Raw genomic sequence first — 72089 nt, 5'->3', positions numbered from 1 at the left:
TAAATATTATTATTTTATTTTAAAAAACAGTATTCACCGTATAAATATGGTGAACAATATTTAGCAATGTTTTATAACCCGCATGATTATTGACCGGTCTCTTTAAAAAATTAAAATAATAAAACATGTGCATATACAATTTAAATATATTAAACTTAATAATAACTAATCCAAAATATAATTGATCTATATAGTATCTTAATATATTTAAAATTAATACTTATATTTATAAATATACATGTATGCTATATTATAATTTATTTAAAAATAATATTATATTTAACTAAAATATTATTTTATATATCTATATATATAAAAAATAAAAAATAAAATAGTATACTATTATTTATTTATATAGTATTATATATGATTTTATTTCTTACTAAAGTATATATTTTCGGATATGAAATATATATATATATATATATATAAAGAAATATTAATGACCAAATGGTTGAAACCTTGACATATGAAAGGTAGGTTGTGTGTTCGATTCTCTGTTGGGCCTTCAAATTTTTTAATTAAATATTGAAGTAGTAAATTGTTACTCACCGGTTCACTGGTTTGATAAAAACCGGCCGGTTATACCGGTTTACACCGGTTTCTTTGCAGGTTACTCACCGGTTCACTGGTTTGATAAAAACCGGCCGGTTATACCGCTCAGTTATACTATTTTGTTTTTTAGAATAATTACTTTTTCTTTTTTTCCCTTGTACAAGCAAACACATACCATAGTGTATTTGATACGGTGTAGTAGATAGCTGGTGTTGGATTTTGGTGTCAAAATACAACACTCTTACTTTGTCATACGGCCAAATCACCCGGTTGCAACTGGGACGATACCTTGCAGCAATACTATCAGCTCCTCGAATTCAATCGAAGCCTCCTCAAAGAGTGCTGGAAATAATACAGCAAAACTGTCCCTCCCTAGCCACACTGATTTCCAAAACAGAACCATATTTCCATCCCCACACTTGTTTTGCAATTGATAGCACTTAACACGGCATTTAACAACACTTGTTTTACAATTGACAGCACTTAACACAGCATTTAACAACACTTGTTTTACAATTGACAGCACTTAACACAGCATTTAACAGCACTTGTTTTGCAATTGACAGCATTTAACACAGCATTTAACAGCACTTAACACCATGTGCAAACAGTCTTTCACAGTACCTGTTTTGCAATTCACAGCACTTAACACAATATTTAACAGCAGTTAACAGAATGTGTAAACATTTAACATCACTTAAAACAAGTTTAACATAAAATAATATAATAAAACAAGCTAACTTACATTCAACAAACATTAAAATAATCACTCTTTCAATTGAATTAAACACACTTTCACATAGTTAATTGTGTGTAAAAAGGGATGTTATGAAACATTTTCAATAGCAAAATCACAACCACAACTATAAATAGTAACATTTTAGTCAAGATTATGAGTGATGACCATACAGACATACATATTAGAAATAAAAACAAATCCAAAACAAAAACACTTCCACATTGAAATTGGTAATTACTATATTTAACTGTATAAAGATAAATCAATTCTTTCCATAACAATTTCTTGAAGCTTGTTGCAGAAATCATCAATATAAGATGATTCAAGATCTTTATTAAGCAACATCTCTCTAACCTTAGCATGATTAGCCCTCACTTTCTTACTGGTTTCATTTTCATCATCCATCACAATTCTCACAGCTTTACAAACACCATCTTTAGTATACATTCCATCTTCACCTTTCTCAACTTCCACACCAACTTTCAAGCTATTTCCCATCATCCTAGCATTCAATATCTGATCACCAACGTTTGGCAACAAAACCAATTGACATTTATTCACCAATGCCTCAGACAAAGAACCTGAACCACAATGTGTAATGAAACATCCCACAGAAGAATGTTCCAGAATTAGTTGTTGTTGAACCCAACCACCATAAACAACACCTCTTCCCTTAATCCTTTCTGCAAACCCTTCTGGTAATGCTTCTTCTATAGTTACAAAACCAAAAGGTGGTTTCAAAGCTGCAAAAAATGGCATACCAGTTAACTCAAGACCAATCATTAATTCTTGAAATTGATTTGGTCTTAAAACACATTCACTTCCAAAACAACAGTAAACAACTAAATCTGTTTTGAACCCACCAAGCCATGTTGACCAATTTTCATGCAAAAGAGTATTAGGGTTTTCAAGTATAACAGGTCCTGAAGTAAGAACCGGTTTATTAAACTGTTTCTGTATGTAATCAAGATAAGGTCCTTCAATTTCTCTGCATGTTCTATATCCTAATGCATCGGCTTCATTCAAAGCAATGGCTTGTCGATCATAGAAAAGAACATTGCTACCAAAAAATTCTTTCCTTTTAGCAGCAAAGATTTTAGCTTCATGATTATAAATCTTGATTGATGAATCGGGGTAACCAGAAGGAGGTTCCATGAGATCAAATTCTGTCAAATTTTGTCCCTTTAAATATCTAGCTGGTGTTAGAGTGTAACCAACCATAGCCGAACTGGCAGTGCAATAATGAAGGGCTTTGATGCCTAAACGTTTGGTTACAGATGGAATCCAATGTGAGAAATCATAGAACACAACGTGAGGTTTGAGATTTGTGAGATGAGCTTGGATGTCGGGTTGTGTTAGATCCATTGCAGTCATGAGGTGGGTTTGTAAAGGATATGGAACATCAGCTGTGGTTTCTGCATTGGGAGGAAGACCTTCAACGTGAGGAACTGTGATAGTGATAAAAGTGATTAAGTGAGGGTGGAGATTGAATGATTGTAATTTAGATTGTGCTGTTTGAGGTGTGAAAAAAGTGATAGTGTGACCTTTTTTTGCTAACTTGTTTGCGAGGTGAAGGAATGCAGTTTGATGGCCCATGGCAAACCATGGATACATTGCTATGTGTAAAGAAAATGTTGAATCCATAGTGATAGCAAACAAAGTGAAAATGATGAAGAAGAAGAAGATGTAATATGTGTTGATTGTGTGAAAGTTGTCTAGTGTATATATAAAAAATAACAATCATGAGTAGGATTCATTGTCAAAATAATAGTACCAATGATGGTGGGGATTATACCAGCCAAAGTGAATGAATGCATGCAAACACCCCAATTGATTATTTGAGTCCTTCAAAATAAAGTTAATTTTTTCTGTCACATCTTAGTTAGCTTCTTGTGGCTTTCATGTCAGCACCGGTTGTTCTTATTAAGCTTCATCTTCAATGTTTAGAAAATCATGAAACTGTTGGTGTACAATGAATAAAGATGGTGACAAAGAGAATAATAGAATAACGGCGCAAAAGAGATGAGAGAATAAAATGTTGTATTCTACTTTAATGATAGCTATTACAAGGCTATTTATAAGAAAAGAAAATCTTGCCACATAAGCCCTAAAACAGTAAACTTAGTGAACAAGTCTAAGGTACAAACAGTACTACAAAATACTAAAGTACCCTTACTACTAAACAGCTAAGCTAATGGGACCCAGACAGCATCTTCTGGTCAATACTATCTTCTGAGTAACCATCAGAAGATCAGTCCATCTTCTGAATATTGAATTACTCTTCAATACCATCCCTTAATTCATATTCTTCAATCAAAACTGACAACGCCAATTCCATTCCTCAAGAGCAGAAATTGATCCGTCTTGATCGCCTTTGTCAGAACATCTGCCACTTGCTTCTGAGTGCTACAGTGCACAACTTCTAATGTTCCATTCTGGACTTGGCTTCTCAAGAAATGATACTTAGTCTCAATATGCTTGCTTCTTCCATGTAACACCGGATTCTTGGCAAGATTGATTGCAGACTTGTTATCAATCATCAGCTTCAAAGGCTTCTTCACTCTAATCTTCAGATCTTCTAATAGATTCAGAAGCCACACAGCTTGACATGCAGCTACAGCGCCTGCGATGTACTCAGCTTCACAGGTTGATAGAGCCACAACAGGTTGCTTCTTGGAACTCCAAGAGATAGGGCCTCCCAGAAACATGAACAAATATCCAGAAGTACTCCTTCTATCAACTCTGTCTCCACACCAATCAGAATCAGAATAACTCAATAACTCTGATTCTTCCTTTCTCCCAGAAGGAAACAATATGCCAAACTTCAGAGTTCCCTTGACATATCTCAAGACTCTGATAGCAGCTTGGTAATGGGACCACTTAGGTTTACTCATGAACCTACTAACCAATCCAACTGCATAGCATATATCAGGCCTGGTATTACACAAGTACCTTAGAGAACCAACCAGCTGTTTGAATACCGTAGCATCAACATCTTCACCTTCAGAATCAGAGTCCAACTTCTGATTCACTTCTGACGGTGTAACAACAGCTTTGCAATTCTCCAACTTGAATTTCTTCAGAAGTTCTAACTCATACTTCAACTGATGCAGAATGATACCATCTTCTGAGTACAGAATCTCCATCCCTAGAAAATATGACATTTTCCCAAGGTCTGTAATCTCAAACTCATTCATCAGCACCTTCTTGAACTTCATCAAATCTTCTGTACAACTCCCCGTAAGCAATATGTCATCAACATAAAGACACAACAGAATCATATTGCTTCCAGAATGTTGCACATAAACTCCATATTCCATCTCACATTTCTGAAACCCTTGCTTCTTGAAAAATGAATCAATCTTCAAATTCCAAGCTCTGGGCGCTTGCTTCAGTCCATATAGAGCTTTGTGTAATTTGTACACCATCCCTTCCTTATTCTTTTTCACAAAGCCAGGGGGTTGTGACACGTATACCTCCTCTTGTAATGGACCGTTCAGAAATGCAGACTTTACATCCAGATGCATCAAGGACCATCCTCTGTTCGCAGCTAACGCAATCACCAGCCTGATTGTTTCATGTCTAGCTACAGGAGCAAACACCTCAAAGTAATCTAGTCCAGGTTTCTGAAGAAAACCTCTAGCCACTAGCCTCGCTTTGTGTTTACCAACTGATCCATCTGGCTTCAGCTTTACCTTGAAAACCCATCTGACGCTGATGGCTTTCTTCTTCTTTGGAAGTTCTGTCAGCTTCCAAGTCTTGTTTCTTTCTATAGCCTCAAGTTCTTCTTCCATGGCATTTAGCCAGACCTTCTTCTTGAGCGCTTCTTCTATATTCACTGGTTCAGAATCTACTAACATGGCGCACTGAATGACCTCTCCTTCTGAGTCAACTTCTGTGTCGTGCAACATGTCAAAATCTGCAAACCTTCTTGGTATAGTTCTGACTCTTTGTGGTCGCTGAGCTACTTCAGAGTCAGCTACTCCTGAGTCACCACCTCCATGATCATCTCCAGAAGCTTGTCCTCCAGACCCTATGTCTTCAGAGTTTTCCCTTCCAGAATCATGACTACCACCAGAATCTGGATCATCATCAGAATCTGGATCAGAATCAGATTCTCCTTCTGACTCATCTTCAGAAGATGCTTCATCTTCTGACTCGTCTTCAGAAGATTCATCTTCTGACTCTAACTTTTCTTCAAAAGTTAGCTCTACATCAGAAGTTGGTTGAGACTCTTTCCAATCCCAAACTTCTGATTCCTTCACAATGACGTCTCTGCTGACTTCAACTTTGTTAGTCTCTGGACAATAGAGCTTGTATGCACCTGTACTGTGGTACCCTACCAATAACATCACTTTGCTTCTATCATCCAGCTTCTTCCTTCTAGCTTCTGGAACGTGTTTGTAACACACAGAACCAAAAACCTTCAGATGACTAACACTTTGCTTCTCTTTAGTCCACTTCTCTAAAGGAACAATTTCCTTCAGCCTCTTCGTTGGACACCTGTTGAGCACATATGCTGCAGTAGCAACAGCTTCTCCCCATAGATTATGAGGAAGCTTCTTCTCTTTAAGCATACTTCTCGTCATATCAAGCAAAGTACGGTTTCTACGTTCAGCAAGACCATTGTGTTGAGGAGTATAAGGAGCAGTAACTTCATGCTCAATTCCATTATCATCACAGAATTTATGGAATTCTGTAGAGTTATACTCGCCTCCACCATCCGTTCTGAGAATCTTTATCTTCTGACCACTCTGCTTCTCAGCCTTCACCTTGAACTTCTGGAATTCTGTAAACACCTCATTCTTAAACTTAATGAGAGTTACCCACGTCATTCTTGTGAACTCATCCACAAAAGACACAAAATACCTATTTCCTCCAAGTGAAGGTTCTGGAAATGGTCCACACACATCAGAGTGCACTACTCCCAGAGCATGCTTTGCTCTTGGAGCAACTTCTGATACAAATGGCAATCTGGGTTGTTTGCCTTTCATGCATACCTCACATGACTTCTCAGGCTTCACAATCTTTGGAATGCCATGTACAAGCTTCTTAGAACTTAGATGCCCCAGACTTCTATAGTTCAAGTGCCCCAACCTCTTGTGCCACAGCTTACTATCACCTTCTGAGCCTTCAGCACTCAGACACTCTATTTCAGCTGTTTCTACATTCACCTTGAATGTTCTGTTGCTTCCCTGTTCAGATTGCATAATCAACTTCTGATTGGAATCATACAACTTCAAGAGGTTATTCTTCATAACAACTGAGAAACCTTTCTCAATGAGCTGACCTACACTCATCAGATTGCTTCTGATTCCAGGAACATACCAAACATCCTTGATCAGAACAGTCTTTCCATTCTTCACTTTGGCTTTGACATTTCCCATACCTTCTGCATATAGGTACTTATCATCAGCACATCTGATCTTTGTCCTCCTTTCAGAGTCAAAGTCTATCAGCCATTGTTTGTTTCCAGTCAAGTGATTTGAACACCCAGTGTCCATATACCACCACTCTGACGAACGTCTTTCGTCAGACTCTGAAGCCATCAATAGCACAGGTTCATCATCTGATCCTCCTCTGGCTATATTTGCTTCTTCTGATCTCCTTCCTTTGTTTGCCAAACAGTCTCTAGCAAAATGGCCAAACTGTTTGCAACAGTAACATTGAACTTTCTTCTTATCCTTTCCCTTCTGATATCTCTGCTCATCAGAAGTTGAGGCTTCCTTCTGGAATCTATCACCACGTCTATGCTTCTGGTCCTTCTTGACAAAAGAAGCCTTCAGAGCTTGCTCAACTTCTCTCTCAGAAGTTCTCTCAGTCAGACGCAACTCTTGTGCTTCTAAACTGCTTTGCAACTCTTCTATTCTCATGGTTTCCAGATCTTTAGAATGTTCAATGGATACAACAATATAATCAAATTGAGGAGTAAGTGACCTCAATATCTTCTCTATGATTACTTGTTCAGAAAGAGTTTCTCCACAAGCCTTCATCTCATTAGTGATCACAATCACTCTAGAGATATACTCAGAGACTTTCTCATTGTTCTTCATGTTGAGATTCTCATATTGCTTTCTCAGAGATTGAAGCTTCACCTTCTTCACTGATACGTCACCACCGTAACACCTGACCAGTATATCCCACGCCTCCTTTGACGTCATAGAATCAGCAATCTTCTCAAACACATTCACATCCACACACTGATGGATGAAGAACAACGCCTTTTGGTCTCTCTTCTTCGTCTCTCTCTGCGCTTCTCTTTGTTCTTCCGTTGCATCCGCTGCAACCGGAATATACCCTCCAGTGACAAGATCTAGAACATCTTGAGCACCAAATAATACACGCATTTGAATCATCCATCTATTCCAGTTTTTACCATCAAGAACTGGAAGTTTGGTATTCAAGTTGCTTCCACTCATCTTTAAACTTGTGCAGATAAAAACTGATTTCACTCACACTCACACAGTGTTTCCCAACCCACAAACAATCAAGAAAAAATGTGATTCAACACAACTTTGTTTCCCAGAAACAAAATCAATCACACAGTCACACAAACTCACGTTCACTCGTGTTTCCCTGTGTTTGGAACCGGAGCTCTAGATACCAATTGTTGGTGTACAATGAATAAAGATGGTGACAAAGAGAATAATAGAATAACGGCGCAAAAGAGATGAGAGAATAAAATGTTGTATTCTACTTTAATGATAGCTATTACAAGGCTATTTATAAGAAAAGAAAATCTTGCCACATAAGCCCTAAAACAGTAAACTTAGTGAACAAGTCTAAGGTACAAACAGTACTACAAAATACTAAAGTACCCTTACTACTAAACAGCTAAGCTAATGGGACCCAGACAGCATCTTCTGGTCAATACTATCTTCTGAGTAACCATCAGAAGATCAGTCCATCTTCTGAATATTGAATTACTCTTCAATAGAAACTAGATCATCATCCTCGTCTTCTTCTTAATAGATTATATTTTCATCTTGTCCCAATCGATCACAAGTTGATAATAGAACTCTCAAAGGAAAATTTATGGAGATTGAAGTAGATCATATGGTTTAAAGCTGAATTAATATAAAGAGAAAATTTAGATATAATTCTTTAGGTGTGGTTTATACTATTTTTCAATGAAAATATGACAAGTGTATAATTTCCTCCAACACATGTAATTTTCTCCTATTTTCACTCCTTAAACAATATTTAAGTGCACTTATCATATTTTCATTGTAAAATGGTATAAATCACACTTAAGAATTTTAGGTAAGTTTTCTTCTGCCAAAGGGCTGTAGATACTTTCGTGTTCTAAATATGGAAGGATCTGTGTATGTAGCATATTTTCTTATTTTTTCTCAATAATAGTATATATTCATATTTATAATGTATTATTTTATTTATATATTTATTATTAATATTTATATTTTTAAAAGTTGAATAATTTAAATAGCTGTACATAATTATAAAATGGGTTAATAGTCATAATTATGTAAATGTATTTTTAATTAACGTTTTAATTATATATTTTTTTTTATAATTAAAAACGTTTTAATTATATAAATGTTTTTTATAATGTTTTTTAAAAGTTGAATAATTTAAAAAAAATATTTATATAATTATAAAAAAACATTTATAAAAACATTTATATAATTAAAAAAGCTGTACATAAAAGCTGTACATAATTATAAAAAAGCTTTTTTTTAAATTATTCAACTTTTAAAAAACATTTTAAAAAAACATTTATATAATTAAAACATTTTTAATTATAATTTTTTTATATAATTAAAACGTTAATTAAAAATACATTTATATAATTATAAAGTTAATTAAAAATACATTTATATAATTATAAAAAACATTTATATAATTAAAAAATTAATTAAAAACGTTAATTAAAAACATTTATTGAAATTATCAAATAATACATTTATATAATTATTAAATAATACATTTATATAATTATTAAATAATACATTTATATAATTATAAAAAAATTGAATAAAAACGTTAATTAAAAATGTTTATTAAAATTATTAAAAAAACGTTTATATAAATTATTAGATAAATTATTAAAAACGTTTATTAAATAAAACATTTAAATAAAATTATTAAAAAAAACGTTTATATAAATTAAAAACTGTAATAATATTAAAAAACGTTTAAATATTTAAAATACATTTATATAATTATACAATTATAAAATATTTAAAAATACATTTAAAATACATTTATATAATTATAAAAAAAACGTTAATTAAAATACATTTAAATATTTTATAAAAAAACGTTAATTAAAATACATTTAAATATTTTATAAAAAAACGTTAATTAAAATACATTTAAATATTTTATAAAAAAACGTTAATTAAAATACATTTAAATAATTTATAAAAAAACGTTAATTAAAATACATTTAAATATTTTATAAAAAAACGTTAATTAAAATACATTTAAATAATTTATAATTAAATAATTATTAAATAATACATTTATATAATTATTTAAATATTATTAGAGTTTTAATTTATATATTATTGAAAAAGAATGGAGTATTAATATATAGAACTCCTTTCCAACTATAAACAACTAAACATGCATGGTTTGGTGGTAAGCTTACAGCAATGTAGCCATCCCCTCCCCTCCGAATCCCCCCGATTCGGGGGAACGCAAAAAGTGTCATTTGAAGGGATTTTGCTCCCCTCCCCTCCTCTCCCCTCCTAAAAATTGAACCAAACACATTTCATTTTAAATACTCCCTCCCCTCCCCTCCCCTCCCCTCGTTCTACCTCGAACCAAACACACCCTAAAAGAGTATTTTACATTATTTTAAGGTAGTTAGGTTCATGAGATTCGGGGTGGTAATAAGGTTCTTTGTATCATGGCTTGGCATCTTGTAGGGGTGGTACATGCAAGTTCTCTGATGCACAAGTCAGTTTTTATCAAATGCAAGAGGTATTTTTATGTATGAATGTGTGTATCTTAATTTGACATTTTACTGCTTCTTTTTTATGGGTGGCTTATAGGGTTTCTGAGAGTCTAGAATCTTCAAGTAAAAGATCATTGTCCAAATAGACAAGTGTCAATATATTTTTTATGTCATTTGATGGTCCTCCTTCAATCATTTTTTGGGATCATGTGTTTTTCGATGACAGGTGCACGCTTGTTAACTATGCCTAGAATCTTTGTTGGGTTAATGAATTAATGTAAGGCATCTTTTTATCTTGCATCATTGGTTTTTCGTCATAGTGATGTATCAATTCAAATTTCCTCTTGGTTCTACTGGTTTGTTATTGGGTCATGTGTTATTGAGTTATATAAGTTATTAGGGCATGGATATTATCTTGGTTCGTTATTGGGTCATGTGTTATTGAGCTATATACGTTATTAGGGCATGAGTATTTTCTTGGCCTAGAAACACATTCCTTTTGTTATTCACTAGATCTATATATGTTATTAGGGCATGAGTATTTTCTTGGCCTAGAAACACATCCCTTTTGTTATTAACTAGATCGTCGACCCGTGCTTCGCACGGGTACATTAGAAATAAAATTATATTTATTTTATAATAGTTGATATTTAATTTTTTATTTGCATATGAAATTTTCTTGTAGACCATTTATATTATGTTTGCAATTATACTATTATTTTTTTAATATGAAAGACAATAAATTAAAAAAAATTACTACGATAATTTAAAATGTATAAATTTAAAGAAATGAATATTATTAACTAAAGAATATTTTTAATAATTAATAAATGGTTGTTTTGATATATACTTATAAAATAAATAAGTTTTAAAATATTATGATATAATTGTATTAAATATTAAATTTTGTAAAAAAATTAAAAATTATTTAAAATGTGAGTTTATATAATTTTAGAGTGTAAATTTGATAAATATTTTGAAGATAATTAATGTTTTTGTTAATTATAAAAATTTTCAATACATTTAAACGATATATTACATTTGGCTATTTTCAAAAATAAGAACTTGAAATATATTTTACTTCTTAATGTAACTTTTATAATTTTTATTAATTTATTTAAAAATAAATAAAGTGTTATATTATTTATAAGCAATAAAATTCTTATTGATTTAAACTGTATAAAATTTATGAACATATACAATTAATATAATTATGATGTTTAGTGCGTAGTTTAGTGATTTAACTCTATAATTTTAAAGATGTTATAAACATTTATACTAGTGGATGTCCATCCCTCTTCTTATTCTTCATCTTCCTATTCCACTTTAATGTACTTAATTTTCTACCTTCCTTGGGTCCTATAAATAAGACTCATGTTACAATGTAAAGTTCACCTTTGAGAAGAATATAATACAATGTTGCTTGTTCTCTTCTCTTCCTATCTTTTGATCTCTATATAGTTCCGTTTAGTTTATAATACGTTATCAGCACGACGCTCTCAGGTATGATTTGGAGGAGATTATTTTTTTATGATATTCAGTAATTTTATAATCATATTAGGACATTTAACATTTTGTAATTTTATTGTTCGATAATTTTATTGTAATTTTATGGTTAAGATTATGTAATTTTATTGTAATTTTATTTGTCATAGAATTGATGTATGTTTAAGAATATTATAAAAAAAAAATCTTAGGTAGCAACTCAACTTTTTGTAAGATGGGTTGATGTTGTTGAGGTTGTGGATAACACATGTGGTTTTACAATGATTCCAATTTTGATGGATAGTGCACAAATAAATTTAATTGTGTCAAAGGATTAAAAGGTGGATTTGGCTTAAAGCATGAAAGAATTATTTTTGTTTATTCGATGGAATTGAATTAGAGAAAGAAGAAATAACTTTTTGCATCCCAGAAGGATATATGGTTTTAATTTTAACGCATCCCAGAAGGATGGTTATAATTTTTAGATCATTGTTTGTAACAAAAGCAGAGCATCCCTGAAGGATAGCGAAATAACATTGTATAGTTCATGAAGAACTCATAATGCTTTATTTTTATTTATTTATCTATTTATTTATTTTGTATATGTAAGATGTATTATGTCACTAAATTGATATATTTTTTTTTATAAAAAAAAAACAAATAATTTTAAGACTAATGTGACAATCTAGTTTACTATTGTGTTATTTCTAAATATTAGAATTTACAAAAGTATTATTTTAAATATTAATATTTAATATTTCCTTTATGATAATTATCTCATTATAATATTTTTATTTCTTTTATTTTTATGATAGAACTACTAAGTATGTCAAATCTTACAAAATTGGATTTTGGGGCTCTTGATATTTCGGGAAAGAACTATTTGACATGGGCCCTAGACGCCCAAATTCATTTAAGCGCAGAAGGTCACGGTGATACTATTAAAGAAGGAAATAAATCATCTGATCAACAAAAGGCAAAAGCCATGATATTCCTCCGTCGTCACCTTCACGAGGATCTTAAAAATGAGTATCTTACCGTAACTGACCCACATGTCTTGTGGAAAAATTTGAAAGATAGATATGATCATCAAAAAACGGTTATCCTACCAAAAGCTCGATATGAATGGATGCATTTACGTTTGCAGGATTTTAAAAGTGTAAGTGATTATAATTCTGCAATGTTTAGAATAACTTCTAAGTTATTATTATGTGGAGAAAAAGTAACTGATGAAGATATGCTAGAAAAAACATTTTCCACTTTTCATGCATCCAATGTGCTCCTGCAGCAGCAGTATCGAGAAAAGGGGTTTATTAAATATTCTGACCTAATATCTTGTCTTCTTGTGGCTGAGCAAAATAATGAACTATTGATGAAAAATCACGAGGCCCGTCCCACTGGTACAACTCCATTCCCAGAAGTGAATGTGGCAAGGCACGACCACTATAGGAAAAATCGTGGTCGCGGTCGTGCATATGCACGTGGTCGTGGTCGTGGTCGTGGTCGTAATTATGCTCATGGTCTTGGTTTTGATCGTGGTCGCAATGGGAATCATAAAAACACATATTTCCACCCGAAGTGGAAAAATGTTGAAAAGAATGAAAAAGAGGGTCAGAGTAGCAAAACAAATGAAAATATTTGCTATCGTTGTGGAGGAAAAGGTCATTGGAGTCGCACTTGTCGTACTCCAAAACACCTTGTTGATCTTTATCAAAAATCACTGAAAAATAAAAAGGAAAAGATCGAGACTCACTTTGCTAATGAAGATGATGATCCAGATTATGGTAATATGGATGTTACCCATTTAGATATTGGTGACTTCTTTGCTGATCCAGATGGAAAAATTGATCACCTTATTGGAGATGGAAGCGTCAAGAAATAAAATTTGTGGAAATTTTCTTTTTATGTTTTATGGATGTTTTGAATTTTATTTTCTAATAATAATAAAGTGTGTTTTCTACTTGTTTGTTTACATAATTTACTATTTAAATAATTTGTGTTTTTAATGTGCGCTTATAACTTATTGTTAAAAAAAATTATTATTGTTCTTAGAATGAATATGGACGCTAGCTCCAGTAATGAAGATATGTGCCTTGCTGACAGTGCAACAACTCACACAATTCTCAAGCATAAAAGATATTTCTCTAATTTAGTGAATCGAAAAACTGATGTCAGTACTATTTCTGGCACCTCAAAAATAATTGAAGGCTCCGGAAGAGCCCATATGTTGTTACGTGGTGGAACAATATTGCACATTGATAATGCATTATATTCCCCCAGGTCCCATAGAAATTTATTAAGTTTCAAAGATATCCGCCTAAATGGATACCATATTGAAACAGGAGATGATGGAGGGATTGAACATCTGTATATTACAAAACACAATTCAGACACAAAATGTGTAATGGAAAAGTTATCGGTTTTATCCTCTGGCCTGTACTACACTTATATTAGTACAACTGAAGCACATGCAACTGTAAACCAGAAGTTTACAAATAATGATAAATTTCTAATTTGGCATGACCGGTTGGGCCATCCCGGTTATATAATGATGCGAAAAATAATTGAAAATTCATGCGGTCATCAATTAATGAGTAGGGAAATTATTCCATCGAATAAGTTCTCATGCAGCTCTTGCTCACAGGGGAAGTTGATAATTCGGCCATCACCAACAAAAATTGGAAATGAATCTATCAGCTTTTTAGAGCGTATACATGGTGATATTTGTGGGCCAATACACCCATCATGTGGACCATTTAGATATTTTATGGTTTTAATTGATGCATCAACTAGATGGTCACATGTTTGTTTGTTGTCAACTCGTAACCAGGCGTTTGCGAGATTGCTAGCTCAACTGATTCGAATAAGAGCTCATTTTCCCGATTATCCTGTCAAGAAAATTCGTCTTGATAATGCTGCAGAATTTTCATCTCAAGCATTTAATGAGTATTGTATGTCTATTGGGATTGACATTGAACACCCAGTAGCACATGTTCATACACAAAATGGACTTGCAGAATCATTTATTAAACGAATAAAATTAATTGCAAGACCACTGATTATGAGATGCAAGCTCCCAGTTTCTGCTTGGGGACATGCAATTTTGCATGCTGCAACATTAATTCGCATCAGGCCAACGAGTTACCACACCTTTTCCCCTTTACAATTAGTTTTTGGTAAAGAACCTAATATTTCCCATCTAAGAATTTTTGGATGTGCAGTGTATGTTCCAATTTCTCTACCACATCGCAATAAGATGGGTCCTCAAAGGAGGATGGGAATATATGTTGGATATGAATCTCCGTCTATTATAAAGTACCTTGAACCAACAACAGGAGATTTATTCACTGCTCGTTTTGCTGATTGTCATTTTGATGAATCAAATTTTCCAGCATTAGGGGGAGAGAATAAGAAGCTGGAAAAAGATATCAGTTGGAATGAATTATCATTATCTCATCTTGATCCTCGAACAAAACAATGTGAACTAGAAGTTCAAAAGATAATTCACCTGCAAAACTTAGCAAATCAATTGCCAAATGCGTTCACTGATCCAAAAGGTGTGACTAAATCATATATACCAGCTGCAAATGCTCCAATAAAAATTGATATCCCTGTTGGACAATCTAATGAGTCTCAACCACGCCTGAAGCGTGGTAGACCAATCGGTTCCAAAGATAAAAATCCTCGAACAAGAAAGGGAGCTAAGAATAAAGATGGCCCAAGTGAGGATATAGGAAATCTAAAAGAATCGTCAAACATAATAGACATTTCATCTCTAGAAGAGATTGATCAGGTACCTGAAACTCATGAAAATAAAGAGATCTCGATAAATTATGTCCAAAATGGAATACAATGGAACCGAAACGAAGTCGACATTGATGATGTTTTTGCATACAATATAGCGCTAAATGAGATAAATGGCAAAGAGGATGAGGAACCAACGTCTATCAAAATTTGTAGACAAAGTGAGGACTGGCCAAAATGGAAGGATGCAATTGAAGCAGAATTAAACTCACTCTACAAAAGACAAGTTTTTGGACCTGTAGTCCGAACACCTGAAGGTGTGAAGCCAGTTGGATACATATGGGTTTTCGTACGAAAACGAAATGAAAAAGGTGAAATTGTGAGATACAAAGCTCGACTTGTCGCTCAAGGATTTTCCCAAAGACCTGGAATTGATTTTGATGAAACATATTCACCTGTAATGGATGCAAGCACTTTTCGATATCTAATAAGCCTAGTAGCACATGAAGGGCTTAATTTGCACATGATGGATGTTGTAACAGCTTATCTGTATGGTTCACTTGATAGTGAAATTTACATGAAACTCCCTGAAGGGTTCAATGTACCAGATGCACACAACTCTGAATCTCGAGAACGATACTCCATAAGATTGAAAAAGTCTCTTTATGGGCTGAAACAGTCTGGACGAATGTGGTATAATCGCCTCAGTGAATATTTGCTTAGAGAAGGATATACAAATAACTCCATTTGTCCTTGTATTTTCATAAAAAGATCAGGAAAGGAATTCGCAATAATAGCTGTCTATGTGGATGACATAAATATTATTGGAACTCCTGAAGAGCTCCCAAAAGCTATGAGTTGTTTAAAGAAAGAGTTTGAGATGAAGGACCTAGGAAAGACAAAATTATGTCTAGGTTTGCAAATTGAACATTTGGACAAAGGAATATTTGTACATCAAGAAGGCTATATAGAAAAAGTGTTAAAACGCTTCTATATGGACAAAAGTCATCCGTTGTCTACTCCAATGGTTGTTAGATCATTAGATGTGGAGAAAGATCCTTTCAGACCTCGAGAAAAGGATGAAGAATTGCTTGGTCCTGAAGTACCATATCTCAGTGCAATTGGAGCACTAATGTACCTTGCGAATTATACACGTCCTGATATATCATTTGCTGTAAATCTATTAGCAAGATACAGTTCTTCACCTACACGAAGACATTGGAACGGAGTCAAACATATACTTCGTTACCTTAGAGGTACAATAGACATGGGTTTGTTTTATACAAAAGTATCCCAATTCGAATTAACAGGTTATGCAGATGCAGGTTACTTGTCAGATCCTCATAATGGTAGATCACAAACTGGTTATTTGTTTACATGTGGAGGTACAGCTATTTCCTGGAGATCGGTGAAACAAACCATAGCAGCAACATCATCTAATCATGCAGAACTTTTAGCATTACATGAGGCAAGTCGAGAATGCGTTTGGCTGAGATCCTTAATTCAGCACATCCAAAATACTTGTGGTTTATCTTTTGAAAAATTAAATACAACGATCATATATGAAGATAATACCGCATGCATCGCTCAATTGAAAGATGGTTACATTAAAGGAGACCGGACAAAACACATTTCCCCAAAGTTCTTCTTTACTCATGATCTCCAAAAGAATGGTGATATAAGCATCCAACAAATTTGTTCATGTGATAACCTTGCAGACCTTTTCACAAAGTCACTCCCAAGCAGAATTTTTAATCAACTGGTACACAAGATTGGTCTTCATCGAAGAAATGACTGTTCAACTGAGGGGGAGAAATGAAAGGATATTGTACTCTTTTTCCTTCACTAGATTTTTTTTCCCACTGGGTTTTTTCTAGTAAGGTTTTAACGAGGCATATCCTCAATGGACATCCAAGGGGGAGTGTTATAAACATTTATACTAGTGGATGTCCATCCCTCTTCTTATTCTTCATCTTCCTATTCCACTTTAATGTACTTAATTTTCTACCTTCCTTGGGTCCTATAAATAAGACTCATGTTACAATGTAAAGTTCACCTTTGAGAAGAATATAATACAATGTTGCTTGTTCTCTTCTCTTCCTATCTTTTGATCTCTATATAGTTCCGTTTAGTTTATAATAAAAGAGACTTTTTAAATCATTAAAAAAGACTTTTTAGCAATTTTTTAAAATAAATAAACATTAAAATAATTTTAAGTGGTTTTAATAATATTAAATGAAATTTAAGAAACATATAATTTTTTATTATATATAATTTCTAATAATAACTCATTTATATTATAATATTTGTCAGTACTTACTTATCAAATAATACATATAATTTTTTAAGTTAAGAATAAAGTTACTCCACTATATTTTCATCATTTTCTATACTTATAATTTTTTAAATATTTTATTCCATTGATTTAGATTTTTTTTTGAGAAATTTATTTCAATGTCATTTTTTATATATTCTCAGCTGATATTAATTTATGACTCTTCAAATATTTTAATAATATTTGATGTTACAAAATTTAATGATTGTGTAAAAAAACACATTAATAATAATAATAATAACAATAATAACAATAAAATATAATAGTAACTGAAAGTTACAAATATTAATATAGTATTGAAGAGTCAATAAATTTCAATTATAAATTAAATTATAGAATGACATCAATTGATTAAATACTTGGTTATCTTAAAAAACTAAATTAAAAATGTTTAAGTTATAACATCTATCTAAAAAGGAAAACAACAAAATTTAATATTATTTTAAAAAGTAATTTATAGTGATATAAGTAATAGTAAAAATATTAGGATTGTAATATATTATTTTATATATATATATATATATATATATATATATATATATATATATATATATATATATATATATATATATATATATATATATATATATTCATATTCAAATTTTAGAGTTAAAGTTTTAATATATGCCTATAACTATTTTTAATTTTTATATTAAAGGGTTGCACAAATTAAACAATGCTTTAAGATAAGTTATATCCATAAAATAGAAAGGCACTATCATCTTATGATGCATTATAATAAAAGATATAGTCTATTTGAGTTTTTTTTAACATAAACACGTATAATACATTTACTTTCACTTGTAAGAAAGTAATCATAAATTTTACAAAATTCATATACATGTATAAAATCAAGGGTTAATACTACTTTACCCCCCTGCCATATAAGCGAGATTCGGTTTACCCCCCTCTAAAAAAAAAAACTTATTGGACAAACCTTGCAAAATAAAGATTCCATCAATATTGACCCTGATCAGTTTTTTTGGCCAAGATTCTTAGAATCTTGCCTACGTGGCATTTTTGGTAGTGCTGACTGTACAACACATAAGCAATGTGGCACAGTCAGCACTGCCACGTGGAATTTATTTTTTTTAATTTTTTTTTTTGAATTTTTTTTTAAAATTAAAATTATTTTTTTTTAAAATTATTTTTTTTTAAAAAAATTTTTTTTTTTTTTAAAATTAATAATTTTTTTTTTAAAAAAATTAATTAATTTTTTTAAAATGTAATATTTTTTTACGTTTTTAAAAAATATTTGACAGTACCTGCGGATTTACGTACGGATTTAAAAATACCTGCGGATTCACCAACGGATTTGACAATACCTGGGGATTTACCTGCGAATTTACCTGCGGGATTTACCTACGAATTTGACAATACCTGCGAATTTGACAATACCTGCGAATTTGACAATACCTGCAGATTTACCTACGAATTTGACAATACCTGCGGATTTACCTAGGGATTTAAAAATACCTGCGGATTTAACTACGAATTTAAAATTACCTGCGGATTTACCTTTAAAAATACATGCGGATTTACCTGCGAATTTGACAATACCTGTGGATTTACCTACGGATTTGAAAATACCTGCGAATTTATATATAATAAAAATAATTAAAAAAAACAGTAAAACAATTTTGGAAAAAAAATTTTAAAAAAAATTAATAAAAACGTAAATTTTTTTTAATTTTTCCAATTTTTTATAATTCTTTTTCAATTTTTTTATAATTTATATATAATAAAAACGTAAAAAAATATTAATTTTTTTTTTAAAAAAACAATTTTCAAAAATCAACAAAATTAATAAAAAAAATTTAAAAAAATATTAAATTTTTATTAAAAAAAAATAATAAAAAACATTTTCAAAAAAAAAAATTAAAAAAAAAAATTCCACGTGGCAGTGCTGACTGTGCCACATAAGCAATGTGTTGTACAGTCAGCACTACCAAAAATGCCACGTAGGCAAGATTCTAAGAATTTTGACCAAAAAAACTGATCAGGGTCAAATTTGATGGAATCTTTATTTTGCAAGGTTTGTCCAATAAGTTTTTTTTTTAGAGGGGGGTAAACCGAATCTCGCTTATATGGCAGGGGGGTAAAGTAGTATTAACCCTAAAATCAATACTGCAATAACAATTCTATATAAAATAATAACAATAAAAGTTATAAATGTGTTTTTTAACAATTCATAATTTCATAAATAAAATATCCACGTATATCCGATCAATAGTTAAATTTTTCCAATTTTAAACTCTATCTTATAAACAATTGTGTCACTAATATGATATAATTACAATGAGGAACAAAAAGAAACACAGAAAAATAAAATCCTTAAAATTTCATACATTTTCTATTCTTTTAATTCATTATAGTAAAGAGAAAGTAAACAGAAATAATTTAGTAGCTAAATCTTCTCTTAAACTTTGTCAATGCAAAATTCTATCTTATAATTAAATGCTATTCAAACTTAAAAATAAAATAAAAAATAATGAAATAGTAATGGTTCAAATCACATATATGCTATTTTTAGTTAAAACATAAGAATATATATTACCAAAAATTTTATTTTACGAATATTTAATTTTTTTTCTTTCATATTATTTTATTATTATTAGTGGTAGTTTAATATTATTATTTATTTATTTTAATATTATTATTAATTGTGGTATTGAATTGAAGTTTGTGTGAATAATTAAAATAAGAGTGATAAAAATTCTAAATTTTAATATGATGCCACATAAGCATTAGGATTCTAATATGATGTCACCTAAGAATTAGGGTTATGGTTGTGTTCAAGGTTGTCATCATGACAACCTTGAATTTAGATTAAGTAGATATCTATTTATTTTAGAATATGATATATATGTATGTTTGAATGAAGCAAAACCCATAACAATTTATATTCAACAGTTTGATTGTACATATGTTTAAATTGTTGTGATGGCTGGAAATTATTTAGTTTAATTGTGCATGATAAATAATTTTTTTATTTGATTTTTAAATTATTTTTGTAAATAATTTTAATTTATGTTAATATTTATTTTATATTTATGGATTTTAATGATGAAGTTAATTTGTGAATTTGAATGAAGATGAGAAATTTGGAGATTGTGTTTAATTTTGAATCCAATTTTTTTTTTGGTAAGTGCTAAAATTATTTGTTTCACATAAGTATTTATTAACTTAAATCACATGAAAATCCCTCAATCTATCATAACAAGAAGATAAATATTTGTATGGATATTTTAATTATGCTATTCATGAGTACAGGTGAAAATAACCAAGGAGATCACAAATCATAGAAGGTGACAAGCAAAGAACTCGTAGGGCAAAGCAGGGGCTCGCCCAACCAAGATAGGACACAAACAGGACATCCTTTATGAGACAATTTCGCCAAGAAAAGACAATTTTGTGTATGTGAGGAAAGACTCTGGAAGATCAATTACTATTTAATCTAGAAATAGAAAGAACAGTTCATAGGAACAATACCAAAACTAGAAAAAGAAAGAAACTAGCCAAGAAATAATAACTAGAAGAAACGTATATTTCTACAACATCTACCAAACTGGAAAAAACTATGGCTGATCATGGTAATATCAATAATAATGATGCCAACAATAGTGAAAATCCATACAACAACAAATGAGGTGGCATGCCATGCCACAATAGTTCTAGACGGCTGACTCACATAGTCGGACCACAAAGAAATACCATTTTAATTATGCTATTCAAATTTTATATGTTAATCCTTTTGCAGGTTTATACCATGAGGATTCGCATACTCATGTCACAAAATTTTATGAGATTTTTGGTACTCTTAGAGCACCTGAAGTAGAAGAATAGGTGATGTTCATACGGTTATTTCCCCACTCATTGATAGGAAAGGCTAAGGAATGGTAGTTGAATCAATCTACACAGATAATGAATAACTGCAGTATAGTTGAAGAATTTTTTTTAATTGGTTTTTCCCACACAACAAGTTCATTGATACCAAAACAACTATTTTCGTATTTTCCTAAAGATCAACTAAAACATTATGTAAAGCTTGGGAAAGATACAAGTTCATGCTGAGAAGGTGTCCAAATTATGGTAAAAATTTAGACACATTCACATCATCTAAAATGGACTGTGATAGCAGTCAAAGCTTGTGTTAAATGAAATAGTCACTGGTTCCTATAATGTCAAAAAGTGTTAAAGATTCAATAGCAATCATAGAAGGACTGACACTCAGCGGTCACCAAGGGTAGTATAACAGAAGCCTTGCAAAAAGTAAGACGAGAATCATCGAGTTAAACACAACAATACAATTTTATCTCAAAACCAATTGTAGATACGAATTGTCGATGCGTTTACCAAGAAACTGTTAAAGTTGCCCAAACAACTCGAGAAAATGCATGAAGTACCTAAACATATGAAAATTTTCTTATTATGAGTGGTGCACTGGAGACCACCCCACAGGATTTTGCCCACCATCAGATGAAAAGGTAAATTTTGTAGGAAATCAACAGAGGCTAGAGAAGTATCAACATAATAATTTTCAAAGGGGAAACAACATCAATCAAGGATGGAAACCAAAAGCAGGGTCATCTATCAATAAATTTAGCTATGAGCCAACTAGTTTAATATATGGACTATGTCTAAGTATATGTGCAAACTTTTGTGAGATCAATAACAATCCTATCGCATGTATGGTCTTTATTAAAACTCACAAATTGCCAATATTGGTCTCCTATCATTTTACTTAATCTCATATAAAAAATACAACCACTCATACAATTGATTGCCATCCTTTTAGAATTATTTTTTAATAAAAATATTTTCTAATTTTCCATTGCATAATCCCTTATTGCATCCTTTATCACCTCCTTGTTCATAAACACTGTCCCTAATTAAAACTTCACTCTCTCGCAAATATTATAAGTTGGAAACTTCACATAATCATCTTCGTCATCACTCCCAAGAGGGGTATACAAATGCTCTGAATTATCACAGACTTCATGTTCCAAATCAGCCTTAATTGAATTCACATATTTGGAAAATTGAAGAACATCAACATCATTATTCAAGGGTCTAAGACAACGAGAAAAGCTAAACATAGGGTTTTAATACCTCGTACATTTTATGTTCTTGTAACCCTTACTTAATTAAGCTCTCAAACTTCATATATAACATATAATCAACTTCTCATTTCAAAATCATCGTAAATACCTCCACATCGACATACCATTTAACAGGTGTATCAAATAATTTTTCTTTTTGGTGTATCCTTAATATAATCGTATGACTTTTAACTAGCCTTAAAATAATTGATCAATAAACGAAATAAACTAACACTGTTGCAACCACAACACAAATCAATTCCTGAAAACAAGTATGACCTTTATAAAACATAATTAATTACGGTCAACTGCAAACCAATGAGACATGTGGGACCACAGCTAAATAAACAAACCATAAGAGACAAAGAATCCATAATTGACACAATACTTCACTTCCTTATTTATATCCCAAATAAAAGGCATTTCGGTCATTTTTAAAATAATGACAAACAAAACTTCAACTATTGAGGATGATTACTGAAGGTCGTGAAAATCAAGAAAAGACGGATGAGGTTGAACGATTGAGTTATTCGCTTTGACTTTTGAGGGACTTGTTGAACTTGAGACCCAGAAGAATGATGTTTGAGCTTCAGTTATTAAGAGAAGAATAAGAAACTAGGATTCTTGCAAATGGTATGAGAAGAAACGTGATTTTTTATCAGGGATTTTAAAACTTAAAATGGAATAAAAGGTATAGTACATATGTTTAAATGTATATTTAAATAAATTAAGCATTTTATTTATATGAAGTGGCAAGATTTGCTTAATTGGTGCCATAGTGGCAGTGTCACGTATTAAATGAACTAGCCACATGTCCCAAACTGGAGCAAGATCAAAATAATTCCAAAGATAATAAAATAGAAGAACCAAAAATCTGGATTTTAAAATAGAGAGACTAAAAGACCACCAAAAATATGTAGATGATATGTTTCTGGACGAATTTGATCACAACTTCCTGATCAACATTCGCTAGGGGTATCGCTTTGACCCACTTAGTGAAATAGTCCATACCTGCTAAAATATACCTTTGGCCTTTTGACGACGCTGGTCGAATTTCTCCAACTATGTCTAAGGCCCAACCTCTGAAAGGCCAAGGTTTAACAATATAATGTAGTTTGCTTATAGGGACGTGTTGTATACCTGCATAAATTTGGCATTCCTAACACCCTTTGGAAAACTCCACACAATCTTTAAGCATTATGGGCCAATACATTCCTTGTCTAAATAAAATCCATTTCATCTTATGACCTACTTGAAGTGCCTCACATGCCCCACTATGGACACTAGAGAGGGCTAGATATGCCTCAGATTTGCTAAGACACTTAAGTAAGACTCCTTCAGGTGTCTTTTTAAATAACTCATTACCCATAAGAATATAACTTAAAGCTCGATACCTAATTTTACGTTCGACAGAAGCTGTTGGATTTTTCAAATACTCCACTATTGGATTTCTCCAATCTTCGTTTGTTAAGCTGTCTATGGCCAGAAATTCAAAATTCTCTTCGTCAGCGTATCCTAGCTTTGTAGTTTCCAAGTCTGATAGGGACAATTTGGTTAAAATGACCCTTCCTCTAACTTCGATTGCGTTTTGTGACTTCTCTTTTGAGATTTTATACCCTGAAGCAATCTGGGCCAATTCATTAGCCTCATGGTTTTCTAGTTGAGGTACATGTCGAACACTGACCGTTTCGAACCTTCACAGGAGTCTGTTAGCTATCACAAAATACATAATAAGATTTTCTTTAATACATTTATATTCTTTTATGATTCATTTTATCACTAACTCTGAGTCACTCATTATTTGGACTCGAGTTTCCCCAATGCCAAAAAGATTTCAAGTCCTTCATATTCGGCCTTGTTGTTTGAACAAAGGCCTTCAACCTTATACTTGAATTTTGTTGGGATTTTACTAGGAGTAATAATCAAGGCTCCCACGCCTGTTCCATTTCTATGACTAGAGTCGTCAAAGTATAACTTCCAAGCCTCAAGTTCGAGATAGTCAAAAGGATTTTCGATTATAGAGTGATCAATTATGAAGTCTGACGCTATCTACCCTTGTATAGCCTCTAAAGGCGTGTATGTTAATGAATATTCAGTTAATGCAAGTGCACATTTACCAATTCGACTATGCAATATAGGTTTAGATAACATATGCTTAATAACATCAAAATGCGAAGAAACATAAGTTGGCTTAATATATTGCTTCAACTTTATACATGAAAATTATAGACATAAACATAATTTTTCAATTGAGCCATATCTAGTTTTTGCATCATTTAAGACTCGGTTAAGGTATTAAATAGTTGTTTCGACGCCATTTTCATCCTCTTGAGCCAACATGTTCCCTAAGGTTACATCAGATGCATATATGTACAAATTCATGCTCCTATTTCTTCAAGGAGGAGAAATGATTGGAGGATGAATAAGATAATGCTTGATCTTGTCGAAAGCTTCTTGCTGAGCTTGCCCCCATTCAAAACCTACTTTCTGTAATCGAAGCAATGGTGAGAAGGCTTGAGTCTTGCACCTTAAGTTCAAAATGAACCTCCTTAAGAAGTTAATTTTACCTAGTAACTAAAGTTCCTTCTTTGTTAATGGAGCTTTCACTTCCATAATGGCCTTGGTCTTATTTTGATTTACTTCAATCCCTTTCATGTGGACCACGAAGGCTAGGAAATCCCCAGCCTGCACACAAGCGCATTTAAGAGGATTCATTTTCAAACCATGTTCCCTCATTCTTTCGAATGATTGTTGAAGATGGTCAATATGAATTTTTTCCTGAAACAGACTTAACAATATTATCATCAAAATAAATTTGAATAAATGTTTCGATAAAGTCATGAAAGATTGAGTTTATTTCCCTTTCGTAAGTTTCCCCAGCATTTTTTAGGCCAAACGGCATCACAACCCATTCGTAGGTGCCTAAAGCGTCGGGGCATCGAAATTTCATTTTTGGGACATCTTCGTTAGCAACAAAGATCAAGTTATAACCGGAGTATCCGTCGAACATACTCAGGTACTCATGTCCTACATCAGAATCTACTAGCATTTCCGCCACATGCATTAGATACTCATCTTTTAGGGTTGCAGCATTCAAATCTCTAAAATCTATACAAACCCTAAGACTGCTATTTTTCTTTATAACTGGAACTATATTGGCAATTCATTCAACATACCTGGTGATTTAAACGAAGTTGCATCGAAGAAGCCTTTCGACCTCCTCTTTGATATTCGACAAAACTCTGGGTGCAAAACACCGTGGAGTTTGCTAGCTAATTCGACCTATGTTATTGACAGCAGACCCAAAACCTTGTAATAGAGAGATTATGTTCGCTATAGGTTCTGAATATGTAGAAATGGAATTATGCAAACCCGCCATCAACGAAGTTGGAATGCCATAGGGGTGTTTGTGAACATTCAAGGGCATAGTAAAGCCAAGAGGCCATTGGGGCCTTTGGGAAACATTCCCCATCGGATGGGAGGACCCTGGAGGGGCCCTATGGTCCTACATATGTCAAAATATGGCCTATTTGAGCGTTCAACTGCATTAGCGTCGAACTTGTTGAAGACGGTATAGCATTTGAAATGGGCGCTGAAACTATAGTTCCCCCTGTCGAAGAGACTGGGGTGGTACTTCATTGTTGTTAGGGTGTTTTGATTAGTTAGCTGATTTTGATTTGCCATTTTCCTAACTTATCTTCTCTTAGGTATCTCTCTATTATTTGTGGCTAATTTACCACTTCTAAGTCTCAGGCAATGAAGTAAAATACAAGAAATTAATGAAGAACTTTGTTTCTACTAAACAAATATTTTTAAGCATAGATCTCACTAGGCGTGCCAATTTGTTTACCGTGAAAATTGGTAAACAAGTGCCAGTATTTCAAAATATTAATCTTTTGGTTACTCATAGGATTGACTAGATTGATCCTAGGACATGTGCTTTTTTATTTCAAACTTTGTTCTAGATAATGAAGAACAATTCAACCATGCTCATGTTCTTACTAAATGAACACCCTGAATCCTAACATTAAGACCCATATATATACTAATTCGAGAATAACTGTTTCTAACGGTACTTCGTTCAGAGCATGCCACGTTTCGCTCAGCATTCCTTCCTTTTGCTCTGAAACTCCACATGTCTCCTGATAAAATTGATAAGGAAGAAAGGCAGTTATTTCTTCATTTAAACTCAACTTCCCTGTCGAATGCTACTCTTCTTCGTCAAACTAAAATAAAACTTAGAAAATATTTCTAAGTCCATGTCCAATACTTCCTTCTTACAAAAAATTGGCTTCGACGGTATTTCAACAAAACATGTCATTTTGTCGAAAAACTCATAATATCGTAAAAGATATTTTCTTCCCTATGCTGATACCATGGTGTCGAAAACGCCAGCTAACAGGCACCATCGTATGGTCCATCCTTCACACAATGTATTGAAAATTATACAAATAACAGAACCTTGTGTGCATGATATTACTGATTCTATTTGTGATTGATATAACTTTGCTAAACAAGTCAAATTGTCTTTTCCTCTAAGTACTAGTAAATACACTTCTATTTTTGAACTAATATGCATTGATAAATGGGGCCTCTTTTCCCCCATATCTATCCATGGCCATAGTTTCTTTCTAATTTTTGTAGATTATTATTCACGACACACTTGGATTTACCTCATGAAATCCAAAGCTGAAGCCAAACCATTGATCATGAAGTTCATTACTATGAGTCAAACTCAATTCTACAAGCGTGTTAAACATATTCGATTAGATTATGGACAAGAGTTTCTCATACATTATTACTACAAAAGAAAAGGCATATTACACCAACGAATGTGCGTAGAAACACCTTAACAAAATGTTGTTGCTAAACACAAACACAGAGACATATTAAATGTCGCTCGTGATATCATGTTCCAATTACATCTACCAAAAATATTATGGAATTTCGCAGTAAATCATGTGGTTCATCTCATCAATCGTCGACCTTCCCCCATTACAAATGCCAACACTTCATATCAACTTCGTCATGAAATCCCTCCTGCATAAAACAATATAAAAGTGTTTGGTTGCCTCAAATATGCTTCCTCCCTTTTACAAGGACGTCAGAAACTCGACCCTCGTGCTTCAGAATGTATTTTCCTAGATTTTAAACAAGGCACCAAAGGCCTCATAGTTATGAATCTATCCACAGGAGAAATATTTATCAGCAGAAACATTGTTTTCTGTGAACATGTGTTTCCTTTCACACCTCCTACCACAATTCATCCTCCACACCATTCCCAAATTCTTGACTATAACTTTCCCTTCCTTGACACTCTTGAAGATCATACACGCAATACACCTCCTCATAATACTTCACAACCATCTCCTATTGTTTCTATTCGTCTTGAAACTTCACCTTCTCCCCCTCCACATGTTGACACTATTACTGATTCACCACCTACACACCACGACAAACAACCCCCATACAACCTACTGTTTCTCGTGTCTCCAACGGAACTATTTAAAAACCTAAACACCTTGCAGACTATGTTTGCAACAATCTCACTTATTCCTTACCAACCACTAATCCCATTGAACCTTACCTCAGTCTCAACAATCTTCCACCTAACTCCACCCACTACCTTTATTCCATTATTTTGGACTCTGAACCCACTGCCTTTAAGCAAGCTTCACAACACGAATGTTGAACTCAAGCCATGTGTATTAAATTGAAAGCTTTACAAGACAATAACACTTGGATTCTAACTACTTTACCTCCACATAAACGGACCATCGGATGTAAATGGATTCATAAAATCAAATGAAATGCTGACGGTTCTACCCAAACATAAGGCATTGATTACATAGATACATTTCCCCAATTTCCAAAATGACTAGCGTTCGTCTCCTCTTGGCCATCGCACCCTCCCAACAGTGGCATCTCATACAACTCGATGTAAACCATGCTGTTTTGCAAGGGGATCTCGACGAAGAAGTGCACATGACACCTCCCCCTAGACTCAATCCTTCAAATCCTTCACTTGCTTGCAAATTAAAAAAGTCTCTTTATGACTTAAAGCAGGCTAGTCGATAATGGTTTGTGAAACTGTCATCATTACTTACTTCCTAAGGACAAAAGCAATCTTCTTCGGACCACTCCCTTTTTACTTAAATCCATGGCACTCAATGCATTATTCTCTTCATCTACAGGAAACGATATCAGCGACATTCAACGACTCAAACACGTCTTCAACACATATTGTAAACAGAAATATGCACTTGAACTTCTAAATGATGTTGGACACCTTGCTGCCAAACCATGCCCCACACCTATGACAAAAACCCATAAATATACCACTACTGATGATTCCCTACCATTGATGCTACATCCTATCATAGAATCAATGTTCGTTTAATTTATCTCTTCACTACTCGACCTGACTTATGTTACAGTGTACAGTAACTCAGCCAATTCATGGCATCTCCCACTTGCCTTCATCTACAAGCAGTTATCGAATGCTACGCTACATCAAATAGTCACCTTTACAAGGATTATTTTTTCCCTCCACTTCTGCGTTTCACCTTAAAGCTTTCAGCGATTCATATTGGGATATGTCATACCCCAAAATTTGTCCATCTTAATTTAAAACAAATTCGCCCATGCACTTAGATCTCCAATTGTTCAAAGTGGTACAAGAAACCAGCACATTCATTCTCCTCCTAAAACCAAGGTCTCCAAGATTATGGTTTTGTTGTTCTTCAAGGAAACGGGATTTCTAAGACTTCAAGTGGACTTCATAACATCTCATATCTCTCAAAGGATCCTCATACCAAGTCTCAAGCTCTGATTCACAAGATTTCCCAGTCAACTGCTCAAATGATCAACAGTCGACTAGTTTGACCTAAAAGTCAACTAGGGTCAATATACAATCAAAACTTCTGATTTTTAATCAACATCAATATTTTGAAGTAACATTCATCATTTTATCAAGGGTTGATCATGATTCATCAATAAAAGCTCCCAAGTTTACAAAATTCAAAGGTTTCTAAATTAGGGTTAACCCAACTTTGATTAATCATATCTCCCACATACTTTATCAGAAATTTCCCAACCAAAGCCCATTCTCAAGGAAATTTAATTCTCTACAACTTTGATGTTGGGTCCAAGATCCGAAAATGCTTCAGCCTAAGAGATATGAGTCAAGACATTACAGGTCCCTCTAGAAGCTCGCAAAAAGCCGCTTTTTATCAGGATCCCTATCTTTAAGATAAAATTCTCAAAGTGACTTGGGATTTCCAAAAAGTCCTATATCATCTCCATATGATAAATATTGAATGAGTTATGGTTTGCACAAGTTGGGCAATTTTGAGAAGATGCATAAAAGGCAAAGTGGTGAGTTTTGATTTTTTGGGCTAATGGGCCTAGGATTTGGATTTTAAACATACTCTTGACCTAAAATAGGACCTCTAATCCTATCCCCACATTTTCATTATTTTTATTTATATTTATTTGAATTTTATTCAATTAAAAGGTAAATAAATAAAATAAAATGTGAACTAAATGGTTTAATGCATATGGTTTTGGTCTTGGATCATATTTGAAGCCCAATTAACACCATGAAGGTCCAAAAACGTGTAAATTTAGGTTATGAAGAAAATATCTTAAAATAGGAACTTTTATGATATATTTTTCAAGATTTCAAGTTATCAAAACCAAAGATATCCAAGCCCACATATTAACCCTAATGTGACCCTTATAAGAAGAGCAATATATTCAGAATAGATGAGGACGAAAAATTAGAGCAAGTACAAGGGTTTCAAAGTTGTGAAAAACAAACGACACTAAATCATAAGAGATCTTTTGTTACAGCCAGTCTCAAGCGATTCCAGGTATTGGATCACCTTCCTGAGTAGTTCACGAGCTTATTCCAATCGTCATACACGTCCACCATTGCCCCGAAGATTCTCATTCGTCCTCACCAAAGGTAAGTATGTTCAAACTTTGAATTCGTTGATTCATGTGTTAATAACCTATTTCTCTTGCATAACTGTGTTCAGGAACTCCATTACAGAAGCTTGGAACCATCATATGGAAGCTACAACGTCACAACCATGAATCACCATGTTTAGGGCATAAAAAAAGCAAGCTTCGTTCTCCATGATCTAGGCCATTTCATGACAAAAGGACACCACCATTAGATTCAGGACGTCCTAATTAAGCGATCTGGGCGTGTAGTTTGCAGATATGGATAGGAAAAACCTGCGGAAAAATCTGCAGGTAAAATCGCATCTATTTCCGTGGGTGAATTCGCAAGTCTGGGGGAGGAAGACAATGAATAGTAGCGATGCCCTTTGGATCATGCGTGCTTCAATATAATTGGCTAGACAACACATTTGATTCTCTCTCCATACGCGTGGCATGTCCTTACTGGTCGGTCAACACAGATGGGGTCCATGCGTGGAAAGTTTGAAATCCATGAATTTAATCCTCTTATTATTTTCTTTATGTTTTATTTACAACTTGTCTTTCTACTGGTAATAGCAAAAGGCGTGCCACTATGGGGACCTGGGTTCGATCCCTGGGTGCTGCGTCTCTTTTTATTTAATTTGTTTGTTACACTCTGCTTACAGATCCAACATGTGTGCTCTACAAGGGCTCATGGTGCGCCTTCACCTACCAGCCATCAGATCTCCATCGTTCCAGATCCAACGCTACTCAACACGCTATTCCACCATGGACACTCACAAGCCAATAATACCAGATCCCGCGCCCAGGTTTTTTTTATTTTTTATTTTGTTTTACTTCCCTTTTTAAAAAAACAATTACATATCTTTTTTTTTAACAAAACCAAAACCTTTTTCTTTTTAATTGAAAACAATGATTTAGTTTTTAGGTTTTAATCTAATAATTAATTAAGATTAGGTTTCCCCTTTAATTTAATTTAGTCAATTAATTTAATTTAGTTTAAATAATTAAATAATTAATTCAAATTAGGTTAAACAATTAGGCAATTAATTTAGGATTAACTAATTAGATAAATTAGGGTTTAATTTTAGGTTTAATTCTAATTAGGTTTTTAAGTTTAGCCTTAATTAATAAACCATAGGTAAACCTTAAAAATTATCAATAATGTAAGAGTTGTCTATTAACTGTAGGTTTTTTAACCCTTAGGTTTTAATCGTTAGGTTTGTCTAGGATTTTTAGCCATAAGGTTTTTGTAACCTTGATTTTTCTTAAAATATATATTATTCGCGATTTCTCTCCTCATCCCATACTCTGTGTATGTCGCGTGTCTTTAATTATTTATTTAAATTTTTGCCTTTTATTTTTATTTATTTATTTTTTGCCATTTAAATTTTAGAAAATGTGTATAGGCCTGTAAAAGGTTTTTTATGTAATACTACCTCCGCTCCTTTATATAAGAGACAATTCATCTTTTTAGGTTCATTGAATAATCAATGTATCTGGTATGTATATTGACTAGATACATTAATTATTCAATGAATCTAGAAAAGTGAATTGTCTCTTATATAAAGGAACAGAGGTAGTAGTAATTAGGATTTAATTTTCTGCGTTTACTTTCCGCACCTTATAATTATAACTGTGGTTTATGTTTTCTGCTTATTTTCATTAACTGCGTGGTTAGTAATTTAGGGAGTGACAACAGTTAATAAATTTAGTTTGCCTAATACAAGATAAATATCTGAATATAATCACGTGATTGTTGCATCCACACACCTTTAGGATAATTCCTCTTATGCTGCCTTCGATCAAAAATAGTCAAGTCCCTCGGATACGAGGATGCCTTAACGAATGTTGCCCTCAGTTCATTATCATCATCAAAGATCATAAGTCCCTTCGATGTTGCCTACGATAAAGGATCTTGATGATAGTCCCTTCGATTGTTAAGGTATCCTTATTGGTTGCCTACAAATGATTATTATATCCTTCTCTAAAGACTACCTTCCCTCTTTATGATAGGGACAGTCTTATGGCGAACGATAATCCTCGATGACCCTTTTCACATCCAATGAAAGGACTACCAGCCTAACAATTGGTATGGATAGTCCCTTCAAACGAAAGACTAAAAAACACAAAAGACGAACTTAGGGTAGGTAGTTTTTAATTGCTTGCTCACAATCAATTCAAAATGCTTTTCACACCTCCTATTTCAAAAAAAAATCAAAAAGGCTAGGCTTATTTACAGGCTAAAGTCCTTATTCAAAAATCTTTTCTAAACACACACGACACTTCTTTCAAATAATTCAAACAAACAAAATGAGCTAAGCAATTAAGAGCCCATGGGTAACCATGGATACAAAGGGTGCTCATACCTTCCCTTTATATAACCTACCCCCCGAACTCAAAGTCTTTTAAAAGGTCTTTCTTGTTCTTTTAGCCTTTCCAATTGGATAAAATAAAAGTCGGTGGCGACTCTTGCTATCCGCAACATTTCCTAAAAGTCAGTTCTCCCACCGTGTTACAGGATACTTGCAGCGACACAAGACGCTTCATCACCGGTTTCAGCATTTTCCTTGGAGATTCTCTCATCTCATGGAAATCTAAAAACAACAAATCGTCTCTCGTTCTTCATCGGAGGCTGAATATAGAGTCGTCGCATCCAATGTATATGAACTCTAATGGCTCACTTATCTTCAACATGATCTCCATGTCAAATTCATCCATTCTATTGTTGTATATTGCGACAATCAATTTGCGCGTCATATTATTGCTAATGTTATTTCCCACGAATGAACAAAACATGTTAAATAGATTTACATGTTGTTCGTGAAAAATTACTTGCGAAGTTGTTCCAACTCCTCCCCATTCCTAACTCAGCACAACTCACAGACATCTTCACCAAGCCCCTTGATCTCACCCCTTTCACGACCATTTTATCCAAGCTTGGTATCTCAATCAAATTCGCTCCAGCTTGAGAGGGTGTATTAAGCCTATTATTGTAATATAAATGTAACTGTATTATGTTTTATATTGTTACGTTAAGTTAGGATTTGTTACACTACTATAGGAGAGTTTCTTACCTTTACTGCACCCTAAGCTATCCTTGGTGATATGTATATATAGCAAATATCTCTGTTGTAATTCACAAGTGAAATAATACAGCATTCCTTATTTCATATTAATATTTGATAATTAATGTATTTAGTTTATATGGACTAAATACATTAATTGTCAAATGAACCAAAAAAATCAAATTTGCGTATAATAGTAACTAGAAGGTGTGCACATTTTTCATACAATTATTGGATATTTGATTTATAGTATATGAAAATATGGTTAATTCACACTAAAGTAAAATTAATTCATATAGTTGAATTTAGAGGTGGCAAACGGGAATGTTCGTGCCCATTTATCCCACCCCACAAAAGCCCGTAAAAAACGGGGCGGGCGGACTTTTTTGAAAGTGCTGGCTCAATTACTAGGCTCGCCCCGTTTCGCAAAAGACAATTCTCAAAATCTATTACAATTCTCCTTCCACCATTTAAGAACATTCAAGTCATCAAAATTTTGATAACTTAAATCCACACTTGCCTCCTACATTTAAACATCAAATTGAGAATTTCCTGTTTCTGTTGCAAGTTGTTGTTTTTGTACTCTCAAATCCTATTATGTTAAAACAATATGTTATAGCATGTTAGCAATCTAGATATATTTGGCAGCATATTAGAACAGCATTTAACAACACTTTACAGCAAACAACAACATTTAACTTCACTTGTTTTGCAATTGACAGCACTTAACACAACATTTTAACAGCATTTAACACTTATTTTGCAATTGACAGCACTTAACACAGCATTTAACAAAACTTATTTTGCAATTGACAGCACTTAACACAGCATTTAACAACACTTATTTTGCAATTGACAGCACTTAACACAGCATTTAACAACACTTATTTTGCAATTGACAGCACTTAACACAGCATTTAACAGCACTTAACAGCATGTGCAAACAGCCTTTCACAGCACTTAACACAATATTTAACAGCAGTTAACAGAATGTATAAACATTTTACATCACTTATTTTGCAATTGAAAACACCAACAACATTTAACATCACTTAAAACAAGTTTCAAATTAAAACAAGCATAAAATAATATATTAAAACAAGCTACTTACATTGGACAAACATTAAAATAATCACTCATTCAATTAAATTAAACACATTTTCACATAGTTAATTGGATCCTACACTACACAGGTGTTAAAAAGGATGTAATGAAACATTTTCAATAGCAAAATACGACCACAACTATCAATAGTAACATTTTAATCAAGATTATGAGTGATGACCATACAAAACATACATATTAGAAAGAAAAAAACAAATCCAAAACAAAAACACTTCCATATATTGAAATTGGTAATTACTATATTTAACTTTATAAAGATAAATCAATTCTTTTCCACAACAATCTCTTGAAGCTTGTTGCAGAAATCATCAATATAAGATGACTCAAGATCTTTATTAAGTAACATCTCTCTAATCTTAGCATGATTAGCCCTCACTTTCTTACTGCTTTCATTTTCATCATCCATCACAATTCTCACAGCTTTACAAACACTATCTTTACTATACATTCCATCTTCATCTTTCTCAACTTCAACGCCAACTTTCAAGTTATTTCCCATCATTCTAGCATTCAATATCTGATCACCAAAATTTGGCAACAGAACCAATTGACACTTATTCACCAATGCCTCAGACAAAGAACCTGAACCACAATGTGTAATGAAACACCCAACAGAAGGATGTTCCAAAATCAGTTGCTGTTGAACCCAACCACCATAAACAACACCTCTTCCTTTAATCCTTTCTGCAAACCCTTCTGGTAATGCTTCTTCAATTGTTGCAAAACCAAAAGGTGGCTTCAAAGCTGCAAAATATGGCATACCAGTTAACTCAAGACCAATCATTAATTCTTGAAATTGATTTGGTCTTAAAACACATTCACTTCCAAAACAACAATAAACAACTGAATCTGTTTTGAATCCACCAAGCCAAGTTGACCAATTTTCATCCAAAACAGAATTTGGTTTTTCAAGTATAACAGGTCCTGAAGTAAGAACCGGTTTGTTAAACTGTTTCTGTATGTAGCCAAGATAAGGTCCTTCAATTTCTCTGCAAGTTCTGAATCCCAATGCATCAGCTTCATTCAATGAAATGGCTTGTCGGTCATAGAAAAGAACATTGCTACCAAAAGTTTCTTTCCTTTTAGCAGCAGAAGCTTTTGCTTCAAAATGATAAAGCTTGATGGATGAATCAGGGTAACCAGAAGGAGGTTCCATGAGATCAAATTCTGTTAAATTATTTCCCTTAAAATATCTAGCTGGTGATAGAGTGTAACCAACCATAACCGAACTAGCAGTGCAATAATGAAGGGCTTTGATACCTAAACGTTTGGTTACAGATGGAATCCAATGTGTGAAATCGTAGAAAACAACGTGAGGTTTGAGATTAGTGAGATGAGTTTCGATGTCGGGCTGTGTTAGATCCATGGCAGTCATGAGGTGTGTTTGTAAAGGGTAAGGGACATCAGCTGTTGTTTCTGCATTAGGAGGAAGACCTTCAACGTGAGGAACTGTGATAGTGATGAAAGTGATTAAGTGAGGGTGGAGATTGAATGGTTCTAACTTAGATTGTGCTGTTTTAGGTGTGAAAAAAGTGATTCTGTGGCCTTTTTTTGCTAACTTGTTAGCTAGGTGAAGGAATGCAGTTTGATGACCCATGGCAAACCATGGATACATTGCTATGTGTAAAGAAAATGATGAATCCATAGTGTGTTGAAGAAAATGTAATATGTGTTGAATGTGTGGAAGTTGCCTAGTGTATATAACAATAGGCTTATATGTTTTGCATGTATCTATGATATTGAGTCAAAGTATGAGATGAGTAGAATTCATGGTCAAAATAATAGTAACAATTATGGGGGGGTGTTATAACCACCAAAGTGAATGAATGCATGCAAACACCCGAATGGAAGTAATAAATTAGATACAGCTGACCATGGGTTGGTAGGTAGACTCGTGTGATTAGATTAGATAGGAGATTTTAGGTGAATTCTTACCATTTCAATAGAGGTTCAAAATTTTTAATCACTTGGATAGGGACGAAGTCGGGAGTTAAAATTTATAAGGAATTGAGTTTACAAATGAAAATTTAAACCAAAAACATAAACGGTAAATTCAAGGGTAAATATTTTTTTATCGTATATTCGGAGCTCATTTTTTTAACATAATTAACAAAACAAATCAAATATTCTACTATTGAATTGTGAAATAAATGAACATCTATATTAAAATGTGTATTATTATTTTAATTGTGGTGTATTTTTTTTTAAAGATATAGACATATATTTTTATGTGAGGATATCATATAAAGTATACAAATATACATTTTGCAGATGTAAGGCATTTTTATCTTACATCATTGGTTTATCATAGTAGTGATGTATCAATTCAAATTGCCTTTTGGTTCTACTGGTTTTTTATTGGGTCATGTGTTATTGAACTATATACATTATGGCAATTTCTTTTCCTAACCTTGTTGTTGTTGTGTTAATTGCACCTCTGAAAATCCAAAAATATTTTTGGGAATTTTTAGAGATATATCTTCGAACGCACTAAATCTCATTTTTACCAAAATTTGATTCGGAGATGCATATCAGAAAACATCCTAGAATCAATTTTCCCAGCATTTTTCAATGAGAATTATCATTTACTCTGAAATTCTGACACGTAGAGAACAAATGTCGTATACGATGTCAGAACACCAGAATGTCGAATGTAGTATCAAGACATCGTAACAACACAAATAACAATAAACAACTTAAAGTAAATAACACAAGGTAATTGTTAACATAGTTTGGTGCAACGTCACCTACATCTGGAGGCATACAAGCCAAGAAAGAAAACCACTATAATAGTATCTGTTTGAAGTCCTATGTAAACAACTTCCGGTTTACACTTCGTACCTAATCACTACCCGTGATGTTTCTATCTAAGACTCTCTTAGATATAAGACCCCTCTCACTTCCTCTAAATCACACAACTCGTGATAACAAAGATAACAATCAAATAGGAGACACACTCTAATAAATAGAATTCACTCTTGCTTAAAAGCTTACGAGTGATTCACAATTACAACTCAACTATCACTCCATCCCTAGCATCAAGGTGATATGAGAGTGGCTCACAAACACAAAGAACAAACTAAACCCTAATTATCACAATTACACGTACGACTCCATGTCTCTTGGGTTTAGAGTCTTTCTTTAAATAGCCTAAGAAAAACATGGGCTTGATGAAACAATTCTAGCTAAACAAGCAACAGATCCAATATAATCTTCTGTAGAATATTCTAGAAGATAATATATTGTCTCCTTACATGTTTTGACACATTATTAAGAAACAAGTCTTCAAAGAATCATATCTTCATACACGCTTCTTGGACTGCAGTATATGTGAATCATATCTTCGTAGAATCTTTAGAGATCTCACGCTTAAAAAAAATCTTCCAAGAATGTGAAACAAGGCACGCTACGGCGTCGTACCATTATGTCAAGACATCTCGTCCAACATCTTTCTAGAACACTTGTTTTAACAAAATGCAGCAATCACAACAAAACCAACCTAACATATACATTTAGTAAAAGTTTTGGCTATGCATATTTGAATATTTATTAGGTGATTTCGAATATGGATATTTGAAAACTTCCCTGCATGAAGTGTGGGCAGAAACATTGTCCAAGTTTTTATTTTTTTAAAATTTGAAGCCATTTAATCAGACTAACAGTGCCATACTCCATAATTTGATTCAACAATTAAAATCTCAAAATAGAATAATGCATTAATAATTAAAAAAACATGTCATAATATTACAAACATAGTTCACAACATCGGGAAAATACTGGTAAAACATCTGAAAATAAATAAAAAGGTATAACTTATTGTGAATGCCTAATCCTAACCCTCGGTTCCTCCTTTGTCGCCGGTAACCCGAAACATTCCACGCCTCAGTAAGAATGGAATGTGCTAGCGCAATTGCATCATCGCCACCTTTCTCAATAATCGCAGACTCTATGCACTCTCTCGTAATCTGCATAATATTATAATAGAAAGGCAACACATCAACGGCATGGTCATCCCTGGCCTGCTCATTCTCCAAGATCTACTCATGAGCAGGCCTAGGTAGACGTCCCGGAGCGTCTAGTGTCATGACAGGGTGTGACACATAATTGAACCTACTCATGTAACCCTCAATATAATGTCATTAACTAGTGGCAGACATACTCCGATACTCCTCTGGTACCAGATAACTCTCGTAACTCGTCGTAACTCGTCCGTATGTCATCAAGATCTCTGCGGACGATGTTACGTCCTATCATAGATCCATTGGTCGTTTAATTTATCTCTGCACTATTAGACCTGACTTATGTTACAGTGTACAGCAACTCAGCTAATTCATGACATATCCCATTGCCTTCATCTACATGCAGCTTATTGCGTGCTAGGCTACATCAAATAGTCACATTTACAAGGACTGTTGTTTCCCTCCACTTCTGCGTTTCACCTCAAAGCTTTCAGCGATTCATATTGGGATTCTTCCAGCAACACAAGACGCTTCATCATCAGTAAGTTGCAATTAGTTCTCTATGAAATGTGAACAATTTTTTTCAAACGAAATTTCCAATACAATATTGAAATTTTCAGTATACACGAAATTTCTAGTAAGTTGCAATTAGTTCTGGAAATTTCAAAATTTGTGGTAAAATCTTATAAATTTTGAAATTTTTAGTATGATCCTGAAAATTTCAAAATTGCTTGTACAATCTCCCAGAAATTTCAATATATCCGGTAAAATCTACTAGGAATTTCAAATTTTCATGTAAAATCTCCCACAAATTTCAAAATTTCTGGTAAAATCTCCCAAAAATGTAAAAACTATTGGAAATTTCAAAAATAAAATCTTCCGAAAATTTCAAATTTTCTAAAATGTGCTTTAAATTTCCGGTATCGCCTAAGAGATTTTCCACATTATAGGGTGCATTAAGAGATTCTCAATATGAAAGACCCAACTTTTATTCCACGCAACACATAATGAACTTCTTAGGCTATGTACAATGGTTTTATTATTCAACACTATTCTTTTTCATTTTTTATACTACACATCATCTTCTCTTTCTTCCACCTAATAATTCAACACACATTCAATTTATACTCACTACAATGATTTTGTTTAATAAAATTCAACATCATATTTCACCACCATTCACAACACACTAAAAAATTTAAACATTTAAAACAACCAATAAAATTTTACAAAGTATTTTGTAAACCCCACTCTTTCCACATTCAACATGTTGAAAACTTTCAACACCAATTAATACACCCCCCATTGTACACAACCTTATAACAATACTTCACACAATGCCAATATTCAAAAGCAGAACATTGTTTGTGTTTTGATTGAATTTATTTTATGAAACTAATTTTGGTCAAACATAAATTTAAAATAAATGACTTATGTTCGGCTAAGTTCACATCAAAGTTAATTGAGTAATAAATTTAACTGTAAAAATCAAAAACTACAAATTCTAGCTTTGAATCGGCATACAATAATATGAACACCTGCCACCACAAGATGAAGCCCACCCTCAAATATGTACAAGTTGGTCAGTCATTTTGCAAAAACAAAATCATCCCGATCCGGAAATTTTAATTTTCAGGCAGGCCAATATTCTCAGACTTGGCCTCAGATTTCCCCTTGACAGATTTTCCGCTGTCTGGCGATGGAACGGCAGCTGTTAGCTTTCCCATCTTGTTTTGTAAGTCATTTAGAGATTCCTTAGTCACTTTTCCTTTAGGACTTTTCTTTTTATCTACAAGCTTTAACTCTAGTCTGTATAATGCACAACCATCCTGGTTATTGATCTCGTACTCGTACAAATGCCACTCAAGATAACTAAGAGGCTGGGGATCCATGTAATAGGATCTCTTGTGTCCCCCATGTTCCTTCATCACTTGCTTCCTTGATTCATGCCAACCGCGCCCACTGTAATCAGGGAGTGATCTCTGTTTCCTAGTTCCACTGTCGAACGCCCTTCTAGGCTTGTCAAAGAACAGCCACTCCCTAATAGTTTCACCCTCAAGAAAAGAAAGGTCAAAGAACTCTGCACAAAAAAAATAATAATAACGATTTAAGTTTTAAACATAACAAAATAGATGAAAGTAACAAGTATAGATAAACAGATTTCTTCTAAATCACATTTAGGATTCGCTCGATGGTCGGATGAGACAAGATAAGATAAATAAATTATTGTACTCTGGCTTAATCCAGTGTTTGATGTGCCAACATATATAAACTTGCATGCTAACCTGAAGCATTCCAGGGGGCTTTGGTTGAAGCAGCGCCTTCACACTTAGGTATGCCCACTTCTTTTCCCAGTGTCTTTGCAAGAACAGCAGCAAACAGAGGACCGTCTTTTATATCAATGCCACCAGGTCGCAAAATGGGAGTCATGCCAGGGAGACCCTCACTATTTGCTAAAAGCTCATGATTAGTACTACAGTAGTCCAGGCACCGTTCTAACCCTTGAGCAGGTCTGAAACAGTCCCACAGTGCACATTTTGGGGCTAGAAAAGCTGAAGGTGGAGGGCGGATATTTGGAAGAATGTTAGGTGTAAGATTGTCTCCAAATTGTGTGGTGTCACTATCCACGAAAAATTGGCTACAATCAAAGCCTTCTTCAAAACTAAATTGACCTGACTCTGAGTTTTTTATGTCTGTGTTGTGCCCGAGGTTGTGGTCCTGATACAAATCAAACTGACCAATCAAATCAGAGTTGTGACCTACAGTGTTGTGACTCATATCTTCATTTAAACCGAATGGATGAAAATCCAACTGAGTCATGTCTGAGCTATTTAAAGCATTGTTGAATATAGTTGAAGCAGAGCCATCGAAAGTATGATTTAGTGGCTGGTTATTATCAAAACATTTCTGCAAGAATACAACTGCCACTTGTCATCACTTAAAAAAAGCAGGAAAAATAATAGAATGATGAGTAGAGCACAGAATATGATTAAACACATAGAAACACACAGCTCACATATATTCTTTCTTTATGCATTGCTTTTTTTTATAGAAATCACAAAATAAGAATGGACCTATTTTCTTTCTACAGTAAACAATTGTGACAATACTAAATCAGTAATCAAACAAATGCATTTTAAAATTTTCGTTGAATGCATTTTCAAAAGCATATTTTCAAGGAAAATGAAAACATGAACATGTAGAAGTAAATGGGCCCTAGTTCTTTATTCAAATATTTTCATTTTTGGAGCAACTAACCATTAACTAGTTAATCAAATCAAGAAGTGGTTAGACATTCACAACTATGAACATTATTAAACAGTTGAATGGTTCATTAGTCCTCACAAGAAATTTTTCGAAGAGTTCTTCTTTGGTGATTTTACCTCTACAAATGAATTTCAATAAGTTGGAACCAATGTGAACTGAAAAATCAGAACAAGATTTAATATCTTCCAAAAACTTTAAATAACCTACATCAAGTGATCAGATGGGCTAAGCTCAAGTGATACAGTTTGTATAGGGTTATGGTAATTCCCATGTGAACAAGGTTAAAAAATATGTTAGCCAATAGGTTTGTCGGAATAAACTTAAAGACCTCACACAACATGATAAGAATTGGATTTATAAATTAAACTATGGATATCTCTAATGAAAACTGTTGCTTACTATTAGAATCAGAGTTTGGCCAAACTCATCCCTACAAAACTAGCTTGTAAGATAAGAGTCCCCCAAGCTTTATAAACACTACATACATATAGTGAAGGTGTTGGTGGTTGCAATGAAGGCAAGCCAAATGCCACAATTAGGCGATTGGGGGCGGATCCCAATGAAGGCAGAATTTCCAACACACCCCCTCAAGCTTAGGTCTCAATGAGCCTGAAATGTGGGCAATGCCGGAAGCCCAACAACAAATCTAGGATAGGCTCTGATACCATCTTAGAATTTGGATTGGGCCTAACTCATCCCAACATAATCGCCTTGTAAGGTGAGGGTTGCCCAAGCTTTATTAACACTACACAGGTCATATCTATAAGAAATGTGGTACTAAATCCACCCCTTCAAACCCCACATAATGAAGGTGTTGGAAGCTGCAATGAAGGCAAGCCGAATGCCGCAGTTAGACAGCAGTTGTTTAAAAAAATAATCATAAATAAGAGGGGAGGGGACAGACAGAGAGTATTCGGTATTTTGTATGTTGGTTGGTTTGAGAGAGCCTAGGCTCTCTAACTCCAAGTGGGCAGTTATTTTCAGTTCTCTCCCTTTCTCTATCTCTTACAGCAGTTTCTGTACTTTCAGTATGTTCCTTTTGCAACACAACTCTGTTAGGAATTTAGTTTCATCGACAAATTCACACGTAACTAACCAGTAAATTAAGAGTAAAACAGTAGAATTCAAACTGGTTCTAACATTTGGTATCAGAGTTCGGATCCTTGAAGCTTCTAATGTATGAAGAAAAAAATGGAACCATGGATGAGAATTTAGAAGAGATGCAGGCAGTGGTATTGAGCCAGCAACGCAAGGTAAGCTAACCTAACCAAACCCTTTGAATGTCTATACTCAGTTATGCCATGAACAAAAAAAAATCACCCTAACTGAAAATGTAAGGAATTATAACAAAAACATTCAACTGAGCAAAGCATGATAAGCAAAAATAATTAGGGTGGGGTTCAAAATTAGAACAAGACTAGCTAACATGCTACGCGTATATAAAGGACTCTCGAGAACAAGTGAAAGAAACCTACCTCTTGAAAATACGGATAATTGTTATCACTAATGTTATTTTGATGGAGATCAGTCTTCAATGGCCCAGGGTTTGTTAATGGACTTGTTGCATCATCTTTCTCCTCAATCGCTTGCAACAGTTGGGCTAGATCCCCGGTAAAGGAACCAAGGCTCCCATCCTATAGAATGCCAACATATATAACATATAAAAATACATTTAATTAAATTTGTTTGCAAGATGGAAAAAAAATAAGCCGCCACATTATTGAAAAGACATACAGCTAAGGAAGTGGCTGGAGACTCCAATTCCGCCTTCCACTCTCGAAGCAACTGATGCATCTGCTCCTCAAATATCACAATGTCATTAGCCCTGCTTTCCTGTCTCGCAGACTGAAGATTGGTGAAAATTCCTTGAATCTTATCCACGAGATATTTCTCCTTCTCTTTCATGGATTTACGAGAAGAAGAGCCGCATTTTCCATTGGTATTTTCTTTCATCATAACTTTTACAAAAAGGATAAATAATTTATAATGATAGTTGATGAGCACAAATAAATAATTGAAGAATTGCAACACTGATGAACACGAATATGAACCCTAATAGTGATAGATAGATGACACTACCCTAGTTGAGCAAGTTTGGGGTTTTGAATTTATAGCAAAAACATGTGATGGGTAAATATATATATACCTTAGGGTTGAATTGGAGAAATAAGAAAAGTCGATCAGAATCAGGAGGAGGAGATAGTTGAAGGAGAAGGGAACCACCCTCCTCCGACTTGGGAGGCGGCGATTTGTTAAAGTGTGAACTTAAATTTGACGCAACAATTTTGGATTTGGGTATATTATATATGTGAATGATTCCGGTCATCCATACTTTTTTCTTTTTTCCATATTTGCCCTTGTTAATGGGGTGCATGATTTTTTCTCAATAAACGGATTGAATTTTATTTTTTTTTGTTTTTTTTCAACGGCTCAATAATTAAAAAAATAAATAAAGAACAATTTTGGTTTTTTTTTATAAAGAAAATTTATTAAATAAAAAAAAATGAAGGGTTGTAAAACCTAACCTATCAAAAAAACAAACAAAAATTGTAGTTTGAATTTCTAACATTTTTCTATAAAAAAATTCAAAAGCACAAATAAGAAGTGAATTTTACGGAGTGTCATAATCAACAACAAAAAAATTGCATTAATTAATCTATTTAAACTTGCATTTCCATCTCTAAAAATGTGAGATATTTTAAATCTAAGAGCGCTTAATGTGTAAAGTATTCTTTCATTTAATTAAAAGATGTTAAGGGGCAGTATTCAAGACAAAGATTTCTCAAAATCTTCATATTACATTATTCGATAATAGGCATAATTTTATGCAATTCAGCTTGAAAGGAAGTATAAATTTAGAGAATTTCCCAATGCACCCCATGATTCTTTCAGCCACCTGGCAAACTTCCATTTATGCCTCCTGCTTTCGTAGATGTACATCTGGAAGCATTTTTTTTAAAAAAAATTGATTTTTTCATAGAGTACTCGTCTACGAAAGCGTAGAAAACCATAGTAAACTGTGGGAAAATACAATGAATTTCAGTTTCTTCCGTAGGTACATCTACAGAACGTGTTCAAAAAGAGTATTCTGTAGTTATACCTACGGAAGAGTTGCAGATATATTTTTAAAAAAATTTATAGAATCGAGTTCGTGGTGAAATTTTGTTTCTAATGGTGTATTCATTTGCTTGAAATAGTTAAGAATCATGATTTTTCTATAGTATATCATAGTAGTGTAATGTGAATGTAATGATATATAAAGTACACGAAAAGAAAACATCTTACAAATAGTGTCAAACATAATAATAAAAATAAAATTACATCAATCTAATAAAAATACAGACATCAAAAGTGTCTCAAACTGAGACCGATGAGACTAGTAGTTCTAATTCATATTCAAACAAAATACGGCCCCCAAAAAAAGCCTAGCTAACATCAATAGTAAAACGTAACTTCGTTGACGTTATCCAAGATAATCGAACTCTTCCGGAGCATAGTCGACCAACACATTGCCATGTGTTGTATGATGAAAATAGATTCAGTGCAGAACAGCTACAAAGTTTTAGTTGTTTTAAATTGTATTTACTATAAATTATTAGTAAAACTTTGTAGCTGATCTGCTCTAGATCTGATTTCATCATACAACACATGGTAATGTTGGTCGACCATGCTCCGGGAGAGTTCAGTTATCTTGGATAACGTTAAATAAGTTATGTTTTACTGTTGATGTTGGCTAGGCTTTTGGGGGGGGCCTTATTTTGTTTGAATATGGAACTTATGTTTTGCTATTGATGTTGATGCATGTTGTGCAATTCTCCTGGTCGGCCATAATATCTGCGTAATACAAATAAATTCGAATTAGATACAATTAAATTACAAAAAACAAAAAAAATGAAATTTTTATATTACGTAAATACAGCTACGGAATGACCTAACGTTCATTGTAACACCCTTCTAAACCCCGCGGAAAATACAATAATAATCAGAGTAAACATGAAATACAAGGATGTCACAACTTCTTTAACATAAAATACCATAGTCATTTGTCATGCCACACGAGGAACCATTTAACATAAATACAATTCATGTTCAACACAGCGGATTATAATTCATAACATTGCATATTCATCATCATTCATGCAAGTTCTCTAATACAATTATAAACAACAAAGACCGACATAATAATTCGTCTCTAAACTAGCGTTCCCCAGTGTTACGATCAGAGCATGACTCGACACGAACTAAGGGCTAGCCTATAAGCTATCTTCACCCAATCAAGACGCCGCTACATCCTTAATCTGAAATCATCAAAGTAAGGGTGAGTTTCATTCGAATTAATAAGCATTATGCAATCATAAGCAATAAAATCTCATAGTAATTATCATCCACTCAATCATACATATAAACAGAATTATTACAACAAGTAAACATCAATCCAACAATATTGGCCATCGGCCCACAACTCATCAATTATACCAATGATCAAGTTATATTAACAACATATTCTTAATACATCAATCATATAAACACACCAAGGCATAACACTGAATTCCATCCAATCATGTTATAACCAATGCATATGATTAAACTGACACTATGCATGTGGTACCATACATGGGATATACCCATCCAACTGATATCCTCATCACTGAGATACAGTTTAACCAGCACCGATTCCACACACAGGGAATCATGCTCACCAAATATCCAGCACCGATTCCACACACTGGGAATCATGCTCACCAAAATATCCAGCACCGATTCCACACACTGGGAATCATGCTCACCATTTTATCCAGCACCGATTCCACACACTGGGAATCATGCTCACCATTTTGATCCACTTTCATCACCGGGATCCATCACCAAAAATGTATGCCAATGAATGCAACATATAACATGCTTACAACATCACCAATCCGATGTAACACATCGTCTCATTATCATCACCAAATCATCACCAATAAGCATGTATATATTCTTAGCATTCATACAAACATATCACACATAGATTCACCACAGTTCACATGTTAATATTAACAGTATATTAACATTCATAAATCATCAATCATCACCACGTTCATGCATCGTTACATCTAACCTCATTGCACACAATGTAACCAATTATCAAACAACCCAACAACATAATCACAAAACATGTATTCATTTACGACATGTTATAAACCAACATCACCCAATGAATATCACAATCTCATCACCAATACAGAACATGCATCAATAGTCATATATATAAGCACATATACATATACTATCTTTCAATTCATTAATAATTAAATCGAGTTTAAAAAGTAAAGTTGGCTATTGCCCATTTTATCAATTCATCAGATAAAGCATCTCATTAGCTTCGCAACGCCCAAAACGGCACATAAATCGGATACTCAGATCAAAAGTTATGAGTTTTCAAAGATAAAACATTTTTAGAAAAAGTGCTGCAGGAACGGGGTTGTCCCTACGTGGGAACCGGTTCCTGGCAGCTTCAAAGTCTCGTCTCTGGTTTTTACTATGGGGAACCGGGTTGTCCCTACATGGGAACCGGTTCCCAGCTACCCAGAACCCATATTTCTCTGTTTTTACAAGGGGGAACCGGTTCGTCCCACATGGGAACCGGTTCCTACGTACCTGCACAGCAAAAATCACCATTTTGACAGCTTTTGCCCTATTCCATAACCCCAATTTCAGGTACATACGAACATAGCACACAAATATCATTGTTTTTCACACAATTACACATTCCAAACAAGTTATTGACATGTATTAACATCATATAATATGAATATCAACAAAACCATGTAATTCATACAATTCATCAAAACCTAACATAAATCCCAAACCCGACACGTACGATTGAACTAGATAACAATCCTAATCAATCATACTACCTACAATCACATAAGGAATACTAACCCGAAGAATCCCCCCTTACCTCAGAGTCGAAACTTCGAAGGATCTCTTCCCCTTTGGCTCTTCTCACTTTCACGTGTTCTCCTTTCTTCAGACTCAGTTTCTGCTTCTGCTTCCTCTTTTTCCCAAATTCCTTATTTTATGAAAAGTAAAATAAAATATTATAATGGGCTTGCTTAGTCAACACCCCCTCTTCTGCTAACCACCACTCTAGGCCCAAAGCCAATATTTCATCATTTTCCAAATAATTCCCAATAAAAATACTAAAATTCCAATTATTTAATTTAAATCCAAATTAAATTAATAAACTGAAATTATGGGGTGTTACAACTCTCCCCCACTAAAAGAGTTTTCGTCCTCGAAAACATACCTTAGACGAAAAGTCTCGGGATAGGAGTACTTCATTTGACTCTCCCATTCTCCGTTAACACCTTCTTAGTCGAGTCTCAAAATTCATCTGACATAACCAACACAAGCATATCTCATGCATTCAATTCAGTTCTTACGTTGCATTTGACCATCTCCAGGTGTACCACTTGCTATAACTCCAACGGTTACAACAATGAAACTTCGAGGTGTGATCCATACAATACACTCAATAACTGAATAATACAATTACACAATCCATGGTATGATCACAACTGATCAACACTGTAGTAATGGATTCCATTTACCCATGTACTAACCTTAGGCACACTCTTCCAATTGAGCGATAAAGTAATACTTACACTCTTTACCAACTGCTTCCTTCAAGAACTCAATACTCATATTCCTATACCATTGTATTCCAATTATCTGGCTTCTCTTAGGTTACACCAGAATTACCCAACACGCTACATTCTGCTTTTGCTGCACTATCCTGATTACTCATTGCAACCATCATTATCAATTAGACTTCTAGGTTATACCCAACTCTGGCCCTCTTTACTCATTCGTTCAAGAATCATTCTTTACCATCCATGGTTCTAACTCACCACTCGTCAATACTTACTCGCACTCAAAAAACAAATTCCTGATTTACTTCATCTATTAAACATTCCAACTATGGAAATGAGTGCACATCAGTAGTTATAATTACATAGCTCATCATCCTCAATATACCATTGCTTACAAGATAGCTCAACAGAGTCCCACTCTTCACCAAGAATGAAATCCACTTCGTCCTTCGTAGAGTATAATCCTTCATTTCAATTAGAAATCCACACAATACCATACAACATCACAAGATTATTATAGCATCATGTAATATCAATTCTTCTTCTTAACTTCTCCGAATACCTACTCGTTAACTACGTACAACCGTAATAGGATATCCATCATCTCGGCAATTATTCAAAAGGTCATAATCCTTTGGCACGACATCATTACTTCCACGAGATTCTAAACCCAACATATAGATAAACACATATTCTCCATGTAGGATTCCAACATATTAATTCCTCACTGCTCACGAGTAGCACTCATAACGCCACTCTACATCATACTTTCGCTGTACGACTTCGACTACTCGTCTTAAGTCACCGTCCAATGCTTTGCACCCCTTCATATTCACTTCCTCATAAGTTCTCACAATATGGTGAGTGGTTATTCTCACATCTCAGCATTCATCACATCTTATACCATTAAGGTAACAAGCAATCTTATACCATCTATATGATTCCGCCTATTATCAACAAGAGATTAAGGGTGATCAAGTCCTCAATTTGTCAATAGATAGCCGACAACCATATTTAAGCATAAACAGTCGTTACTACATAATAGTGTCCTTTCTGAGTTTGTACTCAACTCGTTAACATTGTCTAATTCTCTATGTTGTCCTTCTTCTAGAATATTCTTTCTCAACTCGGTAACACGCGGAACACAATAGCGACCACCAACCTCATTATACCATCCTCTCCGATTCTGAACCCGTCATCTTTACTTTGGTAATCCAAAGTAGACTTATCGATCAACTCAACATCAGCTTTCCGATTTCCTCTAATCTCGTCGGAATGCCATTAGTCAGTTTCAGTATACCCAATCTAACATTATTAGGAGCACTTTCACATACCAAACTTAATCCTCTGAATTGTTCAATTAAATCCAACTCTTTCACCATCAGCATCGATATTTTTAGAGGCAACCTCGAACCATACAAATAATGTCACTGCAACATCAAAACAAAACCATGGCTGTCAATTCTAAATCATGAGTCAGATAATTCCTTTCCTCCGCTTTCAATCGTCCCGCCGCATAAGTTACTACTTACTGGTTTTACATCAATACACCATCAACAACGCATCACAATATACCTCAAATGATTCCAAAGTCTATTTCACTTTTTCTACTGATTCCTCATCACCCAATTCCATTAATACTTAAATCATCCTTATCATCTTATTCATCAACGACATATTCTACTCGACTTCGTTCCGAACAATCGCGGTAATAAGCATTCCTATTTCAACACTGGTCTAGGCCTCTTTATCCAACATCATAATATCTCCTCATAGGACCACTCTAGGGTATTTATAACTCTTCCATAAGGTATAGCATAATCTCTCATCTTCATGGGTTCAAACGGTACATTAATCCGACACTCAGAGCTCAAAACATGTATGTTCCCAATCGTTACTCAAGATACAATACCGACACCATGCAACAAAACTCTATACCACGCCTCTAAAACTTCTCAATTGGCACATTTAATCTCTAAGATTGCTTCTCAACAAGCCTCCTCATTATTCCTTTATTCTGTTTAACTCTGACACTGACATCCCATGCCGCACCAACGAACAATCTAGTTCTAAGGACAAGTGTAACCGTAACTTCACCTCTTTCTAACATCATCCTGACACAATTAAATATGTTACAGCTACTGCAACTATTTTTATAACAAAGTTCATCTCGTTAGCTTTCCGACGCTTCAAACGGAACTCAAATCGGATGTCCAGAACTCCAGTTATGAATTTTCGAAATTTCATAACGATTCAGCAATCTTCCTGCGATTTGCTTACGAAAATTCTGCTCCAAAACTCATCCTCTTCAAATTAATATCATTATTAACATCATCTTATCACATCTCTTCGCTTCCAAACTTCTTATAACTTAAACAACACATTTCATCGCTGAAGTTCGATTTCTGCAACATCCTGAAACCAAATTCATGTACGCCATCATCAACCTTCTTATCCTTGGGTTCATATTCGTCTCTTTGCATTACTTGCACTTCGAAACTTTCTCAACAACATCGATAACCTCTACTATCATCTCAATTACTTACTAGTAATCCTACGACAAGGTCTACGACAATACTTCCTTTAATCACTGCTTCAACGGCGACCTTTCACATAGGGCTACTCATACAACAACATCGCAGTACGTCAGTAGCACTTGAAGCATCACAACTTCCAAATTCCATTTCTCATAAATAACCATCATCTACTCCGAGACACTCCGACTGAATAACAACCACAATCTTCAGCCCATGTCACCTTCACTTCAGAAAACAATAACTCCACACTCTTGTACTACTGCCCCACTCATCTCTCTAACATCTTGCATCTGAGACATATCCGAGAAGCATGACTTCTCCCCCACTACTTTCAATCCCACTTCTGCAAGCAAACCGTTAGAACACACTGGGTACCGACAGTGTTTCTCACACATGTCGCATACCGACAGGAATTAACAACAAGACTCTGGTCACAAGGACCGACTATGCTCTGATACCACTATTGTAACACCCTTCTAAACCCCGCGGAAAATACAATAATAATCAGAGTAAACATGAAATACAAGGATGTCACAACTTCTTTAACATAAAATACCATAGTCATTTGTCATGCCACACGAGGAACCATTTAACATAAATACAATTCATGTTCAACACAGCGGATTATAATTCATAACATTGCATATTCATCATCATTCATGCAAGTTCTCTAATACAATTATAAACAACAAAGACCGACATAATAATTCGTCTCTAAACTAGCGTTCCCCAGTGTTACGATCAGAGCATGACTCGACACGAACTAAGGGCTAGCCTATAAGCTATCTTCACCCAATCAAGACGCCGCTACATCCTTAATCTGAAATCATCAAAGTAAGGGTGAGTTTCATTCGAATTAATAAGCATTATGCAATCATAAGCAATAAAATCTCATAGTAATTATCATCCACTCAATCATACATATAAACAGAATTATTACAACAAGTAAACATCAATCCAACAATATTGGCCATCGGCCCACAACTCATCAATTATACCAATGATCAAGTTATATTAACAACATATTCTTAATACATCAATCATATAAACACACCAAGGCATAACACTGAATTCCATCCAATCATGTTATAACCAATGCATATGATTAAACTGACACTATGCATGTGGTACCATACATGGGATATACCCATCCAACTGATATCCTCATCACTGAGATACAGTTTAACCAGCACCGATTCCACACACAGGGAATCATGCTCACCAAATATCCAGCACCGATTCCACACACTGGGAATCATGCTCACCAAAATATCCAGCACCGATTCCACACACTGGGAATCATGCTCACCATTTTATCCAGCACCGATTCCACACACTGGGAATCATGCTCACCATTTTGATCCACTTTCATCACCGGGATCCATCACCAAAAATGTATGCCAATGAATGCAACATATAACATGCTTACAACATCACCAATCCGATGTAACACATCGTCTCATTATCATCACCAAATCATCACCAATAAGCATGTATATATTCTTAGCATTCATACAAACATATCACACATAGATTCACCACAGTTCACATGTTAATATTAACAGTATATTAACATTCATAAATCATCAATCATCACCACGTTCATGCATCGTTACATCTAACCTCATTGCACACAATGTAACCAATTATCAAACAACCCAACAACATAATCACAAAACATGTATTCATTTACGACATGTTATAAACCAACATCACCCAATGAATATCACAATCTCATCACCAATACAGAACATGCATCAATAGTCATATATATAAGCACATATACATATACTATCTTTCAATTCATTAATAATTAAATCGAGTTTAAAAAGTAAAGTTGGCTATTGCCCATTTTATCAATTCATCAGATAAAGCATCTCATTAGCTTCGCAACGCCCAAAACGGCACATAAATCGGATACTCAGATCAAAAGTTATGAGTTTTCAAAGATAAAACATTTTTAGAAAAAGTGCTGCAGGAACGGGGTTGTCCCTACGTGGGAACCGGTTCCTGGCAGCTTCAAAGTCTCGTCTCTGGTTTTTACTATGGGGAACCGGGTTGTCCCTACATGGGAACCGGTTCCCAGCTACCCAGAACCCATATTTCTCTGTTTTTACAAGGGGGAACCGGTTCGTCCCACATGGGAACCGGTTCCTACGTACCTGCACAGCAAAAATCACCATTTTGACAGCTTTTGCCCTATTCCATAACCCCAATTTCAGGTACATACGAACATAGCACACAAATATCATTGTTTTTCACACAATTACACATTCCAAACAAGTTATTGACATGTATTAACATCATATAATATGAATATCAACAAAACCATGTAATTCATACAATTCATCAAAACCTAACATAAATCCCAAACCCGACACGTACGATTGAACTAGATAACAATCCTAATCAATCATACTACCTACAATCACATAAGGAATACTAACCCGAAGAATCCCCCCTTACCTCAGAGTCGAAACTTCGAAGGATCTCTTCCCCTTTGGCTCTTCTCACTTTCACGTGTTCTCCTTTCTTCAGACTCAGTTTCTGCTTCTGCTTCCTCTTTTTCCCAAATTCCTTATTTTATGAAAAGTAAAATAAAATATTATAATGGGCTTGCTTAGTCAACACCCCCTCTTCTGCTAACCACCACTCTAGGCCCAAAGCCAATATTTCATCATTTTCCAAATAATTCCCAATAAAAATACTAAAATTCCAATTATTTAATTTAAATCCAAATTAAATTAATAAACTGAAATTATGGGGTGTTACAACTCTCCCCCACTAAAAGAGTTTTCGTCCTCGAAAACATACCTTAGACGAAAAGTCTCGGGATAGGAGTACTTCATTTGACTCTCCCATTCTCCGTTAACACCTTCTTAGTCGAGTCTCAAAATTCATCTGACATAACCAACACAAGCATATCTCATGCATTCAATTCAGTTCTTACGTTGCATTTGACCATCTCCAGGTGTACCACTTGCTATAACTCCAACGGTTACAACAATGAAACTTCGAGGTGTGATCCATACAATACACTCAATAACTGAATAATACAATTACACAATCCATGGTATGATCACAACTGATCAACACTGTAGTAATGGATTCCATTTACCCATGTACTAACCTTAGGCACACTCTTCCAATTGAGCGATAAAGTAATACTTACACTCTTTACCAACTGCTTCCTTCAAGAACTCAATACTCATATTCCTATACCATTGTATTCCAATTATCTGGCTTCTCTTAGGTTACACCAGAATTACCCAACACGCTACATTCTGCTTTTGCTGCACTATCCTGATTACTCATTGCAACCATCATTATCAATTAGACTTCTAGGTTATACCCAACTCTGGCCCTCTTTACTCATTCGTTCAAGAATCATTCTTTACCATCCATGGTTCTAACTCACCACTCGTCAATACTTACTCGCACTCAAAAAACAAATTCCTGATTTACTTCATCTATTAAACATTCCAACTATGGAAATGAGTGCACATCAGTAGTTATAATTACATAGCTCATCATCCTCAATATACCATTGCTTACAAGATAGCTCAACAGAGTCCCACTCTTCACCAAGAATGAAATCCACTTCGTCCTTCGTAGAGTATAATCCTTCATTTCAATTAGAAATCCACACAATACCATACAACATCACAAGATTATTATAGCATCATGTAATATCAATTCTTCTTCTTAACTTCTCCGAATACCTACTCGTTAACTACGTACAACCGTAATAGGATATCCATCATCTCGGAAATTATTCAAAAGGTCATAATCCTTTGGCACGACATCATTACTTCCACGAGATTCTAAACCCAACATATAGATAAACACATATTCTCCATGTAGGATTCCAACATATTAATTCCTCACTGCTCACGAGTAGCACTCATAACGCCACTCTACATCATACTTTCGCTGTACGACTTCGACTACTCGTCTTAAGTCACCGTCCAATGCTTTGCACCCCTTCATATTCACTTCCTCATAAGTTCTCACAATATGGTGAGTGGTTATTCTCACATCTCAGCATTCATCACATCTTATACCATTAAGGTAACAAGCAATCTTATACCATCTATATGATTCCGCCTATTATCAACAAGAGATTAAGGGTGATCAAGTCCTCAATTTGTCAATAGATAGCCGACAACCATATTTAAGCATAAACAGTCGTTACTACATAATAGTGTCCTTTCTGAGTTTGTACTCAACTCGTTAACATTGTCTAATTCTCTATGTTGTCCTTCTTCTAGAATATTCTTTCTCAACTCGGTAACACGCGGAACACAATAGCGACCACCAACCTCATTATACCATCCTCTCCGATTCTGAACCCGTCATCTTTACTTTGGTAATCCAAAGTAGACTTATCGATCAACTCAACATCAGCTTTCCGATTTCCTCTAATCTCGTCGGAATGCCATTAGTCAGTTTCAGTATACCCAATCTAACATTATTAGGAGCACTTTCACATACCAAACTTAATCCTCTGAATTGTTCAATTAAATCCAACTCTTTCACCATCAGCATCGATATTTTTAGAGGCAACCTCGAACCATACAAATAATGTCACTGCAACATCAAAACAAAACCATGGCTGTCAATTCTAAATCATGAGTCAGATAATTCCTTTCCTCCGCTTTCAATCGTCCCGCCGCATAAGTTACTACTTACTGGTTTTACATCAATACACCATCAACAACGCATCACAATATACCTCAAATGATTCCAAAGTCTATTTCACTTTTTCTACTGATTCCTCATCACCCAATTCCATTAATACTTAAATCATCCTTATCATCTTATTCATCAACGACATATTCTACTCGACTTCGTTCCGAACAATCGCGGTAATAAGCATTCCTATTTCAACACTGGTCTAGGCCTCTTTATCCAACATCATAATATCTCCTCATAGGACCACTCTAGGGTATTTATAACTCTTCCATAAGGTATAGCATAATCTCTCATCTTCATGGGTTCAAACGGTACATTAATCCGACACTCAGAGCTCAAAACATGTATGTTCCCAATCGTTACTCAAGATACAATACCGACACCATGCAACAAAACTCTATACCACGCCTCTAAAACTTCTCAATTGGCACATTTAATCTCTAAGATTGCTTCTCAACAAGCCTCCTCATTATTCCTTTATTCTGTTTAACTCTGACACTGACATCCCATGCCGCACCAACGAACAATCTAGTTCTAAGGACAAGTGTAACCGTAACTTCACCTCTTTCTAACATCATTCTGACACAATTAAATATGTTACAGCTACTGCAACTATTTTTATAACAAAGTTCATCTCGTTAGCTTTCCGACGCTTCAAACGGAACTCAAATCGGATGTCCAGAACTCCAGTTATGAATTTTCGAAATTTCATAACGATTCAGCAATCTTCCTGCGATTTGCTTACGAAAATTCTGCTCCAAAACTCATCCTCTTCAAATTAATATCATTATTAACATCATCTTATCACATCTCTTCGCTTCCAAACTTCTTATAACTTAAACAACACATTTCATCGCTGAAGTTCGATTTCTGCAACATCCTGAAACCAAATTCATGTACGCCATCATCAACCTTCTTATCCTTGGGTTCATATTCGTCTCTTTGCATTACTTGCACTTCGAAACTTTCTCAACAACATCGATAACCTCTACTATCATCTCAATTACTTACTAGTAATCCTACGACAAGGTCTACGACAATACTTCCTTTAATCACTGCTTCAACGGCGACCTTTCACATAGGGCTACTCATACAACAACATCGCAGTACGTCAGTAGCACTTGAAGCATCACAACTTCCAAATTCCATTTCTCATAAATAACCATCATCTACTCCGAGACACTCCGACTGAATAACAACCACAATCTTCAGCCCATGTCACCTTCACTTCAGAAAACAATAACTCCACACTCTTGTACTACTGCCCCACTCATCTCTCTAACATCTTGCATCTGAGACATATCCGAGAAGCATGACTTCTCCCCCACTACTTTCAATCCCACTTCTGCAAGCAAACCGTTAGAACACACTGGGTACCGACAGTGTTTCTCACACATGTCGCATACCGACAGGAATTAACAACAAGACTCTGGTCACAAGGACCGACTATGCTCTGATACCACTATTGTAACACCCTTCTAAACCCCGCGGAAAATACAATAATAATCAGAGTAAACATGAAATACAAGGATGTCACAACTTCTTTAACATAAAATACCATAGTCATTTGTCATGCCACACGAGGAACCATTTAACATAAATACAATTCATGTTCAACACAGCGGATTATAATTCATAACATTGCATATTCATCATCATTCATGCAAGTTCTCTAATACAATTATAAACAACAAAGACCGACATAATAATTCGTCTCTAAACTAGCGTTCCCCAGTGTTACGATCAGAGCATGACTCGACACGAACTAAGGGCTAGCCTATAAGCTATCTTCACCCAATCAAGACGCCGCTACATCCTTAATCTGAAATCATCAAAGTAAGGGTGAGTTTCATTCGAATTAATAAGCATTATGCAATCATAAGCAATAAAATCTCATAGTAATTATCATCCACTCAATCATACATATAAACAGAATTATTACAACAAGTAAACATCAATCCAACAATATTGGCCATCGGCCCACAACTCATCAGTTATACCAATGATCAAGTTATATTAACAACATATTCTTAATACATCAATCATATAAACACACCAAGGCATAACACTGAATTCCATCCAATCATGTTATAACCAATGCATATGATTAAACTGACACTATGCATGTGGTACCATACATGGGATATACCCATCCAACTGATATCCTCATCACTGAGATACAGTTTAACCAGCACCGATTCCACACACAGGGAATCATGCTCACCAAATATCCAGCACCGATTCCACACACTGGGAATCATGCTCACCAAAATATCCAGCACCGATTCCACACACTGGGAATCATGCTCACCATTTTATCCAGCACCGATTCCACACACTGGGAATCATGCTCACCATTTTGATCCACTTTCATCACCGGGATCCATCACCAAAAATGTATGCCAATGAATGCAACATATAACATGCTTACAACATCACCAATCCGATGTAACACATCGTCTCATTATCATCACCAAATCATCACCAATAAGCATGTATATATTCTTAGCATTCATACAAACATATCACACATAGATTCACCACAGTTCACATGTTAATATTAACAGTATATTAACATTCATAAATCATCAATCATCACCACGTTCATGCATCGTTACATCTAACCTCATTGCACACAATGTAACCAATTATCAAACAACCCAACAACATAATCACAAAACATGTATTCATTTACGACATGTTATAAACCAACATCACCCAATGAATATCACAATCTCATCACCAATACAGAACATGCATCAATAGTCATATATATAAGCACATATACATATACTATCTTTCAATTCATTAATAATTAAATCGAGTTTAAAAAGTAAAGTTGGCTATTGCCCATTTTATCAATTCATCAGATAAAGCATCTCATTAGCTTCGCAACGCCCAAAACGGCACATAAATCGGATACTCAGATCAAAAGTTATGAGTTTTCAAAGATAAAACATTTTTAGAAAAAGTGCTGCAGGAACGGGGTTGTCCCTACGTGGGAACCGGTTCCTGGCAGCTTCAAAGTCTCGTCTCTGGTTTTTACTATGGGGAACCGGGTTGTCCCTACATGGGAACCGGTTCCCAGCTACCCAGAACCCATATTTCTCTGTTTTTACAAGGGGGAACCGGTTCGTCCCACATGGGAACCGGTTCCTACGTACCTGCACAGCAAAAATCACCATTTTGACAGCTTTTGCCCTATTCCATAACCCCAATTTCAGGTACATACGAACATAGCACACAAATATCATTGTTTTTCACACAATTACACATTCCAAACAAGTTATTGACATGTATTAACATCATATAATATGAATATCAACAAAACCATGTAATTCATACAATTCATCAAAACCTAACATAAATCCCAAACCCGACACGTACGATTGAACTAGATAACAATCCTAATCAATCATACTACCTACAATCACATAAGGAATACTAACCCGAAGAATCCCCCCTTACCTCAGAGTCGAAACTTCGAAGGATCTCTTCCCCTTTGGCTCTTCTCACTTTCACGTGTTCTCCTTTCTTCAGACTCAGTTTCTGCTTCTGCTTCCTCTTTTTCCCAAATTCCTTATTTTATGAAAAGTAAAATAAAATATTATAATGGGCTTGCTTAGTCAACACCCCCTCTTCTGCTAACCACCACTCTAGGCCCAAAGCCAATATTTCATCATTTTCCAAATAATTCCCAATAAAAATACTAAAATTCCAATTATTTAATTTAAATCCAAATTAAATTAATAAACTGAAATTATGGGGTGTTACATTCATCTCTTCCGTAGATGCATCTACGGAAGTTTCTGAAATCTCCAAAACTCAATAATGGTGTCGGGTCACTGTTGCAGAGGGTTGAAACCTCATTTTGGTGGCTTGAATGTCATTTTAACACATCAAACAATATCTTCATTGTCTCTAAACTATATTTCTAAAATAATCCAATCATTGCTACACTTAAAAATCAAATTCTAACTCTATATTACAAATACTCTTAAATAACTCGAAAAGTCGAAAACTTACCGACTAAATTGAGTTTTGAACTTGATAGAATGTGTTGATAGTTGATGTGGACGTTATCGACTAAACTCGAGAGAAAGAAAACAAGCTTTGGAGAAGTTTGATTTTTGAGGTTGAGAGAGTATAAAAGTTGAAGAAGAGAAAAGTGAAGAATGGGGAGGAGGAGAAGGGTGTGGTGCAAATTATAACATCAAATTCTTTTGTAGATTCATCTAGGGAGGCATTCGTATGTGCATCTACACATTAAAACAATGTTAAACAAAAAAAAGGCTTCTGGAGATGCATCTATAGAGGACAATTTTGCTAATTCGCAGGTGCATAAGAGATCCATGGGGTCTAGTTAGAAATTCTCTAAATTTAAATCTTAGCTGAGAAAGCTTCCACGAGTGTTCCTAAATTATCCCTAAATATGTCAGCACAGGTTGATATTCTAGGATTTCTTCTTGAAACTTCATCGGTGTTGCACTTAATTCAATTATGACTAGAAAAACATCAATTAATGCGTACGATTTTAGGTGCGGGAGAAGGTTGACATTTGATGTCAAAGCATTAGATAATTGTAAACTCGTGAATTAAAGAGTATATGTGCCCCTTGAAATAAGTATATGTCAATAGACTAATTATTTAATACAAAAAATTCTTTATCAAAGTCAATGTTACTATTTTAAAACCTAATATCATTTCTTATGTGCCAAATTTTCCAAAAAACTATTATGATGAGAGTCATGATCAGATTCTGAATGTGAGAGCTCCAACTTTTACCAGTAAGTTTGAATAAGCTTTCGTAACTAGTTCTATCAATGCTCATGCCAATATGTTTCTCCATTTGATTCCAAAAAATTAAAGTGTATTTGCACCTAAGAAATAAGTGGTATGTAGTTTCCACATCACGATTGTCAAGTGGATTTTGTTCAATAAGGTTCAATGTAATCCCTCTTGATTCAATTGTAGGCATGTTTTAAAAATAGATCATCATTTACGAATTATGTTTAAATGGGTTTATCATCAATAGTTTTATCAAATAAAAAATTAATCTTCAAAATATTTTCACTAATTTAAGGAGTCAAAATGTATAAGTCACGAGATGTTTCGATTAATGTCTTGGATAATCAAATTGATCTTAGAAGTATGCATAAAGTGAACATTCACTAGTAATACTAGGTGTAAATTTTTAATTTTGTATCACAACCAATTGTCAATCCATAAATCAATCTTCTTCCTATTACTAACTTGTCATCTACTGTGTTCCTCTAGAAAGAAAAAGAAATGTTTCATGTCATATTATATTGAAGAAGAAATATGTTGTATGATTGATTTTGAGTGCCTGAAATTTCTACTATTAAGCATAGAATATCAATGATTATTGATAGTCAACAACTTTCAACAAAGAGATAAAAAAATCAGCTATTATCTTAATATTTTCATACCAATACCTCCTTTAGAGAAATGTAAGCAAATAACCTTCCAAGGTGTATTTAAAATTACGTTCCTCTGGGATAGATGTTGCACGAGATGTCCTAGCAACTGGTTCGACAAGGTAAACCATAGCCGCCACAATTAACTTTACAAGATGATGGAGTAGAAAAGTAATAAATAACACAATCAATTGGTAGTCCAGTTCGATGCAACATGCACCTACGTATAAAGAGTTGGCTTATAACCTAAGAAAGGAAATTTATTATTAGTAGCTTAGTACAATCAGTCTTACAAGCAACAACAAAGCATATGATGTCATATGCTTTTTCTTAACACTACACAATGACTTTCTATTTAGGTCTCTCCTAAAAATGAGAATCCCTCTCACTTTCTCTCAAACATTAACCCAAGTTTTTGGACTTTTCAATCGCTAAACCCTAATGATCAACCTCAATCACAACTGTAAGTGATGTTGAATCTTATAATTCAACTAGACAAACCTACTATGTCAAGTTATTACAGTATAGTGGTGTACATAAAATAATGACTCTTTTGAACCCTGAACTCTATTAATCTTAAATGTATGATCCGTGTCTTCAAAGCTAGGAAAGAGCTCCTTATATAACATAATGATTCTGGGCTTTTCTTCATGGATATTTTATTTGATTTCGCCCAAAATTGATGCAGAATATGTTTGATGTTATTTGTTCCTTGAATCTCTCCAACAAGGTAAGATTTGTTTCAATTTAAATTCAAATTTAAATATCCATTTGAATCTAAACTAATCTTCATCCAGTTGTCAAACAAATCACTTCACCGTAATGTTAAATCAATAACAATAAAATCCGATCCAATATTTGACCAAAGAATCTTCAAAATGCAGCAGTAATGCCTTGTTGCACAAGGCCCAAATGTCGTACCAACATGCTCATTATACATTGTGTCCAACATGTGTCTCTTATGTACTTCTATACAACTTAATGATAGGAGGTAAATGTATGTGTTTTCTAGTTTGTTTTCTATTTCATTTCTTATGTGTTTTTACAGTTTAAGTTTGTTTTAATGCATTTTCGCTTTGTTTTCATGTTTTCAAAGAATAAGAAGTTCGTACAGTGAATCGGGACGATAAAGGGCCAAATACCGCACAAAGGACCGTTTTTAGTATTAAAAAAGTCAGAGACAGACACGATCATCCCTTGTCCCATGACACAGGTTGTGTTTTCCCCAAAGACCCACCTCCATACAAGCAACTAGAGGCTAACACGACCATCTCGTGTTGTCTAATGTAACACCATATTTCCCAACACATAATTATAATTAAATCAGATATTTTTCACAAACATTTACACATAGGACATTACACATATAGAAATATACACTCCTGTTGATCATGTAACACTTAATTAAAACAAACATGCAGCACAATATTTTAATGCATACATTTATACTTAGGATGTTTACACCATCCAACACATATGATTTGTACTTGGAGTGCATACACAACATTCAACTCATCTGATATCTTCGCGGCGAAATCATAATTAAAACATATCAATTTAAAATCTCATAATAGTTTTCATAACAAAATCAAAAGCACCGACTTGTGATTCTTCTCAAAGTACTATCACACCAAAACATAAAGCAAATACGAGAGCATACATTGTCTCTCATAAAATTAACATAAACAAATAGAAGAGGTGAGAATTCATTTCAATAATAATAGAATACAATGTAAGATAGAGTAAAACATCTACACAATCATGCACAACAACATATCACATTCTCACACCAAAATCATCATCAATGACATCTATAGTAACAACATTATCCCAGATAGACATATTTCACACATATATTTCATTCATGTTATGCGACGCATGACAACAACAATGAATCCTATGCATGTGGTATCAATTCAACATTTGGTTCTTCTTACAAACTGGGTCCACCCTTCTAGACCCTAGATCCACCCTTCTAGATATGCGAACCCACCCTTCAAAGTTTGGAACAAGTTACCGATCCACCATTCTAGACTTGCAACTCGCCTCTTTCAACAACAACGACACAAATGATGCATGACATATAATTGATGCAACGACTCACCAACAATAATAATTCATGTTTACATTCCCCTTTGAAACATAAACAACAACGATTATGTGTTTCCACATAATTATTCCCATGCATCAATAATATGCACAAATACATCCACCAACATGTTTTATCAACAACATATAATGCTCACAACTTAATATCATATTCATGCCACATCAACATCACAACAACATCACGAGCACCTCAACAACATTATCATGACATCATCAACATATCAACAACATTATCACAACCATGCAACGATTCATTAATCGAATATATAAACCAATATCTTTATCAACTTATTTCACCTATTACTATAGCTATTTACCGATTGTCTAATCCAGTTTAACTGGCTACTTGTCCTACTTAAACCACCTTTTTTGTCTGATGCAACTAGTATGTCATTAAAATCTCCAAAACAAATCCATTTGTTCTCCTTAAATTACTCTCCTCAGGGAAACCATAAATGCCTGCAAAGGACCACTGACTTCCATCATCTTCATCCTTCACCGAGCCACCTATGTGATTTAGAGAGTATGAGAGTATGTTGACCTTCATATTTTCATTCCACATAAGAGAAACTTCTTTTACCCTATCTCTCTCACTCCCATTGCACTTCATAACTTGGCAATATGCAAAATTGCACTTACGCACACGTTACATCTCGAAATCCTTTAGTCTAGTTTCCATGAGAAAGACCAAAGAGGGATTTTCCACTCTTGTGAGCCTCTTCAAGGCTTAAACTGTATGGGGATTTCCTAAACCCCAATAGTTCCAGCTTAAGATGTTCATTGTTGAATGCGGTTTTGGGATTCTAACATCGCCTCTGGTGTTTTTGTGCACACATCCACTTCCATCACATCCTTGTTCCTCTTGTTCTCCCCAATTCATATGTCCTCTAAAGAGGCCTCATTAAACACCACGTCAATTAATTGTCTCTTTCTTTCCTGCTCCAGGTATTCCTTTTTTATCCTCCTCCTTATTCAATATGTATTTGTCTAGTTGGTTGAGGGCATGTAATTACCACGGCACCTAGGGATTCCGACACAATTTCCACCCCAATATTCTCTATCTTTTACTTTTCCTTGTGGGATTTCACCTTCGTTGCTTGTGTGTTGCTAGTTTCATTTCCTTGCTCAACCTTCACCTATCCCTCTTTCTCCTTTCTGCTTTGTTCGCATCTACTTTGACTCGTAGAAGCATTAAAGAGGCTTTTGCTGCAATTACTAGAACTCAATTACTTCTTCTTAGGTTCCTTAAACACTTTTTGGCGAGGAGAAGCCCTTAGCCACAACCCATAAGATAGATCATGCTCAAACAACTCTTCATAGCCCCCATCGCTTAGATTCTTCACCGCCTCACGATATTTTAACCGGTGCTTCAATCGTCCACACGCAAAGCAAAATGTGGGAAGCCTTTCATACTTGAAGTGAACTCTGTGACTTTTCTCCTTGAATCTAACTATGGTTCCTCTTATCAGTGGTTATTTGATATCCATCTTGATTTTGATTATTAAGAAACACCCATTTCTATATGTCTCTCTCGAATCCATCTCTTCAAAATCCCCTAACAATCTTCTTCACCATTGTCTTAGACCTTAATATTAATGGGAGATCGTACATTCTAACCTAGAAAGTACCATAATGGATGTCCAATCTGGATGGTTAATCTTCCCCTAAATACTCGATCCAAAACTAAAAGATTTTGATCAAAACTCCATGGTCCATTTTAAATCACATTTTCCAGATCTCGCTTCGTAGTAAACTTAAACAGAAACATGTTCTTGTTGAGTCCTTGTGTCTCGACCGTTTTAAGTCTACATGCACCCACTATTGTATTGATAAAAGCCCTAACATTGAAGTTGTTATCAGTTCATAGCTTTCCTGCAAGAGTTTGCTGAAATATTTCTTCCCCTAAAATCTCCTATCCTTCACCTATAACTCATTCCTCTTCCTCTTTTGAGAGAGGAATTTTCCTCCATTTCTCCATTATCCCCTCTGGAAACAACCACCACCAGCGAGCACACCTCTAGCCAGACGATTCTCAAGATTCCAGAAATAGACCCCAAAAAGCGAAGGAGGATAAAAACAAAACGAGATCTAAGAAAATTCTCCACCATAATCCCTAGGGTAAAAGGGAAAGAGGGGACACGATAAATTTTTTAGAGAGAGAGGGAGTCTTGCCTCTCTCTAAAAACACGTGGGTTTTGTATTATACGAGGTGCAATCAATCATTGATTAAATGATAATGGTTTAAATTTTACCTCACTTAAGCATTGTAAATGGTCAAGGATCGATTTTGTGAAGATGCGTTCAAATCGATTGGAGACTCGCATGAACGTATCAAAATTATTTTTGGTAGTCAATGTATCCCCTATGGAAGGTTTTAGTTTACATGTATGTGTATTTGATTGTATTATTAGAATTATAAGAGCCACAGAGTTCACATCAGTTTTGACAAAAGAGTTTTGAATAGCTTGTTATATAATAATTTTGATAGCATATTTGGATTGACTTTTGGAAGACTCAGAATCAATTTTAGAGGTGTAGAATTGATTCTAGGTGATTTTGAGGTGTTTGTTTTATCAAAAGTAGATTTGATTCTGCCTCCAGAATTGAATCTACTTGAAGCTAAAATTTGTAACTTCTACCTCCAGAATTGATTCTGGGTGATTTTTACACTAAAATTTATTGTTCAACTCAGTTTTACATAAATGTATTCAAACATAAATCAATTATGTCAAACTCTATTCTGCTAAAATCAATTCTACCAAACTCAATTTTACTAGAATCAATTTTGTTCACCGCCAATCCAAACACACCCTAAGTATATCTTGGAGTTTTTTTATTTCAAACAATCAAACAGAAAATTGTTGTAAATTATCAGTCACTCAATAAACTTTTCCATTTTGTAGTTGTGGATTTCCTCTAATGCGTGGTTCATAACCCCCCACATTGATTTTGTCTATATTTTGTGATTTCTACGCATTGAACATCAACAAATTGGTGAATAATTGAGTTGAATAAAGGAGAATATGGAGAATAGAGATATTGATGGAAATGTTAATGGAGTTGTTGGCTGGTGGTCAAAACTCCTGGCAACTTCCTCTTCCATCTTTTTCACCAATTCTGTTAGGAAGCTACTTTAGAACCCTAACAACCCAAGAAAAGCTAAGAGAAATAAAAGAGACAAATAAAATTAAAGAAAATTAAAGACTTTTTTATTTCATTCATTGATATCTCAAATGTGTCAAAGACACTACATTATATAATGTCACTAATAGATAGGGGTGGTAAAGCGGGCGGCCCGCGCCATTTAGACCGGCCCCATTTAAGCCCGTCCAAAAGCAGAGTGGAGCGGGGCAGGCCAACTTAAGTGTCTGAGCTCAAAAGTCAAGCTCGCCCCGTTTACTAACGAGTTGGCGGGTTGACATGTCGGTCCGCTAACTTTTATTTTTTTTATTTTACAATTTGATTTACTACATAATTTACAAATTTTTTAATTACTACCAAGAAGGTTGATAAAAGATATTTTTTAACAACGCACAGTAGAACTTCAACATGTCTTAAAGATCAGTTACAACAAAAATGAAATAAATTCAAGCACAATAAAAAAAGTATCAAAATAAATAAATAAAGGGTTAATAGTAGTTTACCCCCTGTAATATGAGCGTGTTTCGGTTTACCCCTCACTGTTGCCAAAGACAGGTTTTGGCAACGGTTTTTTTGAAAAGACCGTTGTCAAAAGGTAGGGAGGGGGAAAAGCAAAATTCGCTAACATTACAGGGGGTGAATTACTATTAACCCATAAATAAACAAACAATACATATCATCCTAATCCTATTTAAAAACTAACTACCAAATGAACCCAATTAAGAATCTACACAAGACAAATAGTGATAGTTGTTACATTGCATAATACATCACAATGCATAAAAATAGTAGTGCATAAAATAACACCTAACTTTTTCACTATTTATATCATATAGACTCTTATATTGACTTATTTCCTAGTAGTTAAATTCTAAATTTGTCACACGTAAACACTAATCAAATTCTTCCTTTTCTTACAATCAACATTTATTTCTAAAGAAAACATGTGAGCTAATGTGTTGAGAACTTAATAATTATGTATGACATACAATTGTTCATTTATTTCAAACTTTTACAATTAACTCATGTATTAGAAAGTTATTGAAAGAACATTACAATTATAATTCAACTTGTATGTATAATAATTTAGAATACAATTCAATCAACATAATCCTAAGAGAAGAGTGTTGTTTTTATAGTTAAAGTTGTTTTAATTCTAAGTAAAAAATAAAGAAGTTTAACAAAAAGCCCGCGAGCAAAACCCGCCCCGCCTCGGCCCTCTTTTTTAAGCGGGTTAGGTGGGGCGGGCCAACATAAGGTACCTAGTCGAAAATCTCAGTCCAGCCCGCCCAAAATGGTGGGTCAAACGGGCTGACAAGGCAGACCTAACCCGTTTTGCCACCCCTACTAATGGATAATCTAACAAAAGATCTAAACATTAAAAGTCCACTTAAATGATAATTGAAAAACCCAACTAAAATATAATAAAATTACTACTAATAAACTAACTTAAATAATATAATTCTACTCTCTATCAAAGTTTAATACTCTCCTTGTGCTTCTTCACATCACATGATCTAGAGTAAAAGGTTTGTCACATAACAAATAAACATTCATTTTCATCTCGTCTCCCACTTCGAGGACACTTATAAAATTTATAGGATGGTGCCTAGTAGCCATCATATTAGAATTTTGATCTTAGGGATTATACAGGTAAAACTCGTTTCTCAACCGTAGAGATTCTAACATTTTAGAGCTAAATATAATACAAGGGAGAAATTATGAAAAATACTACTAGAAAATTAAATTGAAGAAGATAATTGTCCGAAAGAATGTGAGGCATTGTTGAATTCAACCTTCAAGACTACAAAGTTAAAATTAATATTTAATAGACCCAAATCAAAAACAAAATCAAAATCCAAGTAACATGCAGCAAAAAGATGTCCTTCGATTCAAGCTGTTTACTCGAAAGACAGAGGTTGATAAGCCAAGCCAAGGTCTTAAATAATGTCTGGCAATTATTACAAAATTACAAGGGACTTATTTTCTGTCAATCATTGGACAAATGTGAAGAGTAGCAAGTGACTGTCTAAAAAAACTTTAGATGAGGGAAATGTGATTATTCAGAGGCCTGAGAAATGTGGTTGGCATCTATCATGAAAGTTGCACTCTCTTGTAGTTTTTGTCCGAAGGTGAACTGAGACCTTCCCAATGTGAAACCAAACATAACCTATTTAGCAAGAGCACATTGACAAATTTGAGGATGGGTGTATTTAAGACTAATCCTCAATGCCCCACACCACATCTAAAAATGAAAATCTTTTAAATATGTTTTTATACTTTCTTATATGTTATGCCTCTCTTAGAAGTTAGAACATTTCTAATATCAATTCCATTTTTTTCCAAACCAAATGACTATACTTAGAAAGCATTATATCAAAATCTTGCACAATGGTTAACATCTGAGACAATTAATTGGATTTTGATTTTTTATCTTCACCGGCATTGCCTTGCCTGAAGTTAAGAACTCCAGCAAGTCCCCTTCCTCTAGCAAGTTGTTCCAGCTCTTCAAGTTTTTGTGCAAGAACTTCAATTTCCATGCCCAATTCTTCACTTCTAGTCTTAATTGCCTGCAATGATACAAAAATGTGAGCACATATTTGGGATTTAGAATAATTTGGCCCTTATAGCTGTTTCTGCTCCCTCCAATTAACAGAATGCAACAAGCGAAGAAGACAAACTCTGCTTTGCTTCAATGAAATCCCTACATAATATTCACCCCCCATAGAAAGATAGTCCACAGAGAGGAGATTGGTTAAAAGGCAACCTGTATTTCACGTCTGCGTAGTTCTTCCTTTCTTGCCTCTGATCTAGAACTTCTTTGCACCTCAAATATTACAGCAGCTCCTGCAACCTAAATAAAAGGAGATTGAATTTATAATATGTATGAGAAAGACCATAGATGACAAATGAAATCTTCATAGCTGATATGGTACAGATAAATAAATAGTATGCTATAATTCTTGTATGCAAGAAGTGGAAGCAAAATAGCTGGAAATTTCAATAAATAATTGACATCACTTTTTTATATGAATATATGTAATATTCAGTTTAAGATAACAACGGGAAGAGAAGAATCGGACACAAAATCAATCAGGTTCACACCTATCATCCAAAACCTGACGCCTGTATGATAAACTATTTGAGCTAGTATTATTCTAATTAATAATAAACTATAAAGTCTAGGGTCGAAATGTTATGCGCGGGTTGAAATGTTTCTTTTCCTTTTTTGCTAGACAGAGGAAGTGTTCAGGGTCGTTCGTTTGCAAGGCCAGTATTGAAATATTTCAGGCATTCATAAACATTCTCACTCTTACATTATTCATTGTTCTCTCACTAACTTGGACATTGGAGTGTTAATCTTACAAGTCAGCCCCCTCTCCGCCGCACTGAAATTGCTCCACGGATCCAAAATCTCATCTCACTGGCTCATTAATCATTTATGTTCCCAAGCGGAACACAAAGGGCATAAGAACCTGGTCTAAGTTTAAACATCTCAGCGCCAACTAATCATACCTTAAATTTAATGTCATTTGGCACATGAATTGCACAACAATAAAGACACAATTCAACACAGGGTAAAATCCACAAACAGGTAGAAGGCATTCAATCAAACAAAAAACAAACAACGTCAAAACTAATAATAATTATTACAGTGAAGACGAATAATTCTCCAAGGAGATCAGCAGCAGCTTGAACAGCCTTTTCTTCATTAAGCGGACGAATGGCAACATCAGTAGCTTGACTATAAATGCGTCTCTGAATTCTCGTGGTAAACCTGTGATTGGTCTGTGCAATGCTGATGATGAAATTGCGGAACTTCGGGTGGTATCCAGCTTCTTTTTTGAGCCTATTGGCGATGGGTTTGCAAGCGGTTTTCAATGCTAGTGTTCCTAGTTTTACTAGTGGGAGTACTGCCATTTCTCAAACTCTCTACACACTTCGATCACTGTTGTTCACGAAAATAACTTCTTTTTTTTTACTTTGAATGTTGAATGATTACTAACGTAATAGAGTAAAGTGAGTCCAGTTTCGTTTTTTCTGTGTTATGAATTGTGATGCGTGGGTCTGAGGCTTGGCGACGGTGATGGTATTTTCTTGCTCAACAAGAGCGATGATGTCATGTTTCCCAATAAATTAAAATGAATGGAGGAATATAGTTTTTTTTCATTTTCTTATTCTATAAAAATAATTTTATTTATGTTTAATTATAGTTTTCAAAATAGTATTTGCAATGATTAATTTAGGGGTGACTCTGGTGCGGTTTAGTCGATTTTGACATTAAAAATTATTCGATCACAAGAAAAAAAATATGTGGTTTGATTTAGTTTGATTGACTTTTAAAACTAAAATCCAATCAACTCAAACCAAACCAATGCGCTTTGATTTGGTTTAGTTGGTTCAATTTTTATTTTATTTTTATTGAGTCATACATAAAATATTTATGAAAACATAATTTTGTATATAGTCATTCTACACTACAAAATAACAATAAAATTCATCATATTTGAACCATAGCTTCTCATTTAATATGTAAAAATTATATTCGACAAAAATGGAATAATAAACCTAAAACAATAGCATAAAATAATATCAAAAATAGTATAGTAAAAAAAATATAGAAGATAAGAGATTAGTGAAGATGAACTAGAAATAGCAAAAGAGATGAGAGATTAGGGGAAAAAAAGTGCAATAAAAACAAAATTGAAAGAGAGAACAATAACAAAAAAAAATGAGAAGGTGAAAAAGAAATAATACAAGATAGTAGATATTAGAGAAGAAAAGGAAAAATGTATTTGGAGAAGATGGCGATATACTGCTAGGAGAGACTTGAGGGAGAGAATACCATCTCTAATAGTAAGGCTAAGACATACTAGATTTAGATTTGTGTTAGATGTTAGTTAAGTGAAATTTGAGTTGTAAGATAATGCGGTTTGATTCAAATTGCTTCAATTTGCAAAATACAAACGGATCTGAACCGCATAGTTTTGTTAAAATATGACCCAAATAGATCCGAACCAAATGCAGTTTTTTGTGGTTTTCGGTTTAGTTTAGTTTAATTTGCGGTTTTCTATTGGACTGGTTCAGTTTTTTTTTTGCTTTTCACCACCGGTATAGTCTGTTTCAGGATCAGTTCTGGCATTAAGTAATTCCAGCCCTCTCCTGATCGCAGTTGTGGGGATCAAACCGTGTTCCTCCCTACTAAGTCCAGCGGATTGGTTCAGTTTTAAACACCCCAATTGATAGTTCAGACAAATAAATTCTAATCATTAGAAATG

The 72089-nt window shown here is 34.2% G+C and overlaps 5 protein-coding genes across 6 annotated transcripts; 1 reads left to right on the top strand and 4 right to left on the bottom strand.

Annotated features, from left to right (window-relative positions):
- Window positions 1-1537: 1537 nt before the first annotated feature.
- LOC131629455 (UDP-glycosyltransferase 79B30-like) lies at window positions 1538-2945 on the bottom strand. The gene has a single exon (XM_058900242.1). The coding sequence runs from the start codon at window positions 2936-2938 to the stop codon at window positions 1538-1540; it is 1401 nt and encodes a 466-aa protein (XP_058756225.1). The 5' UTR covers window positions 2939-2945.
- Window positions 2946-12528: 9583 nt separating this feature from the next.
- Window positions 12529-13584, top strand: LOC131629454 (uncharacterized). The gene has a single exon (XM_058900241.1). The coding sequence runs from the start codon at window positions 12529-12531 to the stop codon at window positions 13582-13584; it is 1056 nt and encodes a 351-aa protein (XP_058756224.1).
- Window positions 13585-35170: 21586 nt separating this feature from the next.
- Window positions 35171-36797, bottom strand: LOC131629471 (UDP-glycosyltransferase 79B30-like). Its single transcript, XM_058900258.1, has one exon. The coding sequence runs from the start codon at window positions 36669-36671 to the stop codon at window positions 35289-35291; it is 1383 nt and encodes a 460-aa protein (XP_058756241.1). The 5' UTR covers window positions 36672-36797; the 3' UTR covers window positions 35171-35288.
- Window positions 36798-40384: 3587 nt separating this feature from the next.
- LOC131629435 (transcription factor VOZ1-like) lies at window positions 40385-44554 on the bottom strand. Of its 2 annotated transcripts, XM_058900221.1 has the most exons (5): window positions 44399-44554; window positions 43987-44210; window positions 43728-43886; window positions 41271-41892; window positions 40385-41065 (listed from the first exon to the last, which is right to left on the bottom strand). In XM_058900221.1, the coding sequence occupies exons 2-5, from the start codon at window positions 44206-44208 to the stop codon at window positions 40611-40613; spliced, it is 1458 nt and encodes a 485-aa protein (XP_058756204.1). In that variant the 5' UTR covers window positions 44209-44210; window positions 44399-44554; the 3' UTR covers window positions 40385-40610. The 2 variants fall into 2 exon arrangements, with proteins under 2 accessions (XP_058756204.1, XP_058756203.1); XM_058900220.1 differs by having other exon boundaries at window positions 43987-44539.
- Window positions 44555-68399: 23845 nt separating this feature from the next.
- LOC131629470 (OPA3-like protein) lies at window positions 68400-70927 on the bottom strand. Its single transcript, XM_058900257.1, has 3 exons — window positions 70465-70927; window positions 69578-69664; window positions 68400-69380 (listed from the first exon to the last, which is right to left on the bottom strand). Exons 1-3 carry the CDS (start codon window positions 70729-70731, stop codon window positions 69222-69224), a joined length of 513 nt encoding a protein of 170 aa, XP_058756240.1. The 5' UTR covers window positions 70732-70927; the 3' UTR covers window positions 68400-69221.
- Window positions 70928-72089: the final 1162 nt, after the last annotated feature.

Source organism: Vicia villosa, unplaced genomic scaffold (genome assembly GCF_029867415.1).
Source record: "Vicia villosa cultivar HV-30 ecotype Madison, WI unplaced genomic scaffold, Vvil1.0 ctg.000567F_1_1, whole genome shotgun sequence".
Lineage (NCBI taxonomy): Eukaryota > Viridiplantae > Streptophyta > Magnoliopsida > Fabales > Fabaceae > Vicia > Vicia villosa.
Note: the sequence above shows the minus strand (reverse complement) of the source record. Positions and strands in the feature narration are given on the sequence as shown.

Coding starts and splice junctions, on each gene's coding strand:
- LOC131629455 (XM_058900242.1), bottom strand. CDS start 2,938: ATGGATTCAACATTTTCTTTACACATAGCAATGTATCCATGGTTTGCC.
- LOC131629454 (XM_058900241.1), top strand. CDS start 12,529: ATGTCAAATCTTACAAAATTGGATTTTGGGGCTCTTGATATTTCGGGA.
- LOC131629471 (XM_058900258.1), bottom strand. CDS start 36,671: ATGGATTCATCATTTTCTTTACACATAGCAATGTATCCATGGTTTGCC.
- LOC131629435 (XM_058900221.1), bottom strand. CDS start 44,208: ATGATGAAAGAAAATACCAATGGAAAATGCGGCTCTTCTTCTCGTAAA. Junction 43,887..43,986: donor CTCCAGCCACTTCCTTAGCT/GTATGTCTTTTC, acceptor GGCATTCTATAG/GATGGGAGCCTTGGTTCCTT. Junction 41,893..43,727: donor ATTATCCGTATTTTCAAGAG/GTAGGTTTCTTT, acceptor GTATTCTTGCAG/AAATGTTTTGATAATAACCA.
- LOC131629470 (XM_058900257.1), bottom strand. CDS start 70,731: ATGGCAGTACTCCCACTAGTAAAACTAGGAACACTAGCATTGAAAACC. Junction 69,665..70,464: donor GAGAATTATTCGTCTTCACT/GTAATAATTATT, acceptor CCTTTTATTTAG/GTTGCAGGAGCTGCTGTAAT. Junction 69,381..69,577: donor TACGCAGACGTGAAATACAG/GTTGCCTTTTAA, acceptor GTATCATTGCAG/GCAATTAAGACTAGAAGTGA.